This window comes from the organism of the source record quoted next, unplaced genomic scaffold, assembly GCF_019419815.1.
Source record: "Pyrus x bretschneideri cultivar Hongxiangsu unplaced genomic scaffold, Pyrus_bretschneideri_v1 Contig1, whole genome shotgun sequence".
Taxonomy (NCBI): Eukaryota; Viridiplantae; Streptophyta; class Magnoliopsida; order Rosales; family Rosaceae; genus Pyrus; species Pyrus x bretschneideri.
Genome location: NW_025999390.1, coordinates 16,315,991 through 16,388,079, shown reverse-complemented (window position 1 = coordinate 16,388,079; position 72,089 = coordinate 16,315,991). Strand labels below are relative to the sequence as shown.

Genomic DNA, 72,089 nt, shown 5'->3' with positions numbered 1-72,089 from the left:
AACAGCCCACGTGGGGCTGTCGGGTGGGAATCCGAATTGGCGCGTGCGGCGCGTGGGAGAGTGGATGAAAGGAAAGTGGGCTTCACAGCCCGTGTTTCACTCACAACAGGTAGGGCACATAATGAGTTTTGGCCTAAAAACGGGCTGGTATTTGGCCTTCTTTTAAGTTTTGGGTTTTAGGTTTTATTTAGCACATGGGTTGGAGTGGGTTTTGGGGGGAAAAAAAAGGGGAATTTTAGGTTATAGGCCATTGTTGGAGATGGTCTTAAAACCCCAGGAATGAAGGAAACCGGTGCTCCATCGCCCTGCAAACAACACCACAAAATCCACAAACAAAAAACCAAGGAATCCAATGGGAAAACACAACACACCAGAGACAGAGCCAATAAAGGCAAACAGGAGGAAGGAGGTGGTGCGAACACCTTGAACCATAACTCTACTCACCTTCTGATAAATCCGCAACAAAATGTGGTTAAGAGATGTGATTGCAAACCGTGGAATCGTGAGGGGATGGAGCAAATTGGTCCGAGGTTCTAGGGTTTTCTTGTTTTGTTTTTGTTTGTACTGGACTTCGAGACTTGTTTTGGGCTCTTTTTTGTGTGCTTTTGAGGCCCAATTTCTTTTGTTATGTACTTAAGTTGTGGTTGGACCTCTGTGTAACTTTACTTGGCCTTTGCCCTGGAATAATATTTCCAGTTTACCAAAAGAAAAAAAAAAAAAAAAACTATTTTCCTTGTTTGAGTTACATATCATTTGGCAAAGTACTTGGCTTTTTCATACAACAGATCACAATTTTATATATTTATGAACTATTTGCATAATTTTAATGAGGTATTTTTACATGTACAAATAAATTGTGATTTACAAATAAAGAAAATATATCTTTTATTTTACATATAAGTATGACAAGCAAATTTGACCTCAACTAGTTGACTTGTATACAAGTGCACGAAACCTAAATAAAAAAACGCTTTGTTTGGCATGCTCTCCACTTTGTTTGAATAACAAGGCATATCTTGATGATTTCATAATATATGTAAGCCACTTTAGACAAATTAAGTGAGGAAAAAGATTATATATGGATCATAGCATATAGTCAAAATAGTCCCTATCCTTTGATTGATCGGATTACTTTGTCAACATATACTTTTGTTCTTTTTCCTCTCATATATTTTTTATTTAGCTTGTGTCTTGAATTTCCTCACATATTGATGTATCTAATATAAATGACATATGGTGGATGGTGGTTGGGAATCAAATTGGGTCAAATAAGAACAAGTCAATGAAACATATAGGTTTCATCTCCTTCACTTTGGCAGGCTTGATTTTGATCAAGTTGGTGATACAAAATATATGTTGTTTACTTAGGATTTATATATATATATTAAGGCCAATTGGACAAAATCGACCAGCTTAATTGAGATGAGCTTATCTAGCTAGTAACTAGGGAGTGAACAAAGCTCCATATATTACACCGCCTTTATAGCTAGTTTAGAGAGAGAGAGAGAGAGAGTTGAAGCTCTAGCTCTTCAATGGTACAAAGGACTGTCCTCAAGGTTGATATATCATGCCTAAAATGCAAGAAGAAGCTCCTCAAGGCAGTGTCTGGCCTACAAGGTAACATAATCATGTCCCCTCTTGAATCTTATTTCCTTAATTTCCCAATTGGCATATATGAATTATGCTTGTATCACTTCTTAGTTATTCAGGATAAGATTAATCGCGACTTATCGTATGAGCGTAGTATTCAACATGTGATATTGTTAGCAATTCATGCGTCCATAAATAACTACTAATCATTGATTGATGAAGAACTTCCACAATATCAATGATTGATAATCTCTCAAGCATGTTTGGACATCTGACCAAAATAAAACTCGAGAGTTTATTAAGCATTTAAGCCTCACAACGTCTAAACCAAAAATGTACAATAATATCTGTCATATTAATTAATCACCTCTGATCATTTCAGGTGTGGATAAAGTTGAAGTTGATGCAACCAAAGGAACTTTGACTGTAACAGGCAACTGTGATCCCTATGAAATAATTGTTCGAACTAGAAAAGCAGGTAAATTTGCTGAAGTAGTGAGTATTGGGCCGCCTCCTGCTCCACCTAAACCTGCAGAAAAGAAGCCCGAAGTGAAGAAACCTGAAGAAAAAAAACCAGACCAGAAGGTCGAACACCTTCACATGCCCCATAACTGTGAAGAATGTCAAAGATTGGCCATTGTAAGGCTGGAGCCTAGTTATGATCACAACCCCTCCTGTTCTATCATGTGATGATAAAGTCAAATAACCCATGATATTGTCAAGGTCGATGATTTTGTATGATCTATCAATTTGTCAGTTGGGTTAGAGTTTGTTAAGCTCAATCATTCGCCTGCCGATTAGTTGGAGACTTTTAATAGTTGATGTATGCATGTGAATCTCATTGTGGAACTTACATGCATGTTGAATGCTATAGAGCTATGTGAATTGTATTCACAAACAAAAATAATCATGTGTAAGACTTAAAGCTCGTAAAAATTAGAGTGATAATATTGATGTCATTCATATTGTTCACACGCACACCTTATAATTTATCCCTTGTTGGTTTTTTTTGTTGGAATGCTTGGATGGGCTTGTTGATTATTGTTGCATAATGCTTTTACGTTGACATTTCTAAATAAGTTAGGTAAACTGTCAAATACCCCCTCTAACTATGACAAGGCTATCAATTACTCATTTAAATTATTTATTTTTTTGTCGATTTACCCTCTTAACTAGTATGAAGCTGTCGATTTTAGAAAATCTCATCCAAATTTGCAGTGGCGGAGCCACATGGAGACCAAGATGGTACTGGCCTATCCAGAAATATTAGTTTATATATTCTGGGTAAACTGTCAAATACCCCCTCTAACTATGACAAAGCTATCAATTACTCATTTAAATTATTTATTTTTTTGTCGATTTACCCTCTTAACTAGTATGAAGCTGCCGATTTTAGAAAATCTCATCCAAATTTGGGAGACCAAGATGGTACTGGCCTATCCAGAAATATTAGTTTATATATTTGATCTGTTGGTTACATAACTAAAGAATGTGTGGCTTGGTGGTTAAAGTGGTTTCTGTGTTCTTGCGCGTCAGGTGTTCGAAACTTGCTGGTGAACCTACTTAAAGTTCCTCATCAGCAATTTGTATTTTTTGGTTAGTTGATACAAAACAAGGTTTTGTAAAAAATTATGAGAATGATTGAATGCCCACATGGGAATAGTTTGTTGTGTTATGCTTTTTTAAAAATGGTTTATCACATATGATTGTTTGATTTGTCACGGGTGATTTTCATTCTCTGTAAACCTGCAGATGTGGTTCTATAAATAGAGCACTCCGTGGATGATGAAGATACAACAATTGAAAGAGAAAAGAATTGAAAACAATAATATCAGTATCACTACCTTCCTCTTTTTATCTGCAATCCTTCGGTGAAATGAACGTTGACCAATAATTAAAATTTCAACGCTCACGTGTCACATAAATTTTACATGTAGCGTGTGACTCAACGAAAAATCGAAATAAATTGGAAAAGTCATCAAATATGACACGTGTCAATACCTGGCAGAAATGATTTATTTCATCTGATTATTTAAATCCAAAAATCAAGTTTTGGAATTCTATAAATAGGAAGCCAAGGCATTCATTTTAAAAGAGAAGAAAGGAAGAAAGAAGGGAAGAAAGGAAGGGAAATTGATATCACACCAAAACCTTGAAGCTTTGAAACTCTAAAGCTCTCAAGCAAATCCCGAAGGATCAAAAAAAGCTCTCTTCGTTCTTCGTTAAGTCTTCCTTCAAGATCAAGCCCCGACGGCCCTTGAAGAAATCCGCACAACCATTCTTCAAGATCAAGCTCCAACGGCCCTTGAAGAACTTCCACCAACTCAAGATCAAGCCCCGACGGCCCTTGAGGAAAGTGTTCATCGTTCATCATCCGTTCATCCTAAGATCAAGCCCCAACGGCCCTTTGGATCAACAACCTCAATAAATCCACACATCCAATCGTTCTTCAAGATTAAGCCCAAAAGCCCTTGAAGATCCGCTCATCCATCAACCTTCAAGATCAAGCCCCAACGGCCCTTGAAGAACTTCCACCAACTCAAGATCAAGCCCCGACGGCCCCTTGAAGAAAGTGTTCATCATTCATCATCCGTTCATCCTAAGATCAAGCCCCAACGGCCCTTTGGATCAACAACCTCAACAAACTCATACACCCATTCTTCAAGATCAAGCCCAACGCCCCTGGAAGATCCATTCATCAACTGTTCATCCTTAGATCAAGCCCCGACGGCCCTTTGGATCAACAACTCATCCACAAACCTACACCCTACGAAGATAGAATCAGAGGACCAAATTACAAAGAGATTGTAACCCCAAAATCATTAATACAAAAATATATTTTGTACATGTATTCTTGTCTCTTGTTTCAGGAATTTTTCGTGTTTACAAATTTGGCACGCCCAGTGGGACATCTATACCTCTCATCTCTATCATCAAATCATCGAAAAACGCAAATGGCATCAAGAAAGGATCAAGCTGTTCCTGCAATCAAAGCAAAGAACAAGAACATCATCGCCGCAAGTGGTGATATTTCGGGCATCATAACCCGAAGTAAGGCAAGAGATCTTTTTGCCGCGGCTTCCGCCCCTGCATTAACTCTGTCAAAGGAACAAGAGCACCTGAGGTACGAGCCTGTGATCACCCTAGCCTCGCTAAGGGCATCAAGGGGGGAAAGCCCGAGGAAATACTCAGAGTTCCTACTCTCCGACGCTGATTCGAGCGGCAGTACAACCATGCAAATCATGACCACTGGAGCAACTTCAATCGAGGAGCAGCTAGCTCAGATGAATGAAGCAATCGCAAAGCTCACACGGACTGTGGAAGAGAATGACTTGCAGATTGCCGCACTTGTCAACCAACTAGATGCGCTGCCCGACGTGAAAGTCAACCCAAATGTTGGCCTATTAGAGAAAGAAGTCGACGAAGAAGAGGAGCCACTAGCGGAGAAAGTTGAAGAGAAGCCGAAGCTAGACCAAGCAACGGCATTCATGGGATCTCTCTCTATCCAGCAGCTACAGGAGATGATCGCAAGCACTATCAAGACACAGTACGAAGGAAGCTCGCATGACTCCGTACTGTACTCAAAGCCTTACTCCAAGAAGATTGATGCTTTGAAGATGCCAAGGGGTTATCAGCCCCCAAAATTCATGCAGTTCGATGGAAAAGGCAACCCGAAGCAACATGTCGCCCATTTCATTGAAACTTGCAACAATGCTGGAACAGAGGGAGACTACCTCGTCAAACAGTTCGTGCGTTCGTTGAAAAGTAACGCTTTTGACTGGTACACTGACCTCGAACCTGAGTCTATCAACAGTTGGGACCAGCTAGAAAGGGAATTCCTCAACCGTTTCTACACCACTCGTCGTACTGTAAGCATGCTAGAGCTGACCAGCACGAAACAGTGGAAAGATGAACCTGTCGTCGACTACATAAATAGATGGCGTTCTTTAAGTCTGGATTGCAAAGATCGGCTTTCTGAAACCTCTGCCATTGAGATGTGCGTTCAAGGCATGCAGTGGGGACTACACTACATCCTTCAAGGCATCAAACCACGAACATTTGAGGAGTTAGCCACCCGCGCCCATGATATGGAGTTAAGCATCACCCGTCATGGGAAGAAAGAACAGATTGCCGACTACAAGAATGACAAAGTTTTGGGGCCAAAGGTGGATAAGGCTACGTGGAAACCCACCAAGGAAGCAATGACGGTCAACACAACTCCAGTCAAAATCCCTACACGAAGCAAGGCGATTCAAACCGAAGCTTTTCGTGATCAAGAGATACGTAGACGCACTTTGAAGGAGCTTGAGGAGAAGACTTATCCATTCCCCGACTCTGACGTGGTTGCCATGTTGAAAGACTTGCTTGACAAAAAGGTGATCGACCTACCTGAGTGCAAACGGCCAGAAGATATGAACCGTACTGACAGTCCAAGGTACTGTAAATTCCACCGCTTCATTAGTCATCCGACGGAAAAATGCTTTGTGCTAAAAGATCTCATCGTGAAGTTGGCTCAGAAAGGGATCATCGAGCTAGATCTTAATGATGTGGTGAAGTCAAACTATACCACCGTCACTTCCGGCTCTTTGAACTCAAAATCTTCACCTCAACCGCTGAGGGCATGCTCCAAAACCATGTCAGTTAAGTCAAGTGAAGTTGAAGGATGGACTTATGTCACTCCAAAGAAAATGCACAAGAAACATAGGTCTCCTCCACAAGCTCGCCAATCGGAAAGGGGGCAAAGCAGCTACCGTCAACCTTCAAAGCTACATGAAAGTGTTGAGGATGATGAAGTTATGACACAAAGATCGTCCGTTGCCATCACGATGCGCGATTTCTTCCCCAAAGACTTCTTCAATCACTCAGTCAAGACTCCTTGCTATGAAGATTGCAAGGAATGCCCCTCTAAGATTGTTTGACAAATTTAAAAAAGCTCCTCGTTCGCACGAGCCTAAAAGGCGACAACCAAAGCTCCTTGTCCGCACGAGCATAAAAGGCGACAACAAACGCTCCTTGCCTGCACGAGCTGAAACTGCAAACGGCACCAAACGCTCCTGGCCCGCAAGAGCATAAACTGTGTACGGCAAAATCATCATCAAAACCATCACTCATTTGAACTACGTTATGACTTAATCTCTTCTTTGGAAGAGTACGTAGGCAACTTGAAACTTCAAAACTTCAAGTACAGTCACATCAAAATAAATAAATAAATGTTTCATTAAAGAAAGTCAATTTTATTACAAAAGAAAAGAAAAAAAAAATACATATGTTACTATGTATTAAAAAAATATATATATATTCTCTACTCAAAAAATAAAATAAAATATAAAAAAATATAAAAAAATATAAAAAAAATAATAAAAAATAATAATAATAAAAAAATAAAAAAAATAAAAAAATTATACATGTTAAAGTGGGTTTGCCTACACTTAAGACCCATGCCAACTCAAAGAAACAGAAGTTGAAGTCCACAAAAAGGAGCAGCCAAATCCAGGCCCAGTGCCATCATCATCCCCAGCTCGCTCGAGCAGCCGGATTCCACTAGCCCAAATCCAGGCCCGGCTCTCTCTCTTTCTCTTTGCTTCGGCGCAGCCCTCGCCTCCTTCTCTCTCTCTAGCTTCAAGCCTCCCTCTCTGCTCTCTCTCCTCAGATCTCACAGAACGCCACATCTAGGAATGAACAATAACAACAGCACTGAACAACCGCCGTTTCGATCCCATCCCGTCGCGAAAAATGGCGACAAGTTTCCTCGTGTTTCGAGCAGTCCGTCGCTGAAGGCGCTCGAATCTCAAACGAATATGCAGGAAATGATGAGTGCTCTGCTGCAGGATAGGAGTGAGTTCCCCATTTCCCGAGAGGAATCGACGATTTCTGAGCAGAATCCAAATGGGGAGACCAATTCCATGGATTTGAATTCTAGGAAAAGAAAATCAGTTTCCAAGGGAAAAGCAAAGGATCCTCCTCCTCTATCTTCTTCTCGGTCGTCCGCTTGGCCGTAATGTCACTCAACAGCAGCACCACCAGCAGCAATGGATGCACCAGCAGCAATGGATGGCCATGCAGTACCCGGCGGCGGCGATGGCGATGATGTAGCAGCAGATGATGGTGTACCCGCAGCATTACATGCCTTACGGGGCGGCTCCTCATCATCCTCACCACAATCTGTACCAGCAGCAGTCGCAGGCTGTGGCGTATCAACAGCAACAGCAGCCGCCGAAGCAGCAGCAGTCGCCGCCACCACAATTCCGTCGGAAGCAGCGCTGGTTTGAGCGGGAACGAGAGGCTTCCCGGGTCCGTTTTGCTCGCCAGGGAAAGGCTGCTGAAGAGGCTGAGAGGGATGCCTCCTTCAGAAACCAGGCGGCATAGAGCATTGCATCTTTACAGAGATGGGCTACTGCATGTTGATGACTTGAGTCCCCTTGTAAGGGATTGGGACGCTGAAATCTTGACAAGTCAGCCAGCCACTGCCTATTCTTCGACTAACTTGGGCTCCCAAATTGAAAGGCTACATCTCTTGCAAGAAGCGAACAAGAAGCCTCCAGGTCTTAGTCAAGAGGTTCTTGATTGTTTGAGCACTGATATTTTCAGCAGCGCAGAAGTGGGTGTTGACGGCTTGGTGTTAAAGGCTTCCGGAGATTGTAGTATTTGCCTGGAGAGTTTTACCGATGGAGATTAGCTTATTTGCTTGCCTTGTGAACATAGATTCCATGCTGCCTGCTTGAGTCCCTGGGCTCTTATTCGAGGAGACTGCCCATACTGTCGGAGAGTTATAGTTGTAGATGGTCAAAATGCTAAAATGACTACATAGTTTCCATTGAGATGTTTTATTGCCTTGTGCTCGTGTTATAGGAAAAGTTTTGAAACTCGACTGCCAAATTATGGCGATGCTTTCAAATTAGGTGCGATGCATCATAGTTTTGTTTGGCTTGTATACTGGTGGATGCTTATAATCTGTGTTATGTAACCCTACAGCAGTTGTAAGGCATGTGAAATGGTCAGCTGAAAAAAAAAAAAAAGATAACAAGATCACGAAGGAAGAGGAAAGAGAAATGGCTGGTAGTGCTTGACGTAGTTCTCTATGCCGTTTACATGCTTAGCATCTTCGACATCTACTTCAAGTCCTTCATTGTCCACAGCATGGATCCCGTCACCTTTCGCTTCTCAAGTCACCTTCTCCTCTCGCCAACAACAGCTCATCACCTAGCGCCGCTGCAATTCCTCCACTTCAGGCTTGACGCCTTGCACTACCTCGAGCTCGTCATTCTGGCCACCATGATCAAAATCAACGAAGAGCTTCATTGACCGCTGTTAAACGACTAGCCGGTCTTCAAACTCGACGCTTTACATTCTACCTCAATATCTGGCTGCTTCTGCACCTCCGCCATGGCTGCTGCCTTTGAATGTGATCAACAAAATCAAAGTTTGTCAACTCACACCCAAAGATCTCATCCGTCTGCTTGCCTCTGCTGCTGCCTTTGAATGTGATTGACAAAATCAAAGTTTGTCAACTCACACCCAAAGATCTCCTCCGTCTTCTCTCGGACTCGGCCTGGGTTTTCACCCACGAACTCAGCCTTGCAGATGGCCATATAAAGAAAAAAAAAATGATGATGCGGGGAAGCATCTTTCAAAAGAATAATTAAAAAAATAAATAAATAAAAAAAAAAGTAGCAATGATGATGTTGGGAAGCATCTTTCAAAGACAGCACCAGCTGCCAATTGTTTAAATTAGCAAATTGGAAGATGCAAGGCAGTGAGCAAATGCAGTGGCCTATATGCGTGTGTATGTGTACAAGATTGTGGACATATTTGTTATATACAAGTTGTAATTTTGTAGAATTTGAAACTCACACGGTGCCAGGCGCACCGAGAGCAATTATATTAAAAAAAAAAAAAAAAAAAAAAAAAAACACATCTTGGTGATGTACATGTTTTCTCTGTATTTAGCACAATACACTAAATAAAACAAAGCATGTTCATTGATTTTATAGAAATTACAAGTGCGAAAAAAAAAAAAAAAATGTATCTAACAAAGAAAGAGAAAGATGGAGCCTTCACGAAGGTTGTTTACGTGAAACCCCACTACGTGGCAACACTCTAGGAGCGGGAGGCATCGGAGCGAGAAGCACCGAAGATAGATCATTCGAGGCCCCAATACTTGGTGGAACGCTAGATGACGCAGGAAAAAGGTGCCTCTGGAAGAAAGACGCAAGCCTTTGACGGTCACTTTGAATTTGACCTTGAGATTCTAGCATCTCATCAAGCTTCCTCTTCATGCCTGTCGAGTAATTATTGGCAAGCACGTGCAAACTTCTATTCTCGTGTTTAAGCTGTTTGATCTCTTGCTTGAGATTCTCCACCTCTGCCATCAATGATTCAACCTGACGGGATCGAGCCAGTAGGCGTTGGCCCATGTTGGACACAGAGCCCGCACACTGAACACTGAGAGCTTGGGATTCTTGAACGGCCAACTCATCGGACCGTTCTGAAAGCAGCTGACTATCTTTAGGAGTGAGGAGGTTCCGAGCTACTATCGTAGCTGTTGTTGCATCCGTCATCACAGAATCTTCACCTGTAAGAGGGCCGTTAGGAGATAAGAAAGACGGGCACCATACATTACCTTGACGCGGTGCGACCGGATCACTACTAAGACTCAAATCTAAGCAGATGTTAGATGGGTTAGATGCGTTAGCCATTTTTCAAGAAGTTAAAAGAGAAGGGTTGGATGGAGTAAAATCTCAACGGGCCGGAGACGATGTTCACAAATGGGCAATCTTCAAAGTGTGCATATTAGAGGTGATCGATCACCTCTATTAAAGGAGAGGCGACACAATCACCAATTCAGAATTGAAGAGACACCACGTTTCAAAGCCGGATTTTCTGGCGTAAAGATCGCCAGCTCTTCAGACGCAATCCCGGCTTTTCAGAAAGCGTGTGTAACTTTGTCAAAAGCTCCCGGCTTTTCAGAAGACGCGTGGAAGGTGAGAAAGCAGCTGCACACTTTTGCCGACAAACGTGGGTGACAAAGCCGAAAGCTCCCGGCTTTCCAGAAAGCGAGTGCAACTTTGTCAAAAGCTCCCGGCTTTCCAGAAAGCGCGTGCCACTTTGTCAAAAGCTCCCGGCTTTTCAGAAGACGCGTGGAGGACATTGCCGCATCCGCACTGCCACTTGCCATTACAATTCATATATACATCAACATTCATGGCAAGGCATAGACCCACAAACGCATAACTTTCCTTCTCGGCCGAAAATGTAAGCTGCAACCAACCCTCTCAAACATGCTCAGTTTTCTTCTTCTCTTGAGAACACATTTTCAACCATGGATGTATCCCCCAAAGAAGATACCAGATGCCTGGAGTACAGATGAGGCAGGAGGAAACGGTAGATCGAAGCATGTGGAGGCAAGCACAACAAATATATGTGCTGATTCATTCGCTGCTTCTTCAAAAGCAAAAGTATCTCATATCATCAAGGGCGAAAGCAAAGGTATCTCATATCATGCTTTTTCCCTATCTTTTCCTTTGCTCTTGTTCTCACCTGCCAAGACAAGGACAGAGAAAGCAATATGTCGGAACCTCCACTCAAACTTGCGCTGCCACCAAGAAGTGATGGTCCATTCAAATGCAAGGTTTGCATTCCACTCCTGTATCAGAAGACAAATACTACAAGAGAAGATGCCAAACCTGCATAAGGAAATACCACTTCTGCAAAGGGAGCAAGTAAGGCAAGTGAAAATGATACATCGAAGCATGTGGAGACAAGCACAACAAATAAATATGCTGATTCATTCGCTGCTTCTTCAAAAGCAAAGGTATCTCATATCATGCTTCCTCCATGTTCTTTCCTTTGTCCTTGTTCTTACTCGCATGGCAAAGTGCAAAGAGCAATCAGCCGGCACTCGGAGTCAGTCTTCCGATCTGGAACCGATTACCTGGAATCTATTCCCTGGTTGCTTACCTAGCGTTGCTCTCGAGTAGTCATCTTCAACGGTTGATACACTTCCAGAGAAGGGACCACATCTGCTCGGAGAAAGACGAGTGACAATGAAAAATCAATCTTTCTATTTCGTACTCTTCAGTACGAATTAGAAAGATTGAATAAAGAAACAGAAAAAAGGAGTAAGCTCAGACCTTCGGGGGAGACCAAAAGAATCCTGCTGCCCAGTTCAAGAGTAGCACAAAGGAAAATCAACGAGTGGAGGAGACCAAAAGAATCCTGCACCCAGTTCAAGAGTAAGCCTGCGGAAAATCAACGATTGGAGGAAACCAGAAAATCTTCCAGTCGAACTCAAGATCAAGCCTCGATGGCCCTTGAAGAAATTTCCAGCCCAATTCAAGATCAAGCCTCGACGGCCCTTGGGTTGACATCTACATTAAGAAACTTCAAAACGCATCTTCTACACGTGACAAGCACATGTCTACGACGCGCCTTGAAGTGGGGGCATTTGTAGACATCAAAATTTCGGTGAAATGAACGTTGACCAATAATTAAAATTTCAACGCTCACGTGTCACATAAATTTTACATGTAGCGTGTGACTCAACGAAAAATCGAAATAAATTGGAAAAGTCATCAAATATGACACGTGTCAATACCTGGCAGAAATGATTTATTTCATCTGATTATTTAAATCCAAAAATCAAGTTTTGGAATTCTATAAATAGGAAGCCAAGACATTCATTTTAAAAGAGAAGAAAGGAAGAAAGAAGGGAAGAAAGGAAGGGAAATTGATATCACACCAAAACCTTGAAGCTTTGAAACTCTAAAGCTCTCAAGCAAATCCCGAAGGATAAAAAAAAGCTCTCTTCGTTCTTCGTTAAGTCTTCCTTCAAGATCAAGCCCCGACGGCCCTTGAAGAAATCCGCACAACCATTCTTCAAGATCAAGCTCCAACGGCCTTTGAAGAACTTCCACCAACTCAAGATCAAGCCCCGACGGCCCTTGAGGAAAGTGTTCATCGTTCATCATCCGTTCATCCTAAGATCAAGCCCCAATGGCCCTTTGGATCAACAACCTCAACAAATCCACACATCCAATCGTTCTTCAAGATTAAGCCCAAAAGCCCTTGAAGATCCGCTCATCCATCAACCTTCAAGATCAAGCCCCAACGGCCCTTGAAGAACTTCCACCAACTTAAGATCAAGCCCCGACGGCCCTTGAGGAAAGTGTTCATCGTTCATCATCCGTTCATCCTAAGATCAAGCCCCAACGGCCATTTGGATCAACAACCTCAACAAATCCACACATCCAATCGTTCTTCAAGATTAAGCCCAAAAGCCCTACGAAACAAAACAATGTGATATTTTGCACCCGCTTCGCTCCTGTCCTTAACAAGGGTTATCTCTCAAACTTTTGCCTATTTATAACACAAGGTTAATTTATGTTGAAGAAAAATCTCATAATAATAGTATTGAGCCATGATTTTAAATTTTTGTTTGAAATTAATGTTAACTTTATTGTTAATCTCGTAACAATTTTTGTTTCTATGATATAATTATTTTAATACTAAATTTTTCATACATATTAACGATCTACCAGTCTTGTTTGATTAAAATTTTCCATGCCAATACAAAAAAGGAACCTTTAATTTTCTCTCATTATTATATTGCTATATTTTTTTTGTCTAACTTTTTTTTATATGATTTAAAGGCCCCCTGATTTGAATTTCTAGCTCCGCCACCGCAAATTTCCGTTAAGTGGCGTCATGCGAACGGCATGTGACATAGTTTCACGGACATACTTGGAATTCGACTCGAGAAAACAATAAGATTCAAGAGAATTTTATCCATATAGTTTGGGAGAGAAGGGCCAAGTGATGAAGTTCTCTTAAATTAAAAGTATGATAGTTCATGGGGCTTTATGCACTCGAAAGTATGTCACTCACTTAACGTAAATTTGGATGAAATTCTCTTAAATTGAATGGCCAAGTGATGATTCACAACCTTTTTCTAGTTAAGGGGGTGATTAGCTGAATAAATAGTTTTAGGGGGTAATCAGCAACCTTGTGATAATGGCAGTTTACCCAAATAAGCTAGAACTAAAACATCCCAAGAAAAAGCGATTCCTAAGTGAATATTTCATTGTTCTTCCAGCTACTCGTATCTGCCTTGATTTTCTTTTGGAGTGCTTCCAGTAGCTATGGTAATGATTGAAGATGATTGGTAATGATTGAAGATGATTGGCTGATGTCGGAAAAGAATTGGCGCGAGAGGTTGAGGTGCATGTTTAGCGGACGAGAGTGCATGGACTTTCGTTAGTGTTGTGTTGGTAAGGCTTGAGTTTTAGAAGAGGAGATTTTTGGTGGTGGATGAGGTTTTCGCTATGGTGGTTGGAAATGGAATTCCAAAGAGTACGACAGTCGAAAGCATGATGCTGGATTTGTGCAAGTGGCTCTAATGTGTTTCCTATGTCAATTTTCAATTTGAAAGAAAAATTGACATATGATACGTATTACTGAGTGGTTTGAAAAATCAACGATTTATATCTTGCATAAATTTAATGAATTTTACAATAGTTTATTTTTTTTGAACAAACGATATTATTTATATTAAGGGGTATGAGGATGTAGCCTCATAATGAACTAACAATAATGTGATTCAACTTTACTTTTGACGAGAATCAAACATAATAAATTTTACTATAGTTAAATCTTGCATAAAAGTCTGCATTAAGTGAGACCTAGCACTGTAGCTGAAATTGTAAAAAACATGAGAACACTGCCGAAAAGCGAAATCTTTTGCACTTAAAAAATAAAAAGAATAAAAAAAGCTAATGATGCGGAGTTTAAATCTTATGCGCCTATTACATTTTTTTTAAGCTCTATCTCCAAAGTAAACGTTAAATTCAAAACATCAAATTTCAGTTTGATTATTGATTTGATAATTTGATATATTATTAATATTTTCTTTCCATCCGATATACCAAAAATTATCGCTTCATTTATGTTTTCTTTTTAAGTTAATAAAAGTTAGGTTGTTGTTGTTTAAAAATAATAAAATAATACTTAAATATGCTAGCATTCTAAGCAAGCTAAGTGGAATGTCTTTGAAAATAGCAAAAATCGAATTTCAAAACAGCTCTGAATTTAATATCTTTTTGTTCATGTCAGTTTAACCTTATTTTTTGTGTCATGTTTAATATCTTGATTAAAGTAAATAATACATCATTTATTACTATTATATGTTCATGTGATATTTTTGACATCTTTTTTTTAAATGTTTATTGATTGTCTAAGAGTCAATCTCACGGATACACCACACCACATGAGATTTGGTGGCGGTGACGTGGCTCCTAAATCCAAACTTCGCTTGAAATTGCAGATTTACCAACCACCGCGGAACGCGCGACATTTTGGCTCAGTATTTGCTTCCAGAAACCGTCCCTGAGAGCACCGATCAAGTAAATACTAAGTTCTCATTGGTCATCCTCAACTCAGTTGCATAACTCGGACGCTTCGAAATGCCGGCCGGTAATAAAAACTCCCGAGTTTTCTGTATCGGAACCGTCGATACGAAGCTCGACGAGCTCCGATTCCTCGCCGAGTCGGTTCGATCCCATCTCAACGCCTTCTCCACAGCTTCCTCACTGACGGTAAATCCTTCTACTTCTCGCCGTTTATTTATTTATTTTTTAAATCTGATACAGAATCTCAATGTCCTATACCGAAACGGCAGGTCAAAGTATCGGTAGTGGACGTATCGGCGAGTCGGACCGAGACCGATAGAAATCCAACCGATTTCGAATTCGTTTCAAGGAAGGAGATTCTCAGTCACAGTTCTGAAGCATCAGCCGATCAAATTCCGGAGGACAGGGGCGAAGCGGTTGCTGTAATGAGCAAAGCGCTCGAGAACTTCCTATCCAAAGCTCAGAACGACGGCATTTTAGCCGGAGCTGTAGGTCTCGGAGGCAGCGGAGGCACGGCACTGATATCCTCCGCCCTAAGATCTCTGCCAATCGGAGTACCGAAGCTGATCTTATCGACCGTCGCGAGCGGGTGGACCGATCACTATGTGGGGACTTCGGACCTGGTGTTGTACCCGTCAATTGTCGATGTCTGTGGGATTAATAGCGTGAGCAGGGTCGTATTGAGCAATGCTGCTGCTGCGTTCTGTGGGATGGTGGTTGGGGGAGTTGGGAGGGGCGGAGATTCAGGCGGTGGCGGTGGAGGGGTGGAGAAACCGACGGTGGGGCTGACCATGTTTGGGGTGACGACTCAGTGTGTGAATGGGGTTAAAGAGAGATTGGAGAAGCAGGGGTATGAGACATTGGTTTTTCATGCCACTGGGGTTGGAGGGAGAGCCATGGAGTCTCTGGTTAGAGGTGGATTCATAAAGGTAATACCTTTTGTTGGAAATTTATTCGTTTGTATGTGTTGGTATGTTAAATTTGAAGATTTATCAATTTGTTTGAGTAGAATTTTCGGAATGGATATATAAAAATGTGAACTTGGTCAGCTTTTATCAACGAGAGCGCTTTACAGAACAAGGGAATTTTGATTGTTTGATTGTTGAAGCTCGAGATATGATTTGTTTCGCATAGTTTTAATGTAAATACTTGAAAAGATGTAGGTATTTCAGAGCTCATTTCGAAGCGTAGGCCTACTCTTTCTTATTAATATAATACAATTTCATCTCATTTAACTATCGACAGGTATATGCATTGTTTTGTTTCCGCCGCAGTTTGCTACATGCGAAGTCCAAACCTTTATGTAATTTCATTTCATTTAACCTTAGTATTGCGTTTGTCTTTTTGTGTAAGTTTTGTTTATATGGAAGGTTTCCTTGTTTTACTTAGGGGGTTTTGGATATCACAACAACAGAGGTTGCAGACCATGTGGTAGGGGGTGTCATGGCTTGCGATGCTTCCCGCTTTGATGCCATCATAGAGAAAAAGATTCCTTTAGTACTAAGTGTTGGAGCTTTGGATATGGTAAATTTTGGAGCTAAGGATACCATACCATCCAATTTTCAACACAGAAAGATTCATGAACATAATAAGCAGGTAATAACTGATAAGTCTCTAAACATAATATGACGCTCAAAAGGGTTGTCTGTGTGTGGATAACATGGAAACAATACTCGTCATTTTCAGGTTTCACTCATGAGAACCACTGTAGATGAGAACAAGAAATTTGCTGGTTTTATAGCAGATAAGTTGAACAAATCATCATCAAAGGTGGTTGTTTGCCTACCACAAAAGGGTATCTCTGCTTTGGATGCACCGGGGCAGCCTTTCCATGATCCAGAGGTCAATGCTTCGCTGATTAATGAACTACAGAGGCTGGTCCAGACAAATGAAGATCGGAAGGTACAATTATTTCCCATTGAATGGTGTATTTATTTCAATGCTCGAACTGTCTCTAGTTGCTTTGGTTTCATGCGCAAGACCAACATTACTATTGAAAATAGTGCATGTTTTTAATAGGTAAGGGTGTACCCTCATCATATAAATGATCCTGAGTTTGCAAATGCATTGGTGGACTCATTTTTAGAGATTAGTACAAAGAGTTCTATCCAGTCTACTCCACCGCAAGTTCATGAATCAAACCAACAAGTTCATGAAAGTTCTGTTTCGAAGATAAATTTGTCAAGCTCTGAGACCGTTCCACGTAACCTGAGTGATTTCCCAGATGCAAGACCAGGTTGTAGTTTGAACTGTGTTCATTTTCTTGGAGTAAATTAGAATCATATTAATAGGAATTCAATTACATTGAATGATTTGGAGAAGGATTTAACGATTGAATATTAGAGCAACTTTTCTCAATGAATAGAGCTGCAGATTTGTTTTATGTCATTATTGGATTCAGATCTAACCAGTAATGCGTTACTTCTGTGACAGAAACTCTGGAAAGAACTAGGGTGGTGTTGCAGCAACTCAAAGATCAAATAAATAGAGGAATTCCAATTATAGGGGCAGGTGCAGGGACAGGCATATCTGCAAAGTTTGAGGAAGCTGGTGGTGTTGATCTGATAGTGGTGTACAATTCAGGGCGCTTTCGCATGGCAGGAAGAGGTTCATTGGCAGGCTTATTGCCGTTTGCTGATGCAAATGCTGTAGTACTTGACATGGCCAATGAAGTTTTGCCAGTAAGTTTCAACCGCTCTATAGTATAAAACTTTATAAGAGATCTTCAGTTCTTTACTGAAAGACTGACAATTCAAATTAGTAGTGCAATACCTTACCCGTTCCTATGTCCCTTTTAAAACACTTTTTGCTGATGTGGAGCTGATGATAATGATAGGTGGTGAAGAAGGTACCTGTTCTTGCTGGGGTGTGTGGCACCGATCCTTTTCGCCGAATGGATTTCTTTTTAAGGCAGGTGGAGTCAATTGGATTCTCTGGGGTCCAAAATTTTCCAACAGTTGGACTCTTTGATGGTAATTTTAGACAAAATCTTGAAGAAACTGGAATGGGATACCGGTAGGTATTAAACAGAGATTTTTTTTTAAAGACTAATATTATAATTTATTGCATTCTGCACATTAACTTTTTCTTAATGGAATGATTAGATTGGAGGTTGAGATGATCGAAAAAGCACATAAGATGGGGCTCTTGACAACCCCATATGCTTTCAATCAAGATGAAGCTGTGCAAATGGCAAAAGCTGGTGCTGATATCATTGTGGCTCATATGGGACTCACCACATCCGGCTCTATAGGGGCAAAGACGGCTGTTTCACTGGATGAAAGTGTAGATCGTGTACAAAATATTGCAGATGCTGCAAGTAGGATCAATCCCAACGCCATTGTGCTTTGCCATGGTGGTATGTGCTCATGAGCTTTTCATTTCTTGTTACCAAGTTTTCTTTTTATCATATTAATGAACATGAAGATCGTTTGGTGCAATTTGCAGGTCCAATCTCGGGTCCAAGAGAGGCAAAATTTATACTAAAGAACACCAAGGGAGTTCATGGGTTTTATGGGGCGTCAAGCGTGGAGAGGCTACCTGTTGAACAGGCTATCACCTCCACGGTCCAACAGTACAAATCGATTTCCATCAACTGAAGTTTGATCTGCTTGTTTTTGGTAAGCACAGATGCTTCGTGTTGTGCTTGTATCCCTATTATATTTGCTTGGTTACATTATATAAAAAGGAAACTTGCGTTGATATAAAAGTTGATGTCGCTGTTGCTTTGTAGTGGTTTCTTAGTACCACTTGTAATATTATATCATCTGATCAATAGTAACAATATTTTGGCAAGAATTTGTACTTAAGATTTTGCAAAATGAGTGACAAGCTTCCCGATGTTTTTATTTATTTATTTATTTTATTCCTTTCTTTCTTGCTTCTTCTTCTGTTGGGAAAAAGAAATGGTTTGTTGGATATTGGGCCTTAATACTTAGCCCATAATGTAAATAAGAGGGGACGGAGACCTTTGTTCTATAGAAGAATCTCACCCTCACTTTAGGGGAAGGAAAACCCTAACCTCTCTAGCAATAAGCATCCATGTACAATTTATCCCTCATTTGACATAGTGGAAACTGGATCTATACCAATGTGGATATAATAAACGACGAATTATCGTTGAGTTCTTGTGTGTGAGTGCGATTTACGGTCAGATTTATGTTGTTCCAAAGTCCACTAATTTTGTGCATCAACATGCTTCATTAACACAACAAAAGAAACGCTTCATTAACACAACAAAAGAAACGCTTCATTAACACAACAAAACTAGCGGAACAAGCAGCAATAGTATGAGACTAAATCCACAAAGTAGCAACAGTAGGTGCTACAAAACACAAATAATATGTTCTTGCACAAGGAGCAGCCTTAGCAGCCGGCGCTAGCCACGGGGTAGTGACTGTCCACACAAATGGCAAGTTACCGGATTATTGAACCCAAACTTTAAGGCATACGAGGTTCTACTCTCTTACAAGGCCTTCAAGGTAATGGGCAACCCACTGGCTAACCTTGGAACGAATGACATCTTTTCCATGCTAGGATCCCAATCTTGTATTGTCCAGCTACACAATAAGGGGAAAGAGTTTAAGATTTATCAATAAGATGCCCACACTCCACAGAGTGTAGGCGAGCTTTTACCGTTGCTCAAAAGCGAGTCCCAAAACGAACGGCCATAAATTGCACATACACGCATGGGCACTAGCAGTAATGTTGCTCATACAAGACAAGAAAAAAATCAAATGATGGCACTGCAAATTCTCACTCACCTGTATCCACTTACTACACGGTATAAAAACATCATAATTGTCGCCTTGGCCATATTGGTTCCTAGGCTTGACCTGGTTCCTGACCCAAATGGTGTATAGCTATACGGCTTTTGCATTTCCTGGAGAAAATTGACACAGTCGATGTCAATACCTTGGCAACCATGAAATATAAAGTGTTTGAAATTGCAGTTATGGGTTAGGCCAGTTTGCTGAGGCAGTGAGCATGCCCAGTTTCAACCATGTTTAGATCCTCTTCTCCGCAGATTTAAGTGGTTCAGAATAGTTCTGTGTATAAAAGAAGTTAAAAGAAAAACGAAGTGTTTGGGTAGAGAGACGGGTACATCAAATCTAGATGGGTTGAACTGCATCGGGTCCAGAAGTAGTTTTGGATTCACGTGTATGCAAGTCATGTCAATATTCACCCGCCACCCTTTCTTTATTTCAAAACCTGCAATTGCATTGTGATGAATTGAGATTAAGCAAGTTTTTGTTAAGAGAAATATTGAAAAAGTGACGGAAAGCATTTCCGCTGTAGTGCTAGCTGTGGTAACTGGTAACTCATGGCTTTGAACATCTATAAACAGAAGAAATATTTGTATGTGCCGGTTATTATAACTTCTCTAGGTTAAGTTTATTGTGTCTTACCTTCTATAGTGCAGTCATGGGTAGCTTCGCGAGTAGTCCACATAACAACATTTCCCAACCTCAATGTCTCTTTCATAACCTGGAGAAAAAAAACATATAGACCACTAAAGATGTCAATGCATTTGTATGCAAGATGTCTCCGCTATCAGTTTAATTCTGGTGAAAAGCTGCATTATTAAAGATCACTTTTCTACGTCGAATTTAACAATCGAAATTTGCTAGGGTGTGGTGCTAACCTTGAGACAGTAGGGCATGTTTTTAATATCCTCATATGTAGCTGAGGCTCCTTCTGGCCTAGCTCTGGCTATTGCCAACTGTTCCTCCTGTATGTTCATATATTCTTTCTTATCTATCTCAACGATACTGAAATTGCTACCGCGATTTATATGATATGAAGATACACTTCGGAATTCCTTACTCTGAGTCTGTCCAAGACTTCTCTGTTCTCGCCAAGAAACTTAAGGCTCCACATCATTGCAGCTGAAGAGGTGGCCTGGCCTCCAATTATCAATGTCAATAGGCTGTCCATAATCTCCGAATCTGTCAGCTTTTCATTGTCAGGGCATGAATCTCTTTCTATCATCGACTGCAGGAAGCCATCTGAATACTCCTTTCCGCTTCTCCGCTTGGCGATCATGTCTTTAAAGGCTTTCATAACACGCCCTTGTGCCGGCTTTGACTGTTGGAAAACTAGTAGTATATAATATTAACAAGTTTCCTATATTTACTAACAGGTGTTAACATGATACCTGAGGCAGCCATTGCAGAACAAGAAATAAAAGCATATCTTCTACTCGTTGAAAGACTTAATGTTCTTAAGGTGATAGAAACCAATAAGGCAGAACCTTTCTTTATGAGCAGGGAGTCCTTATATAGATTAACATTCACCAACTTCCCTCTATCATGGAGAGTTGGTTTTTGTCAGTTAACAACAGTTTCATCAAATAGTGGGATGTAAGTTATCTCCACAATTGTTATCCATATTTCCTTAATAGGAAGCAGTTTTTCCACGTTTGCAACTTAAATCAAATTGTATTGTTATCAAATACATTTTGTCCTTCACCAAATGAAAGTTTAGCCCAATTAAGTTTCTAACATTCTCCCACTTGGACGTAAACTAATCATTTCATCGAAATGTTATCACAATTACAATATTGACTCCTTAGTGATCACAACCAATTACACATAACTTGCTTCCCCACATCTACCAGTATTAGCTCAAATGTCGAATTCTACAAAATCATGTGCAGCTCATCGGCACATGCACTCTCTGTCATTTGAATCTAATCTATATGATGTCAAACTTTCAATGAACTTGACGTTCATTTTTCTATGAATCAATTCAATCAACTTTATGGATCATCTTTGGATGATCATAGTTCCCTTTATTGAATTGAAAATCATATACTACTTGTGTTATGTAAGTTATATAACTCATAATAGTCATAAATATTCAGCACATATATATTTATTACTGCAACTCAGTCTTAAACCATCACTTCATAATTGTAATGGCATACTGATAATCATGCAAATACATATAAATATAGATTCATACATGCATTTTATATAAGGGTTTCTTACTCCCACATTTTAGTAGATTCCAGAGATTTGTGCACACCCATCTTCATGATATGTTCTTTGAATACTCCCACTGCTAAGGGTTTTGTTAATGGATTAGCTATCATAGACTTTGTCTCAATATGCTTGATCACAACCTCACCCTTTCTCACATGTTCCTTGACTGACAAATATTTGATGTCCATTAGTCTTGTAGCTTCTGACTTCTTATTATTTTTAGAGAAGAAAACAGCTGCCTTATTGTCACAATATAACACCAATGGCCTTGAAATTGAATCCACAATTCCCATGAACTTGATTAAATTCTTCAGCCACAATCCCCTCGTTGTGGCTTCAAAACAAGCTATAAATTCAGCTTCCATAGTTGATGTAGCCAAGGCCTTTTGTTTTGCACTTCTCCACGATACTGCAGCTCCAGCTAGGAAATACAAATATCCACTGGTTGATCTTCTGTCATCTATACAACCTGCAAAATCTGCATCAGTGTAGCCAACCAGTTCCAAGTTCTCCACTTTCTTATATACAAGCATGAATGACTGCAAGTATCTTAATACTTTCTTCATTGCAGCCCAGTGTTGTTCACCTGGATTAGATTGATACCTTCCCAGCACACTTATTGCAAAAGCCAAATCCAGTTTCGTACAAACCTATGCATACATTAAACTCCCAACTAATGATGCATAAGGTTTGTTAATCATGCTTTGTTTTTCTAAGTCATTTCTCGGGCACTGGGACTTATTCAATCTATCTCCCTTCCCCATTGGCACTTCTCCATTTAAACAGCTTTGCATATTGAACCGATGCAATACCTTCTCTATATATGATCTTTATGAGAGTCCTAACAAACCCTTTGATTTGTCTCTAATTATCTCAATCCCCAACACATATGACGCATTTCCCATGTTTTTCATCCCAAAGGTATTGGACAACAATTTCTTAGTTTCATGTAAGAGGTTGATATCGTTGCTAGCTAATAAAATATCATACAAAACAAGAAATATAAATTTCGAACCACATTCCTTGAGATATATGCAATCATCTATTTTATTCTCATTGAAGCCAAGAGACATGATTTTCTCATCAAATTTCATAAACCATTGCCTGAAAGCTTGTTTCAAACCATATATAGACTTTCTCAACTTGTATACCATATTTTCTTCCTCCAAATCACCATTCAAGAAGGTTGTCTTTACATCCATTTGATGAAGCTCCAGATCATAACGAGCCACCAGTGCAAGAATTACCCAAAGTGAGTCATTTGTTGAAACGGGTGAAAAGGTTTATGTATAATCCACCCCTTCAGTTTGTGTGTAACCCTTTGCAACCAACCTTGCCTTATGTCTTTCAACCTTTCCACGTGAGTCTAGGTTTATGTATAATCCACCCCTTCAGTTTGTGTGTAACCCTTTGCAACCAACCTTGCCTTATGTCTTTCAACCTTTCCACGTGAGTCTTTCTTTGTTTTAAAAACCCACTTATTTCCAATTGGTTTAATATTGGCTGGTGCAGGAACTAAAATCCATACGTGATCTGTTTGCATGGATCTCAATTCTTCATGCATTGCCTCTAACCTATTTTTCACACTTCTACAATAATTATTTTGAATTTTATTAATGTTGCACTCAAATATAAAAATATTATTCATGAGGGTTTGCATGGTTTTAAAAATCTAAACGACAATGTAATCATCATCTACACATGGAGGATGCAACAACAGGCGTATATATATTCTTTCATATTTTTCACACTTGTATATTAATTATTTTGAACTCCCTAAAAATACTATTCATGAGGGTTTGTAGCATTTAAAAAATTCAAACGACTATGTATCCACCCTCAAAACGTATAGAATGCCATCATGAGCGTTTGCATATTTTTTCACATTTTTTCGCACTTATAAATTAATTATTATAATTTTTGGAATGTGTTTGGTATTTTTAAATTACTTTGCTATTTTTATATTTTAATGTGTTTTGTAATGTTTTAATCTCACTTTTAAGAAGATAAAACATTTATAAGTATGACTGTATGAGACAGAATAAAAAAATTTGTTAGGTCGTTGATTGTAAAATTGAAAGTCTGTCTCTTTGCCTATACTAATATATACTTGTTGATTTGAATTTTGGGGAACATGTCAAGTTGTATAATTAGCTTTGTTATGAAATGAAATCATTCGTTATTGATAATTTATTTTTTTTTATTTTTTAAAAACTTTTATAGAATAATAACACTTTAATGCATATTTAATGTACAATATATATTCTATAACTATTGTACATTATAGTAAGCTTTTTTAGTAGTTTAACTTTAAAATCATCAAAATAACTTTCTTTTTAGGAGAACTTTAATGAAAAGCTCCCAGTACTGTTCACTTTAACGAAAAACAACATTTTTACACTAAAAAGTCAATCCTGGTACTATTCACTTTACCTTTTATTTTGTCCTTATCGTTAAAACTCAAAGTGTTCAAGCCAGTTTCATTAGTTTTCCTTTCTTTTTAATGGGTCGAAATGGGTTATCCAAAGGGTTATTGTGTAAAGTTAAGAACCATAATTAATTAAGATCCCGTAGTTAACGGGTGACCCAATAACGACCCAATTAGTTATCGTGTTGTTCTAAAATTCGTTATTTTCGTGTCGTGTTAATGAGTTTTGTCAGAAATTGTCAGGTCTAATTTTAATAAAGAAATACACAATGACAAAATATTCGAGAGGTTTTATTTTTATTTTTGTTTTGATGTTAGGAGCTAGCACCGCTGGTGAGAAAGGCTTCATGCATGTATATTTGGTTTAAACTAACATTGGTAATGAACCTAATTGGTTCCAATAGTGCATTTCATAAACAAATGCACAATGTAATTTTATTTATTTATTTATTGTTGTGGCCTATATTTAACTGACAGGGAGAAAATATGGAGAGAGATATGTTTGTAGGGTTGTGTCGAGAATGTGTTATTTCCCTTACGTAGTGCCTTTATTTATAGTAATAAGGGAGGGAAGAAATCCTTCTCCTCCAAGGAATACAAGTCCTAATAGGGAAAAATAGCTAGAATAAAATCTAATCTAGGATTTACACAATCACACTTAAATAAGAAGTTTATAACACTTCCCATTGAGTATGTAAATACTCAAGTAGATTCGGCATCATGTAAAGTTGAAGAAGTTGACTCGTCGACATTGATTCTGAGAATATGCTAGTCTCAATAAGGTAGGAACTTGCATAAGGAAGTAAGTCTCACAAAAAACCGTATGGCTATGGTAAAAACCCGAGTAGGGACAAAATCCATAGTCTAAAGAAAAATGCATGAGTAATGCAAAGTCAAATGAAACATCATCAAGAATATGATCAACCCAAGGTAGGTGCCTCGTCAAAACCTCATTAGGTAGCACAAACCTAGTGGGAAAAATACTTCTGAAATGTCGCATTCGGTAGTGATTTGGTGAAGAGGTAGCCAGATTGTCTTGTGGACAGATTTGCGTGACATCAGTGCAATGTGCTTGATGTTGTCTTATTTGATGTAACCCTTCTTGAGCTATTCGATGCATGCTGCGTTGTCTTCATAAATTGTTGTCAGGATGTCAACGACGAGGTAAAGAAAACAGGAGCTTTAAATATGGCCCACAACTGCTCTTATCCAAAAGCATTCCTGAGTTGCTTTGTGTAAGGTGAGAATTTCAGCATGGTTAGACGAAGTAGCAACTAAGGTTTGTTTAGTTGACCTCCAATATATTGCGATGCCTCTAATGGTAAAGACATAACCCGTTTGAGAGCACGCCTTGTGCGGATCAGATAAGTATCCTATGTTGGCATAGCCAACAAGGGGAGAATTAACTGGAGATAAGGGGTGTCGCATCACTCGAGGATTTCTAAGGATAGAACAAGCCCAAATCAGTGGTACCCTTAAGGTTTCAAAAGATGTCTTTAACACCAGTTCAGTGTCTGTGTGTTGATGCATTATTATATCTTGCCAAAAGATTAACAGTGAAGGAGATGTCGGGTCTAGTGCATTGAACTAAGTACAATAAAGCGCCTATCGCACTTAGATAAGGAACTTCAAATTCCTAAATCTCTTCATCATCCTCCTTCAAACGAAAGAGATCTCGTTTTGTATCTAATGATCGAACGACCATAAGAGTACTCGAAGGCGTCACTTTATCCTCGTTAAAGCGATACAACACCTTTTGGGTGTAGTTCGATTGATGTACTACGATTCTATTTGAACGATGCTTTATTTCGAGACCGAGAGATTATTGAGTCTTTCCAAGATCTTTCATCTCAAATTCTAACTTCAGGTGCACGACAGTTCTCTGGAGCTCTTCAAGAATTCCGATAAGATTTATGTCATCAACATATACTACAACAATCGCAAAACCGGAATGTGACTTCTTAATGAACACACAAGGGCATAGTTCGTTGTTCACATTTCCCTGACTAGTCAAATACTCACTCAGACGGTTATGCCACATTTTTTCGGATTACTTCAAACCGTAGAGTGAACGCCTCAGCCGAATTGAGAGCATGTTCTGGGATTTGGAAATATTTGATCTAGTCAATGTAAGTCCTTCGGGAAATATTTCAATATCAAGATCTCCATAGAGATACACATTTACTATGTCCATTAGCTGCATACTCAGTTTTTCAGAAACTACTAAACTGATAAGGTAGTGAAAAGTAATCACATCCATAACGGGAACTTTCATATAAATTTCAGTATCAAGATCCCCATAGAGATACACAGTTACTATGTCCATCAGCTGCATACTCAGTTTTTCAGAAACTACTAAACTGATAAGGTAGTGAAAAGTAATCACATCCATAATGGGTGAATAAGTTTCGTCATAGTCAATCCTGAGGAGTTGTAAGAAGCCTTGCGCAATAAGAAGAGCTTTGTAATGGACAATTTCATTCTTCTTATTACGCTTCCGAACGAAAACCCACTTGTAGCCAACGGGCTTTACATGTGGAGGAGTATGAGCTACAGGTCCAAACACCGTACGTCTCATAAGTGAATCAAGTTCGACTTGGATTGCTTGTTTCCAGTTTGACCAATCAGTTCTACGTCGACATTAATTAATGGAACGGGGTTCAATGTCATCGCTCAACATGATCTCAGTAGCTACTGCATATGCTAATGCATCGTCAACGATCATCTCATTTCTACACCAAACATCATCCAAGCTAGCAAATGGACTGAAATCTCTGATTCTCGGGAGGTAGATTTGTTTCTTCAAGGATGCTTCCGTAATTTAGAATTTCCTCATGAGTTGGATAAAATGAGTAGATGACAATCGAATTCATGGTAGGCTCTTTATACCAATCGAAATCTCCTAATTCTTTTTTTTTTGACAGTAGATGATAGATGATGATGAATGCAGAGGAGATGGGTCTTCATTGGTGCGAGGTGGGTGGTGCGGGTTACAGAGGAGATGAGGGAGGGTCGGTGGTACGGGTTGCAGAGGAGAGAAGAGAGGGTGGCTGCTGCAAAGGAAACAAGGAAGGGACGGGGTTGGGAAGATGGCAAGGTTTTTTTTTTTTTTTTTTTTTTTAATTTTTTAATAATGAAGTGGGCCCATATTTACACATGGCATCCAGTAATTGTCCACGTGGGTGCCACATCATCAATTAACAGAAGTTATAACGGAAAACTTAACAAATGGATGAGACTGTCCCAAAATTAACATTTTAGGTATGACTCTGGGATGGAAAAAAACTTCATGTACTAAATGTTGAAAACCACGAAACTTAAAAGTAGTAAACTGAGATTTACATTTTCTTTATAGGAAAACTAATGTCTTTGCTTGAAAAGTTTTAGTTTTAATAAAAAACCATGTTATAAGTTTTGTTTAATGATTAGTACAAGGTCCATATTAAAGTAGTCCAACTAAAAATGGCCCAACTATAACAAATTATGATTTTTCAATTTTACCCCTAACTTTTTTAGGTTGAGTTCTAGATTTTCATCATTAATAGAGTTCATCGTTATTTTGCAGACCTTCTTCTTTTTCTTTGAAACAAAAATATAGATCCTCATGCTATTAATTTATATTTTGTATTATTTCGTTGAAATGTGATCATCGTTATTATTCATAGTGTATTCGAGGTACTGTTTTTCAATTTTTCTTCGTCAGTGGAGTTCATCGTTTGTTTCTTCAGAAAATAAATTTAAGATCTGCATGTTATTCAATAATAACGACGGATCACTGTTTCTAGACTGTAAAAATAAACTGTTTCTGGATTTTAAGTAACACTGTTTCTTGAATCTAAATCATTTTTTCTTGAATCTAAGTAACTGTTTCTAGAATCTAAGTCACTGTTGTTTCTTAAATGTAATCTAGAAAAATAATAATGAAAATCACTGTATTTGGATTCAAAGCAAAATAAACACCCTATTTCTTAAAAATAATCAACTGATGCATGAAAGAAAAGAAACAGTCAAAGGTTAAAACATAGACTGTTTCTGGAATCTAAGTCACCGTTTCTAGAATTTAAGTCACTATTTTTGGATTTTGGTTCTTTTCTTTCCAGATATAGTGTTTGTTTGTGCACAGACAAAACAAACACTGTATCTGATTTTTTTTTTTCCAGAAATAGTGTTATGTTTTGGGTTGTCCAGAAACAGTTTTATGTTTTGGTTCTTTTTTTTTTTCTAAACACTTTTTCACCGGTTGTTGCCATTAAACTTCTTTGAACTTGTTTCGGCGACTTTGTTCCGATGAATACTTCCTTTTTCAACTTTGATTTGAACTTTAATTTGGTTGTTTTTGAAATGGGGGAATTCGATTTGATAGGAAGACAAAGAGTTATTATGACGATTTCGTACTGGGTTGAGGTTGGTGAAGAGTCAGGACAATATTGAATCATTTAGGTGTATTTACGGAAGTGTAGATTTGTAACGGGTTGGGCTTGAAAGTTTGACCATTTCACAATAGTTTTGGATGATTTTTTATTAAACTTTGAACCATTTTGATTAAATAACATTTTAAAATGATTTTTAATTAAATATTTGTTGGCTCAAGCTATTTTCATTAAAACTCCATTTCTTTATTTGATTTTTTGTTTACACTTTACATAGAGTGCATCCTTGCCAAGGTTTGTCAGTACTCGGCAGAGCATCTTTTCCTGTCGTCTTCTACTTTTCTTAATTAGTTTGATTGGCCTTTAAATATTAATTGTGTATTTTTTTACGTAAAGAAATTTAATTAGTGTCGAGAAGCAGTTCAAGATATGTGATTAGTGGCCGGAAAATAGATACCCAACTGTGTGAGCAATTTTGATTTGTAGCATAAGCGTTAGGGTTGATGTTCTATTGCGCATCTTCTTATCAACGTGCTTTAATAATTTTTTGTGTTTGTTTATACCGACTCTTTAACCTTCGTGTAGCATTACTTCTTCTTTGGTTAATAAGCCAAAGAAATTTTTATATATTAGAATTACATAGAGAATGCAAATGGACATTCATAAAAAAATAAAAAAATCACTGTAGTTCTTCACCATGAAGATGTATGATTCCATTGATGGAGTCAATTTAAAGCAAAACTCTACTGATCAAGAAAATATCAAAAGGTCCTATAGTTGAGAATTAGAGTACACAATGAACAAACGAACAAAAGAATTACAACTCCAATGAACTACAATGTAACTGACTTAATGATAAGTGAATAGCAAGCATCCTATTTATAATAAACTAAACTCTAATCTCTAAACAAAAAACGTATACTAACAGGTTGATTCAAATTTTGAACATATTATTTTTCAACACTCCCTATCAAACTTATGGCGGTAAACAACATGAGTTTGCCAACAAGTAAATGTGAATGCAGGCTTTATTGGTTGGATAGACAAGCAGGCTCTGCTACGCGCACAGACAGATATGCAGGCAGGCACCACTATGCGGGATAGATAGACATGCTTCCTTGTGGCAGGTAGATTTTTAGATGGTAGATGGCAGTTAGATTAAAACAGGCAAATATAGATTTCAAGCAGACAAATGTTGGGAGTATGGACCTCGTCACTAAACAGACAACATTCCTATATCCCAACTGCAGCAACAGACAATTCCGAAATCTTGGACAATAATCAGTTTAGTGACCACTAGTCCAAATAATCAAGTGATTGGCAAGCAGAAAGCAACAAGCGGCCCACCAAACTCAAATGGGGCCCAAAAACTTCCTTTTCACTTCAACTTCTCTTGGTCGTCAAATTATTTCTTTTAGAATAAATTACATTTTATCACTTACTTTCGGTCACATAAAAAACTCATACCTTATTTTTTAAACCTTGCAATATTATACATCAAATTCGAATTCGTTGTAATATCAATCTTCCGTTTAAAAATCCGTGAATTTGTTTAGTTAATGTTCGCATGGCACTAGCAGAGCCCATTCTATCTCCTCTGTTGATTGACTAAATGCGGAAAATTTTATAAAATGAAAAACTAAGGAAATGAAAAAGGAGGCTCAAAACCATCCTTCCCTCGTGCTTTTTCTGAACCTCGTCACCGGTGCCCTCTCCGCCACCCTCCCCAGGATCCCCAACCTCAAATACCTCAACCTTATCGGAGGTTAAACAACCATCTTCATCCTCATCGATCTTCTCCCTCCAGTCATTAGAAAATTAGCATAAGTTCCATTCAATCAATTACTTCACAACAAGATTAAAGATTCAGCCAAATTTTGTGATTCGTTATTTTGTTTTCTTTCTTTCCTTTTTCCTGGTCCTCGGGCCTCTTCAAAATGTGAAAAACAAGCGTGATAGCATAATAGACCTGGTTTGTGCAGATCAACAAAGGTGTGATAACATATGGTGGGTGCGGCGGTGCCTTTGATGCTGGTATGTCAGACACGGCGGTGCGGTTTGTCAGATTGCGAGCAGGCTGTGGTGGTGAGATGCAAATTTTAACCGAGAACAAACAAAACAATGGAAAATATGATAATAGACAAACTGATGCGAGACAAATGTAGGGTAAACCCAAATCCAAAAATAAAGCCGAGACAGCTACATAACTCGAATGAACTATATTGTGATTGACTTATTCACAAGTGAATAACAAACATTTTATAATAAACTAATTCTAATTTCTAAACGAAAACCTAATTCTAACAGACTCAGTCTAAATCCTAAACCTAGTTATTTTTTGGTTAAATGAGGGAGATATTATTGATAACTAAAAAAGAAGTTACACCTAGTCAAGGAGAACATAAACTTTACCCATCATAAAACAGAGATAATAAATAACAATACAAGAAAAAGAGGTGGCTTAGGTGGTAGCGATGGTGTGGGAAGAAGAGGTGGTCGAGTGTTGGTCGATGAACTGGGGTTAGGCCGAGGAGGATTCCAGTTGGCTTGACGATTTTGATTGGAAGAACGACAATGTCGACCACGGCCATTGCCTTGTCCAAAAGAGTGATGTGAGGAAGATGATCGGTGACTATTGTGGGCAGAATGAGACAAACCAGCACGGCGACGAGAGGCAGCAAAAGCAGCATTACTGGACAAGGAGAGAGTTGACATCTTTTATATGAGATGTTCTTCTTGAAGAAGCAGGTCGTAGCAGTCATCGTAAGAGAGAGGAGATCGAAGATGAGCGGCTGTGGTAAACTCTTTATATTTAGGACCAAGATCCTCCAAGAGGCTTTCAATGAGGTCTTCGTCAGAAATGATGGAGCCAGCAGCGGTAAGTGAATTTGCAAGGCTTTTGGCATGCAGCAAATAGTCAAACATGGACTTCTCTAAATCCTTTTTAAGAGTACGGAGTTGTTCATGAAGGGTGCGAATGTGAGTCTTAGAGACAGGAGACAAACGCTTTTCGAGAAGAGACCAAGCGTCGAAGGCGTAGGTGCAAGGAAGCAGTATAGAGCGGATAGATGGTGAGCAAGTAGACTTGATCCAACTGAGGACAAGTTTGTCTCGAGAATAATTCGGATTAAGAGATCCATCATCAAGCTTCTTTGGAGGTTTGGTATTGATGGTCACGACATCTTCCAGACCATGAATTTCAAGAATGTCGGAAAATTGGGATCGCCAACTGAGATAATTATTTCTGTCCATGGGAGTATTGATGGTGTGGGAGATGTTGAAGGTGGTGGGAAGGGAAGCAATAGATGCGGCCATGGGTGAAGAATGAGAGGATCAGAAGAGGAAATGGAGATTGGGGTGGCGGGGGCATATAGAGGATCGAACGTTGGGAAGCGTTAGCTTGTGAGAAAGGATGATACCATATAGAGAAATAGATAGTGACAGATAGAGAAGAGTAAGGAGAAGCAGTTTGTATTACGAAATCAATTTCTTGATCTGCTGATCATATTGATACAAGATATATACAAGCCTATAGTTGACTTTGTGCAACATAAAAGGTAACTAATAACTCTTGATTATTTACATAAACAATATGGAGAGAATGGTGGGATCACGTTTTGACAGCAGATGTGGTGGAGAGATTTGTGGTGGATTCAATACTCTCGTCAGGTATGTCAGACACGGCGGTGCGGTTTGTCAGATTGCGAGCAGGCTGTGGTGGTGAGATGCAAATTTTAACCGAGAACAAACAAAACAATGAAAAATATGACGATAGACAAACTGATGCGAGACAAATGCAGGGTAAACCCAAATCCCAAAAAAAAGCCGAGACAGCTACATAACTCGAATGAACTATATTGTGATTGACTTATTCACAAGTGAATAACAAACATTTTATAATAAACTATGTCTAATTTCTAAACGAAAACCTAATTCTAACAGACTCAGTCTAAATCCTAAATCTAGTTTTTTTTTGGTTAAATGAGTGAGATATTATTGATAACTAAAAAAGAAGTTACACCTAGTCAAGGAGAACATAAACTTTACCCATCATAAAACAGAGATAATACATAACAATACAAGAAAAAGAAGGGGGACAGAAGCCTTGCCTTCTAGAAACGAAAATAAGAATGATACAAAGAAAAGAGGGTGGGGACATGAAACCTAACCCTTTTAAAGCCAAACCTAAAGGTCTAAACTTGCAAAACAAGCTGAGCAATAGCACAAAGTTAGGAAAAAAAATAAGAAAGTAAGACAAACTTGGATGCCGAGATGCACATTAATTTGAGAAGCGGTAGCCAGGCAAGCCAACATAGTCTGAAAACACTTTAGCACGAGCTGTCGGCGGAGGAGAATTATGCCAAGTTAAAGTTGGAGAAGACAAGCCCATGCTAGCAAAATTGTTCACAACAAAATTTCCTTCTCAATATATGTGAGATGCGTAGAAAGTCATTTTCCGAATGTGGTCCAAACAAATAGGCCATTGCGTACAAAGAGGCCAAGGAGGACCAAAATTAGACAATTGAAAAGCAGAAATAACACTAGAGCTGTCACTTTCAAACCAAAGATAATGCAACCTCATTGATATGCAAACTCTACACCAATAATAATTGCAGATAATTCTGCAAAAAAAAAAAAAAAAAAAACTTGAAAATTCCTCCAAAAGCAGCAGGACCAAGATTTCCTTTAGACAAACCATTTGTATTAAGTTTAATCTAGGGAAAACAAGGAGGAGACTAAAGGACAGAAAGAATAGTAGGCGCGTTGCAAGAGATATGTCGGATTCCCAGCGAAGAGATGATTCGAGTGTCAAAACCCTGACAATAACCAAGAATAAACTTTCCACCATGGACAGTCACATAATTGATAGACATGCAGAGACGATGAAAATAAATTGATCGACCCTAAAAAATAAACTTATTTCGAGCCTTCCAAATAACCGCAACAGTAGAAAGACTTGCAAAAATCCAGAGATTGTGCAACTGTTTGGAAAAAGGCTTATGCACATAAATATCCCAAAAAATATCCAAAAAATCTAAAGATGCAAAGAGGTACCAAATTGGTATGCTAACCACCTCCAAAACTACCTAGATATTCGACAGTCGAAGAAAAGATGAGCAGTAGATTATTCAAATGTGTCAATTAATCTATCAGGGGGATGCAATGGTGCATATTGTAGAGAATTGTTTTCGAATGAGTCAAAGTGTTAAAGTGATTTGTTTTAATGTTCATAGCATCTATGGGGAGAAAGGATTAATTAGGCTTGTATATTATTTGGTTATAATCATATTGGTACGTAAAAGATGAGTAAAAAGATAAGTAGCTGATGCAAATTTGGTTGAGTGTTAAGTTAAAACTTTTAAGTTTTTATTATAATTTTATTGAAGAAAGTTCTAGTGCTGATATCGCGGATATCTGTCATGCATATATATAATTATATACCAATGATGATATATGTCCAATTGATTTTAAATTAAATGTTCACCGTAAAATAACATAAGAATTGGAAAAATGATTTATGGTTTCTACTATATTTTCTCATAATCACACTGCTAATTTTACTATTTTTTCCTTCTTCGGGGTAATGCATATATGCACTCATTTTATTATAACATCCAACATTTCTAAAATTTTGTATACATAGGAGCTCATTCAAGAAATCTATTCGACATACTCTTGCCCTGACTAACAAAAGGTCACCAAATTTTTTGTACTAGTGTTTGATGAACTCTTAAAGGCACCCTACAAACCATATTCGCGGGAGAGATTACTCCCTACTAGTCAAGGTTCTGGATGGGTCCTAGCTCCTAGGCTACTAAGTGGATTTAAATCAATCTATTATATTTTGTGTAAATAAGTGTCTGTTTATACTTAAAATAAATATAATTTCATCATAAACTACAAAATAGAATAACATATATATATATATATTATGAAGTATTGGAACATAATGAAAACATGGAGAACAAACTTATAATTGTGTGTTCATTTAAGTATTCAACAAGTCTCTTACAATTTATTGAAAATAATAAAATTCAAAATGAAAGTTATCTATTTTCTGTCTAAGTGAGTTGCTGTAAGAAGGATAAAAGTGATCCATGTGAGGAAGTTATCCATGGTCAAAACAAAGCCACTTGTCAAAGGATTAAATAGGTGGTTATACATATAGTTGGTTAGTTAGAATATTGTTGGAGTGAATTAGTTGGTATAAGGAGGTAGTTAAAGAAGAGTACTTGGGTTGCAAGTTTGAAAACCTTCTATAGAAGTGACCTATGTAAATCATATGAAGAATCAATGAAGAAAATCATTCTCTACTGATACAATTCTATCTCATCTCTTCTACCTCTCTTCTTAAAACTGATTTCAGCTATTTCAATAGTTGCAACCTAAACGGATGTCTAGGCAGTCTAGGTGGGAATTTTTAGAACAGTGCTACTAATTAATGAAGAAACTAGCAAAAGTTCGGAGATTATGGATCTAACTGGTTGCAACTTTCCCTCTCACAGATCCTTGCTTTCAAATAAGTCAAATTGTTAGAACTTAGAAGTTCTTTTGCTTTAATGGTAACTTGGAGCATTATGGGAAAAAGGCTTAATTAGGCACATTAGTACTAAAAAGATAAGTATTGAGCTCAAACATATTTGGTTAGATTCAACCTGGTATGTAGAAGGCAAGTAAAAATATAAGTTTTAAGTTAAAGCATGTTTGGTTAGGTTCATACTGGTACGTAAAAGACGAGTATTAAGTTAACTCATTCAGCTCTTTATATATTATAGAGCAAATTGGGCTATTATATACCAATGATTGAGAACTTTTTTGCAGGGATTTTCACAAAACAATCATCACTCTACACTCATCCTACATTGCTTGGTGCAACACAAAGAGAGTGATTCACATTTACAAACACAAAGGAGTTAAAATTTTGAACAAGGAAATAATAACCACAAAATAAAACCAAATGTTTGGGTTAATAAATTAAACCTAGGGTATGGTTGTAATAAGTCCAAACCTCGAGGGTGTGAGTTAAACTCTCCCTATTTTTTATATGTTTTAGAATCTCCGAACTTTAGCTAACTGCCGAGTAGAACGAAACGACTGAAAAATAAAAAAATAATCATTTATACAGCGACAAGGACCATATACTTATGTAAGAGTTCATCGAAGATACTTATAAAGAGTAGCAAATACTAAAGCAACCATAGCCCTCTGACTCTGGGCAATCAGGATTCAGAAACTGATCTGCGGCAGCAAATATGGAACTGCCGTTGATGTTCACCAATGGTTTTCTGATATCACCGCCGACCCTTTTCACGGTGTTAGCAATGTTTGCAGGAGTTTTGAGTTACTTGTATGGCCCCTACTGGAAGGTGAGAAGGGTACCTGGCCCACCAGTTATCCCTTTCGTAGGACACCTTCCCTTGCTGGCAAAGTATGGTCCTGATATATTCTCAGTTCTTGCCAAACAGTATGGCCCTATTTTCAGGTTAGTATGCGTATATTGCATATATGTAGCAGATTTGCATTTGCAATCGTCTTTGGGACCAAAATTTATGTCTAATAGTTCGACAAAATATTTCCAAAGAAATTTTATTAAATGGTATACGTTTGAAATTAACTTCATATATATGACTGAAATGTATGGCTCGAATGGAGGTTGGTTGTTAAACATATGACCTCGTAATAAATTGTACATTTTTGTTATGTCACTTTAGTTCTGAATTTGCTAAAGCTGGTGGCGCATCCATATGGCCATGGCATAGCTATTAAGGTTTTGATTCTACACATCTTGGCAGGTTTCATATGGGTAGACAGCCACTAATAATTGTAGCTGATGCAGAGCTTTGTAGAGAAGTAGGAATCAAGAAATTCAAAGATATCCACAACAGAAGCATTCCGTCTCCTATCGCAGCTTCCCCTCTTCATCAGAAGGGTCTCTTTTTCACCAGGTATTTGTTTTATGGGCTAATTACGGCAGCGGTTACATAACTTTATACTCATATTTCACTTTGATCCTTCAGTTCAGTTCGTAAATTTTGTGGTCCTGCAATTGCATCAAGTGATTCTCACTTGTCTTTATGTTACAGTTTCGTCCATACAACCATATATTTGATGGATAAGCAGTTACTTGAGGAATAGTGAATGATATATGGAAAACCCTAACTCCATGAAGTGGAACATAGGTCATCTATTAGTAAATGTCCATAAATGACGGGAAAATGACCAAAGTGAAACATGAATACAAAGTAGAATTTGGGGACCTGTTTTGAATTACCAAAATGAAACATGAATACAAATTAGTGTAGAATTTATATATATATCTGTCAGTTAAATTCATAAAGTTTATCTACAGGGATGCAAGATGGTCGACGATGCGAAACACTATATTATCATTGTATCAGCCATCGCACCTAGCCAGCCTTGTGCCCACAATGCAATCATTCATCGAGTCTGCAACTCAAAAGTTCGACTCGTTTAAAGAGGATGAAGAGATTACCTTTTCTGACCTCTCCCTCAGGTTGGCCACTGATGTAATAGGACAAGCTGCATTTGGTGTCAACTTTGGCCTCTCTAAACCACAATCCATTAGTGAATCAATTGACAAGATTGACAGCAAAGACAGCAACAATGATGATCAAGTCTCGGATTTCATTAACCAACACATATATTCCACTACTCAGCTTAAGATGGATTTATCCGGTTCCTTTTCAATTATACTGGGACTACTTGTTCCTATTCTTCAGGAGCCATTTAGGCAGGTCTTGAAAAGAATTCCCGGGACAATGGACTGGAAAGTTGAGCGTACTAACCGGAAGTTGAGTGGCCGGCTTGATGAGATTGTGGTGAAGAGAATGAAAGACAGTGAACGTGGTTCAAAGGACTTCTTGTCATTCATAATGAATGCGAGGAAATCGGAAATGGTTGCCAAAAACGTCTTCACTCAAGACTACATTAGTGCAGTTGCTTATGAGCATCTCCTAGCTGGATCAGCCACTACATCATTCACATTGTCTTCAATTGTCTACTTGGTTGCCGGACACCCAGATGTCGAAAAGAAGTTGCTGGCGGAAATTGATGGATTTGGACCTCTTGATCAGATGCCAACTGCTCATGATCTTCAATACAAATTTCCTTATATTGATCAGGCATGCATTCGGAATTTCAAAATTAGTGTAGACTTTTGTAAAAGATTTGAAATTCCAAGGGCTTAATTTACTTGATCGTCATGCCTTCATATTGATTTTTCAAATGCAGGTTATTAAAGAGGCAATGAGGTTTTACCTGGTTTCCCCATTAGTTGCAAGAGAAACATCTAGGGAAATTGAAATTGGAGGCTATCTTCTACCAAAGGTATTGCTCTACTTTTCCTATGTAAATTGGAAATGGTTGCATCATTTATGGGACTAATTTTTTTAGAGGAGCAGGGAACTTGGGTGTGGTTAGCACTCGGAGTTTTAGCCAAAGATCCGAACAACTTCCCGGAACCAGACTCGTTCATGCCAGAGAGATTTGATCCAAATTGCAAAGAAGAGAAAGAAAGGCATCCTTATGCTTTTATACCGTTCGGAATCGGGCCTCGAGCATGCATTGGTCAGAAATTTTCACTGCAAGAATTAAAGGTCTCGCTGATTCATTTGTACCGGAAGTATGTATTCAGGCACTCTCCCAACATGGAGAACCCTCTGGCACTCGAGTATGGCATTGTCCTTAATTTCAAGAACGGTGTCAAGGTTAGAGTCGTAAAGCGGTGATCATGCACTGATTAGTCTTCAACACTGCCAGATCAATCATTTTATTCGTACTCATAAATCCTTGTGGAGCAAGATCTGACTGCGGCATCTTTTTGCAATTCCCGCTATCCATGCAGTACCATCATTTGTCCTTTCTTATGCTGTTTGTTGGTGGCATTACTTAGCCTTGGCTGTGTCTTTCTTCTGCTTTGTTTCAATGAAGTTTTATGTAAACATCTTCACTGTAAAGCTTTTAAATTTAATCGTAAATTTGAATCTTATGAGCTAGTAATAACATAAATGCGAGATAATGATCATTTCACTGGAAACAAACAAGTAGATGTCTCACGCTCATAACCATAAACAAAATATTTTACAAATGAACCTCGCATTAAGGACTCTATTTTTTGTTGTGTCACGGGCTCTATAAGTGTCCACTAACTACTATGGCTGTCATGCACTGATATTATTCTCACTTAACCACCCAGACTCAATCTCTTAGGTGGTATCAAGCCCCATGGACCTCAGGTGTGGGATTTTATCTCAAAACAATTCGGTGCAATTAGAAGTGGAACACCTATATTTAAACCTTAGATTATTGTTGTAATTCTCTAATGTGGGATTCTCTTCACATCCATCTTGCCTTGTATTGAGCCAACCTTTTACACCAACAATCTCCACGCTGGCGTGGGCAAAGCCAAGGTAACGCCATACTTTACAACCCACGGGTTCCCAAGAATGGTATGGTTGCCGCACCGGTCACTGCAACTCTACCTCTCCAAGGATTTTTCCTTCAGCCCCTCTAGGAGCCCTTGCTCCACCTAGCTCCTGGTGGACTAGGATTTTCCGAGCCCTACTCTACTAGGGGAAGAGCATTCGGCTCTCCCATGGGAATGGTTGAACATGGATTGAGAGAAAATCAAAAGAGCTAGAGTGAAGTCTCTGGTGAAAGAACTCTTGGGGTAGAGTGAAGATCTTAGAAAAATTATGTGAGTGGGTGTACAAGGAATTTGGGATTGGGTTATGTCGATCTAACTCATGTGTAAATTATACTGTTATTCTCATAGTGAAGAACAATATCTCTCCAGGGATGTCGGCAGGTTCTTGCCAAACCTTGTAAATTTTTTGATGTCTTTATTTCTTGTATTTTATTCTGTACAATTGTGGGTTTGTATTTGGTGAGGGTATAATTTGAATCTCGGTTCCTCACTAACTGAATGGCCCAAAGCACAACATGACCATGTGCCTTCCAACTTGAACCTGTGCACCAAAGCTGATGTAGGCTCTGATACCAATTGTTAAGTCACAGGTTCCATAAGTGTCCACTATTAAGGTTGCCATCCACTGATATTGTCCTCACTTAAGCACCTAGGCCCAATCTCCTGGGTGGTATCAAACCCAATAGATCTCAAGTGTGGAGTTTTATCTTAAAAGACCTTGGTGTAGTTAGAAGTGGAACACCTATATTTAAACCTTAGATTATTGTTGTACTTCTCCAACGTGGGACTCTCTTCACATCCATCTTGGCTTGTATTGAGCCAACATTTTACACGAAAACTGTTTTCTTTGAACAAGAAGAGGGTAAGTAGCTTTAGTTGTCCGATGAAGCCTTGGTGTGTAGTTATGACCGCCTAATCTTACATGTACCTTCCAAGATAGGCGTGGAATGATAGAATAACTAACCATAATAGCCGGCATCTGACAAAGTCATAGCATCCTTTTCCATTGCATTGAACTAGTTTCATAAGTGTTCAATTTTATGGACAAAAAGGTTTTTGGTGGTAATGTGGGCATAAAAGTCAATATTGCTAAAACTTTTGATACTTTAAACATGAATTTTCTGTTCCACGTGCTTTCTAGCTTTGGATTTTCTCGTATTTTTTGTGGATTAGGTGCATGTTTTATTACAATCTACTCGTCTTTTTATTTTGGTAAATGGTACACCACATGGGTTTTTCTCTTGTTCTCAAGGCGTACGTCAAGGAGACCCTCTTTCTCCACTACTTTTTTGTTTAGCAGAGAAAACTTTGAGTAGAAGTTTATCTTTTCTTTTCTCTACTGGATGGATAATAGCTATTTCGGCACCACAGGGTTGTTGCCCTCCAACTTATGTGTTATATGCTGATGATTTTTTTTATTTTTATTTTTATTTTATTTTTTTGATCGTGCATCCGGATAACTTGTTAATACAACTAAGAGTACTTTTTATCTCACATCCACCTTTGCCCATCGTAAAGTGCATGTCTCATGATATCTTAGCTTTCGTATGGGTGTTGTTCCTTTCACTTATCTTAGGGTACCCATTTTTCGTGGTAAGCTAGGGAGAATTCACTTTCAAGTTTTGGTGGATAAGGTTAAAGCTCGTCTTTCAGGTTGGAAAGGTAAACTTCTCTCAGTGGTTGGACAACTCCAATTGGTGTAATCTATTTATCAAAGCTTGTTTCTCCATAGCTTCTCAATTTATCAATTGCCCATTTTTCTTTTTAAAACATCTTTCTGCTTGTGTATGAAATTTTATTTGGTCAAGGGACTTGGCTTCACGAAAGCTAGTAACTGTTGACTAGAGTATGGGGTGTGGACCTAGGCATGAAGGTGGCCCCTGGTCCTCGTTATTTGACTACTTTGAACTTGACAATTTTGATTAGTTTTGGCTGGGATGCTTAACAATCCTCTTCTTTGTGGGGTTCATTCGCTCGTCAACGTTTTCCTCTTGCACCTTATTAAAAATAAGATATCTATTTACGGTCTCCTATGTGGCATAGGCTAAAGCGTGTTTTGCTTATTCTGAATAATAATAGCTATTGGGTTATTGGCAATGGGAAGTAAGTTCCCTTTTGGTTCGACAAATGGTTGGATAGTCCAATTATTGGCCCTTCATTATCTTCGATCATTTCTTCTACAGTTCTTCCTAGGGTTCTAAATGTTATTAAAGCTCAAAGTTGGTATTTGCCAGATTATTTTGTAGATTTATTTCCTTCTGTAGTGCAACATATTCTACGTTTAAATGTAGAAGATGACAAATTGATCTAGGAGCCTCCACTTACTAGGAAATTTTCCTTTTCTTCTGGGTATCATCTCATTCGACGAAAACATAGTGATTGTACTTGGGCTAAGGTTATTTGGCAACATTTTATCCCACCTCGATTGTCTACTTTGGCTTGGCGGCTTCTTCATGATAAACTTCCTACCGAAGGTGCACTTCAACAACGTGGTATTTCTTTGGCATCCATCTGTTGTTTATGTCATAATTCTGAGGAATCTACTGTTCATCTTTTCTTCAGTTGTCAGATATCTAGGCAGTGTTGGAGGTAGTTAGCATGTCAATTTGGTACCTCTTTGTCTTTTTTTTTTTTTTTTTTTTTTTTTTTTTTTAGATTCTCTGGTTGTTTTTTAGGATGCCTACATACATTTTCCCAACAATTGCACAATCTTTGGATTTTTGCGAGTCTTTCTACTATTTCGGCGATTTGGAAAGCTTGAAATAAGTATATTTTTTAGGGTCGCCCAATCTATTCTCGTCATCTTTTAATGTCTATCAATTATGTGATCGTTCATGATAGGAAGTTTATTCCTAGTTATTCTCAAGGTTTTGACACTCATTTCTTCTTTGGGATCCAACCTAGACATGACATTCGTGTCGTGTTTATCGTGTTTGTGTCATTTTCGTGTCATACCCGATAGCTGAATGGGTCGTGTCGTCTAACACCCATTTAAATAAACGGGTAATATGACTTGACCCGAAATTGACCCGTTAATATTATCAGGTAATATGACTCGTTACCCGTTACCTGTTAAGAAAAATATATTTTAAATCAATAAATAATGAAAATGAAAAACGTAATTTGACCAAAAAAAATGTAAAATATAATACTAAATTAGTATATACTATAGATCTAAATTTAATCGTTCATTGTCGTTTATATTTACGCTCAATTCTTCTCACCAAATTTTTTTTTTTTTTTTTTAAATTTTCTTTTTTGAAAACGTGATTTCTTAGAAGATGCCGAAAGATGAATGGTTCTGATCGTTGATATTACGTTCAGAGTTTTACCATTAGTGAAAATATAGTTCAAAGTTTATAAAGTCTCTAGAAACTATATAACATCAACTCATATTTTAGTTAACATAATTATCGGAATGTCATATCAACGATCCGAATCGTTCTTTTTTATACATCTGCTAAAAGATCACTTTTCAAAAAATAAAATCTAAAAAATGAAATTCGATGAGTAGAATAAAGTGTAAACAACAATGGACGGTTAAATTTAAATCTAAGGTTTATGGATTATGGTGTCATTACGAGAATTGTAAACGACAATGGATTTCGGAGTTAACCCCTTCACGAAAGATGTAAAGTTTGTCCTTGCGAGTGATTGTATACTTTTTTTACATTTGTCACACTTCTACAATAATTATTATTAATTTTGCACTCAAATATAAATAAATAAATAAATAAATAAAAACACACACACACACACACTATTCTTGAGATTTGGAGGGTTTTAAAAATCTAAATGACCATGTAACCATCGTCTAAGCGTAGAGGATGCAATCACGAGCATTTATATATGCTTTCACATTTTTCAGACTTATATATTAATGATTATGAATTTATTATTTTGAACTCCCTTAAAAATACTATTCACGAGGGTTTGTATGGTTTTAAAAATTAAAACGACGAAGTACCCATCCTCTACGCTTTTCTCAAAGCGTAGAGGATGCGATTACGAGCATTTGCATATTTTTTCACATTTTTCACAGGTTACCCGCGTGTCACTCTCGTGTAAACCTGTTAAGCACCCGTTATTAGCAAGTTCTTATTATGTGACCTACTTGGTTATCATGTCGACCTGAAACCCATTTTTTTCGTATTGTTTATGTGTTGTATTGACGGGCCGTGTAAGAATTACCAGGTCTAATCTAGCCTATCCATCGCAAGGTGCCAACTATTCTTCTTGTGCTTTGGTCTTCTCCTTCCTTGGATTAAACTTAATACAGATGGCTTGTCCAAAGGAAATCCTAGTCCTGTTGCTTGTGGAAGAGTTTTCAAGGACTGCCATGGTCAATTTCTTGGTGGCTTCTGCTAAGGGATAAGTCATCACAATGCTTTTTTTGTTGAATTATCAATAATTATTATTGGTGTAGAGGTTGCATATCAACGGGGTTGGCATTGGCTTTGGTTGGAAATTGACTCTTCTAGTGTTATTTCTGCTTTCCAATCAATTGATTTTGATCCTCCTTGGTCTCTTCGTACACAATGGTCTATTTATTTGGACTGTATTCAAAAGATAACTCTTCATACGCAATGGTCTATTTGTTTGAACCGCATTTCGAAAATAACTGTCTACACCTCTCATATATATCGCGAAGGAAATGATTCCCCACCATTGGCAGTTGTGCTGCTTTGCTTTCAGACTATGGTGGCTTTCCTGACTACTGCTTCTCAAATTAATTTGCTTATCAGCATACAGGTTAGGTTTCATAAATACCACCCCCCCTCTTTTTCCTTGTATCTTTATTGTTTTCATTTATAGAAGGGTAAAGTTTATGGCCCCCTTCTTTTTCATGTAATTTTTTTTATCCCTTTTTCTTGTATTATGAGGGGTTAGGTTTATGTTTCTCATAACTAGGTGTAACTTTTTTTTGTTATAAATAAAATTCCCCTCGTACTGTCGAGGTTTTATAAAAAAGAAAATAAATAAATGTCCCCAACCCGCCGGGGATGATAACTTTGGAACTCGTGACCCTTCCCCTCACAAGCAAGCGGAACTCTTCCTTTGATAGATTCAGCATATTTGAGAAAATTTCAAAAGTTCCCATGTTATTGTCAATGAATCTATTTGGTTCTAAACTTCAAATTGTGCAAGGGTACCTACAACAAGGGCTAGCCGTGCTACAATCCGGTCGAATTTGTCCGACAAAGACCTACATTATGTCATTTTTCCCTATCCGCATATAGGATATGAGGTGTGCTATCCACACAACTTTTTTTACTTCTTACACACTCTTCTAATTTACAACCGTCGGATCGACTGAATTAAAGATGATCAAATGATAGAAATTAACAAAGGGTGTGAGAGAAGTAAAACGGGATGTTGGATAGCACAATATATATATATGGGATAGGATCAAGGGACAAATATTTTTACAAACATTTTTACACTTCTTTGTAGCCTTTAGATTTTATGGCATCCAAGGATTATTATTTATTCATTAAATAACTTGGATACTTATGTGGATTTTAACTAATATTAAAAATAAAAATAAAATTGAAAAAACATAAAATCCGGAAGAAAATTAAAACTAAAATTAAAAGAGGAAGAAACCCTAGCTATAATTGTGAAAATAAGAAAGGGGGTCTGCAACCTCCATCTCCCCCAGGTTTGCAACTTCCATGCCTTGAATCTTCATTACGTAAGCAAAATAAAACCCTAAATTCTATATTATTGTTCATATATGCGGGGGTGATAAAATTAAGTTTTGTCAGTTCATGTGATTCATGAATTTTCTACTCTTAAATCATGTTTATTATTATTATTATTATTATTATTATTATTATTATTATTATTATTATTATTTTTCATAAAATGAAAGAAGGGAGGCATTGCAGACCTTATTGGCAAAGGATAGATTTCATGTTTTTTTGTTATTAGGGTTCAAATGTTCTTTGTTTTTTTTTTTCTCAGTTTTATTCTATTAGATATTTGTTTTTAATTTAGATTAGCATTTTCCTTATTAATTATTATCCACATAATCATTTAAGTCAATTAATGTTTAAAACTCTTCACATCACTCTTACGAGGGTGTATTCAATTGGGATTTTGAGGGATTTTAATTCTTTTAATGAATCCAGGGATATTCGATCAGGATTTTAAGTGATTATTTGAAATTCAATGTGTATTCAATCAGGATTTTAAGATAGTTTATTAAAATCCTTAGAAATCCGAGTGTATTCAATTAGAATTTTAAAGAAGTTTATAACATTCCAGGTGTATTCAATTAGAATTAGAATTTAAAGAATTTGGAAAAGTTGAGGACTTAGAGGGAATTGGAGAGATTTTGTAGTGTATTTTAAGCATCCACAAATCTCATCTCTCCCCATGAGATTTCAAGGGAATTGAATCAAAATTTTACATGAAATCTCTACAAATAATTTAAACTCCATAAAAATCCTTGGATTTATAAATCCATTAAAATCTCTCAATTCCCAATTGAATACACCCCCTTAGTCTAGACCGTTGAAAACTATAAAATCTAAAGGCTACAAAGAAATGAAAAATGTTTGTTTAAATATTTGTCCCTTGATCCTATCCCTATATATATGTGTGCGCCTTTAAGGGAAGAAATTCTCATTTTATTAAAAAAAATGCAAATTAGTTGTGGATCCCACTCCACATCAAACTTTAATGATCCGAACCTTCCATTTTGTAACTCTTGATTCTTAGATCATCCTTGTAAAAATTTAATTCAATCTAAAACCATTTGCCTATTTAATTATCACGATGAAATTTCAATGTTTTCTTAAAACAAAGTGTTCATCAATTTCTTTGAATTCAATTAGATGCTTTAAATATTTCCGATTTGATTATTTTGTAAGAATGTTCTATGATGTACAATTTGAAAAATTGGTGATTCGTATGAGTTGCGTGGTGATAGAGGTTTGCATTTTCTGTATACTTTTTTGGCTTTTTTAACTTTTTATTTATTTTTATGAACAATGTAATTTTTCAATGAGACAAAATGTTAGAAGATATCTCTCTCTTAATGTTAGGAGCATCTTTGGGGAAGATGTTTAAGCCATATATATTTGATTAAATTCATATTGGTACATAAAAGACGACAATGAGACAAAATATTAGAATTATATCTCTATCGTGATGTTAGGAGCATCTTTGGGAAGATGCTTTATGCTTAAGCCATATATATTTGGTTAGATTCACAATGGTACGTAAAAGACTTTTACGGCAATGAGACAAAATGTTAGAAGATATCTTTCTCTTAATGTGGGCAGCATCTTTGGGGAAGATGCTTGAGCCATTTATATTTGGTTAGATTCACATTAGTACGTAAAAGACGAGTGCATTAGGCCACACGTTAATTAGTACACCATCTTAATTAGACCTGGCAGTTTCTGACACGATACGGTAACACGACACAAAAGTAACAGATTTCGGATCAACATGATAATTAATCGGGTCATTATTGGGTGACCCATTAATAATAGGTTCTTAACAGGTATACATGTGGGTAACACGTGTGTAACCCATTTCGACCCTGTTAAGAAAAAAATTATTTTGATAATTTTAAAGTTTAATTACTAAAAGATTTATTATAAAATACAATAGCCATATTCATATATACAATATATTCTATATTAAATATATAGTTTTGTATTATCATTCTATATAAGTTAAAAAAAAAAAAAGTTTTAGTCATTATTTATTTTTATTATGAGAGTTCCTTATTATCATTACTAGGATAAATTTTACTTAACATGTTAAAATTAAAATAAACTAGTATAGTATTTGTGTCACATACCAGCTCGACTCTGCCATAGCACGATATTGTCCGCTCTAGGCTTACCATTCCCTTACGGTTTTGTTTTTGAGTTTCAGCACGAGAACTTCCTAGGGGGGTCACCCATCCTAGGATTGCTCTCGCCCAAAACTCGCTTAACTTTGGAGTTCTTATGGTATCAGAAGCCAATGAGTTCCCAAAAAGGCCTTGTGTTATAGGGAGTGGAGCATGTACATATAAGGTACATCACCCCCACTCCGTTGGTCGATGTGGGATCTTACAATTTGTATAGGCAAGAACTAAGAAGATATACATACAAGTATGAAAAATGTGAAAGAATATATAAACACTCGTGATTCATCATTATTCCTCCACAAGTAGATAATGGTTACACTTATATTATCGTTTAGATTTTTAAAATCCTTCAAACCCTCATGAATAATGTTTTTTATTTGAGGGCAAAATTCATAAAATTAATAATAATTATTGTAGAAGTGTAAAAAATATATAAAATCACTCATAGTGACGAGCTTTACAACTTTCATAAAGGGGTCAGCTTTGAAATCCAACACTATAATCCATAAACCTTAAATTTATATTTAACCATCGATTATCATTTACGCTTTATTCTTCTTACTAAATTTCTTTTTTTTTTTAATTTCTTTTTTGAAAACATGATCATCTAGCGGATATAAGAAGATGAATGGTTCATATCTTTAATATCATTTTTCGAAATTTACGGTTAATTGAAATATGAGTCGATGTTATATAGTTTGTAAAAACTTTATAAACATCAAGCAATATTTTCACTAACCGTAAAACTCTGAATATAATATCAACGATCCAAACCGTTAATCTTCCTGCATCTTCTAATAGATCATGTTTTCAAAAAAGAAAATCTGAAAAAACAAAATTTGATGAGAACAATGAAGCGTAAATGTAAACAACAATCAACGGTCAAATTTTGATCTATGATTTATATAATTATAGTGGTGAATTTCGAAATTAAGCTCTTCATGAAAGTTATAAAGCTTGTCATTACGAGCGTTTATATATATTTTTTTCTATATTTTTTTTACACTTCTACATTAATTTAAAAACTATTAAAGATTTTCCTTAAATAAAAACCGTAAGATAAATGAGAGTAAATCTATACCCGTGGATTCTATTTCACTTATATTATTAGAACTTTTTTGGATGAAAAAACCCCTTCTCTATTCCAATATTTTCCAATTTTACCATTTGATCAATTTAGGTAAGCGAAAATATATTTAAAAGAAAAATACGTTTTTATGTTTTGGATGTGACAATATGGTATGTATATATTTATTTAGTATTATGTTGTTTATTTGATTATTTATTGGTTTAAAATATATTTTCCTTAACAGGTAACTGGTCGGGTTATATTACCTGTTAATATTATTTGGTCGATTTCGGGTCGGGTCATTTTACCTGTTAATTTTAATGAGTGTTACATGATTCGATCCGTTGAGATATCGGATATGACATGAAAACGATATAAACACGGAAAACATGACACGAATGCTAGGTCAAATCTTAATGCAAACAAAAAAATCAAACAGGTCACACCGTATGCTTTATTAAAGAATATTCTAGTATTGGGTATCTGTCATACACATTAATTAGTACACCATGTTGAGTCATTATTTATAGAATTGGTTATTTAACAAAAAACAAAAACAAAACAAAATTAATAACAAAAAGAATAAAAAATTAACAAAAAAATTATAGAATTGGATAATGACGTGGCTCAATTATTGAGATTTTTTTTTTCTTTTTTAAGTAATACTCTAATTTAATCTAAGCTAGAAGCCTAAGAAATAATTCGAATTTGGATACAGAATGAAAAACATAATGGTCTGGCCAACGTATCCCATCTGCTCAAATTATGCACTAGATCTTAAAAATGAGCCATCCAAATATAATGAACCAATGCAAAATTAAGTTAGATGGATAAAAGAACAATTGAACTTTATAGGGGGGAAAGCGAGGTCGCAGTAATGGTGGATATGTATGAGAAGAAGGCGTATATAATAAACAAGGAGAATGAGGTGAAGAAATAATAGAATGAACCACTGTATAAGAAGAATATAAGAAAATAAAAAAAAAAATTAGAATTGATTCCTAAACTATGACCCTTGTTTAGATTGGTTCTTAAATGAAAAATGGTTCATTTTAGTACTTGAATTTTGTTTATCGCACAACGTTAGCCCTTCTGTTAAGTTTTTCGTTAATTTGCTTACATGGCTACACAGATGCCAACATCACCCACCTTACCCAAACCCCCATTTAACCCAGTGGAGAATTTATTTTTTTGGACACCAAAATCCTTTATTTAATATACTTTCATTGTTCTTTAGTTGTGAATTATCGATTTTGTAATTGAAAAAATAAGAATGGTTTGATTCGATTATGTTGCTAAATTGAGTGTGTTTGGATCTAATTTTGCATGCACTCGACCCTTATATTCTAAGTTGTTGGATGAAAGAAATGTTAAAAATCATAATTTGTTTTTGGATAAAGGTTGAATCAATTACATAATCAATATAGGTTCATAGTCATAGTTGAAGATGGTGGCACTTGCCAGTGATAAAGTTTATGCCGAGAATAATTCCAAGTATATTCAAAGAATGCACCGAGGAATTGGATTATTATCATAATTTTACAACTTGGCAAACTTTGCCATAACGAAATTTATCCCTAGAAATATGAGGTTTTGAAACGCAAAGAGGACCTTAAACAACTCAACACTCTACGCGAAACTCTTCTCAAACCCCTGAGAAAATACTAATTGTTTCACTAACCCTTTTGTCAACACACCTCTAGTTTGGATTAACAACACTGTGCTGACAACCGGCGACATATTCAGTTTAACTTAACACCACTAGAGCCGTAAAACCAGTCAATCGAGAAGTATCTTCAATTTAAATTAACATCACTACTTCAAGTTTGGTTGGTTATCTATCCAAGTCTCAGTTGGCGAAGATTCTACGATTCTTTCAATGAAAGAGGTCACTTCATCAACTTTCCAACGAAGTGAGGTGTTCTATGGTCAGTTACTCACAAGTATACTTCAGCGTTCAACATTTAGACGACCGAATAATATTCATAGTAAAGACGCTCATTTCCTTGTATCTTTTCCCTTACAACCTGATTCTTTTTCGGCGCACCCATATTTTCACAAATATAGTTGAAGCAGCCGAACCCAGTGCAAAACATTGAACTTTGTAACCGGAGGCATAACCTTGTCTTTAGGTTCCAAAATGCTAGGGCAAGAGTGTTCTTTCCTTGGCCAAAGTCGCTTAGTGAAGAAGTCAGCGACGCGATTCATCATTGCATCACCATATTTATTTCATTCACCTGACCAAGCTCGGTCAAGAATTGGTACGCTTGCATCAATAGAAAGGAGTAGTTAACTCAGTAGCTACGCGGCATACATGCCACGTAGGTTTTGCAATTTCTAGGGTCAACAGAGTGACTATTTATAGAATAGGATTGTGCTAATGTTGATACAGTAATAGGAGCTCAGTCCTTCCACTGAAGTTTTAAATCTCAGTTTGGTTAAGAGGGAAGTGTTGTACTAGTATGTTCAAGCGGAATCGAATTTTAACGAAGTACCAAATATTAACGTTGCAAGTGAAAGTGAAGAAACAAATGATCTCAAAATAAGAACACAAGAGATTAACATTGTTCAGCATAAAAACTTATGCCCACGAGTTAAGCACGACAAGAAATTTCACAAAACAAACAAAGATTACCAAAGAGTATTTAACTCTCACAACCCAAATTCAACAAATTACAAACCCTAATACAAATTACATCGACCGTGGACGGAAGCGGGAAACTCTCCTCAACTATAAAAAAAGATAATTCTCTTACAATTAAGCCCTAATGCCATTATTGTACTTAAACTCATCATTATAACTCACTAATGATGATTATGCTTGAACCTATGTATTGTGTAAACTCTTCACTATTAAACTCGGCCCACTTCCTCATTCTCTCCTATAAATACCCACTTTATCTTCAAAATTCGGGAGGCTATTTGCTACCCACAAACTCTTAAACATAATTTTTTCAGAATTCTAACTTTGACATCGAAGATTCTTCAACCAAAGCGCCCCCACCCCACCCCCCGCGCCAAAAAAAAAAAAACTACAGGAAAAGTGAATATTAGAGGCATTATATTAGATGTGAAAATAAAAATTTGCCTCTAATAGTTTTCATTAAGGGCAAAAACATGCAATTGTCTCTATTAATTTAATAGGGACAAAAAATAATTCTCCTCTATTAATTTTATTACTTCTAGGGGCAGAAAAAACTGCTTTTACTTTATTTAGCTATTAGAGGCGAATAAATTAGCCCCCAATTCAACTAATAATAAGTTAAATTTAATTATTTTTTTCATTAGGGTGGATGTCACATCCTAACTCGACTCCGCCGTAGCACGATATTGTCCGTTTTAGGCCACGCCCTCACGGATTTGTTCTGGGGTTTCGGCACAATAACTTCCCAGGAGATCACCCATCCTAGGATTGCTCTCGCCCAAACTCATTTAACTTCGGAGTTCTTATGGGATCCGGAGCTAGTGAGTTCCCAAAACGCGTCTTGCAATGGGAGGGGAGCATGTACATATAAGGCCAGGGACCAACCCTCACCTCGCCAATGTGGAATCTCACAATCCACCCCCCTTGGGAGCTCAACGTCCTCATCGGCACACTCAAACAGATGGCAAGTTTGGCTCTGATACCAAATTGTCACATCTCAGCTCGACTCCACCGTAGCACGATATTGTCCACTTTGGGCCACGCCCTCACGGATTTGTTCTTGGGTTTTGGTACTAGAACTTCCTAGGGGGTCACCCATCCTTGAACTGCTCTCACCCAATCTCACTTAACTTCGGAGTTCTTATGGGATCCGGAGCCAGTGAGTTCCCAAAACGTGCTTGCAATAGGAGGTGAGCATGTACATATAAGGTCAGGGACCAACCCTCACCCCGCCAATGTGGGATCTCACAGCGGATGTTTGTACTTATTTATTTAAACTTTTTTTTTTCTTACTATTTAAGGCAGATATGTTTAATTACAAATTAATGTTTACAAAAAATAAAAATAAAGGATATTATTATTTAGTAGGAAAAAAAAAACATTAATTACGTAAACCCTAATTCCAATACAAACCCACTTCCCTCAATTTTCTCTTTTCCCTTCTTGAACTGCCACACAACTCATCATTTTTCCATTTTTCCTTCATTTTTCTTCCCCTCTCTTTCTCTTGTGCAAATCCCAATCCGTTATCTCTTTCTTTCATTCCTAGTAATCTTTTGTTGTCTATTTGTCCTTTGCTACTCCGGGAGGACCAAAAGAAAGGTTTGACACAGAGAATTTGGTTTGATTGAAGTTTTTTTTTTCCATCTTGAATTGTTTTGTAGGTACACTTGGTGAGATTTTGAATAATTTAGAGTGGAAGAGAATTTTATGAATAGATTGGAATAGAAATATCATTTGATTGATAGTGAGAAAGAATTCTCAAGAACTTTCAATTTTAGAGGTAATTGCTTTGTGTTAATCTTTGTTTAATTATTTTTTATACGTTTAATTGATTGGAATTCAGGTTTGATTTTTCCTGTTTGTTTGTACAAATTACTATACTTCATAATTTGGCTTTGTTGTTTATTATGTTTTCTTTTTTGTTTTTTATATAGACTCGTGTGCTGCTGCAACATAAGAAGATGGACTTAGAGATCTGGTCTACAAAGCTTGAGACTAACGGAAAGGAGAGGATTGAAGGAAGAAAATGTTTTTTCTTGTAATTTTTTATTAAAATTACTCTATTGTTCTGAGGTCTAGAAAGATGAAGATGAATCATGCTAGGTTTGAATATTGTGAATGATTCAAAACCAATAAATGACGATTGGGTGGATAATGCATTTATTATCTTGTGGATTTTTTTTTATATAAATGAAAGTATTAGGAGCAGATGCATTTATCTACCTGTAATTATGTCTATTCATAGAACCTACCAATGTGGCAATAAAAATAATAGAGGTGAATGTTTGACATTTTTTGTATCTAATAAGCAACAGCCTTTTTAGGGGTGAATCTACTTTCCGCCACTCCTTGTTATTAGGAGCAATTTTTCTATGTATTGGCCCCTATTGGTGGTTTTTAGAGGCAAATATTTCTGCCTATATTAATTCGATTTCTTGTAGTTTCATTGTGGGCACGTGAGGCTTTAGATGTTATTATTTTGCAGGTGCATTTTCGTCAAAGAAACAGATGACATAAATTTACATCCACACATGTATTTTTGGTTTAAACTAACATTGGTATTGAATCTAATTGGTTCCAATGGTGCATTTTATAAACAAATGCACAATATTTTATTGTTTATTTATTTTTAGGAACAATGTAGTCTTTCAATGAGACAAAATGTTAGAAGATATCTCTTTCTTTAATGTTAGGAGCATCTTTAGGGAAGATGTGTAATCCATATATATTTGGTTAGATTCACATTGGCACGTAAAGGACAACAATGAGACAAAATATTAGAATTATATCTTTATCGTAATGTTAGGAGCATCTTTGGGGAAGATGCTTAAGCCATATATATTTGGCTAGGACAAAATGTTAGAAGGTATCTCTCTCTTAATGTGGGCAGCATCTTTGGAGAAGATGCTTGAGCGATATATATATTTGGTTAGATTCACATTGGTACGTTAAAGACAAGTACATTATGCCAGACATTACAATTTATAGTATAATCTTAATGCAAACAAAAAAAATGCAAACAAGACACACCATATGCTTTATTAAAGAATATTCTAGTATTGAGTATCTGTCATACACATTAATTAGTACACCATGTTGGGTCATTAGTTATAGAATTGGTTATTCAACCAAAAAAAAAATATATAGAATTGGATAGTGAGGTGCCCCAATTATTGAGATTTTTTTTCTTCTGAATAATACTCTAATTTAATTTAAAACTAGAAGCCTTGAATAAATAGTTTAAATTTAGATACAAAACGAAAAACATACTGCTCTGGCTAACATATCCACTCTGATCAAATTATGCTCGAGATCTTAAAAATAGAGCCATCCAAATATAATGGACCGATGCAAATTAAGCTTAAATGAATAAAAGATCAATTGAGCTTTATAGGGGAAAAGTGAGGTCGCAGTAATGGTGGATATATTTGAGAAGAAGACGTATAAAATAAGCAATGAGAATGAGGTGAAGAAATAATAGAATGAACCACTAAAAGGATATAACGCAATGCCTTTATTTATTTATTTTTTTTTTTTTAACAAAAAAAAGCAACAACAGCAACAACGAAGGTATAAGAAGAAGAAGTCAGTAGCGCGATTCGTCACTGCATCACCATATTTATTTTGTTCACCCAACCGAGCTCGGTCAAGAATTGGCACACCCACATCAACAGAAATGCGTAGTTAGCTCAGTAGCTACTCGGCATGTGTGCCACATAGGTTTTACAATTTCTAGGGTCAACAGAGTGTGATTGTTTATAGAAGAGGATTGTGCTAATGTTGGTACAGTAATAGGAGCTCAGTTCTTCCATTAAAGTTTTAGATCTTAGTTTGGTTAGGAGGGAAGTGTTGTACTTTTATGTTCAAGTGGAAGCGAATTTTAACAAAGTACCAAATATCAATGTCGCAAGTAAAAGTGAAGAAACAAACAATTTCAAAATAAGAACACAAGAGATTAACATGGTTCAGAATAAAAACTTATGCCTATGAATGAAGCACTACGAGGAATTTCACTAAACAAACATAGATTACAAAAGAGTGTTTAACTCTCACAACCCAAATTCAACAAATTACAAACCCTAATACAAATTACATCGACCGCAGACGGAAGCGGGAGACTCTCCTCAACTATAAAAGAAGATCATTCAATTACAATTAATGTCTAATGCCATTATTGTACTTAAACTCGTCATTACAACTCACTAATGATGATTATGCTTGAACATATGTATTGTGTAAACTCTTCAGTATTAATGAGAACTTCTCTACCCTCGTGGATGTAACCCAACTTAGGGTGAACCATGTACATCATGTGTTTGCTTCCCTATCTGTATCTCTTTACATATTATCCTCACTAGGTGACTTAAGCAACCTTGCAAAGGTCACAAACTTGACACTTTATGTTGTTCCAAAGTCTCACTGATTTTGTACATTAACATAGTGCATAAAGCTTAGGTTACAATGAGAATCCTAATACTAATTGGAACTAAATCAAAATCCTAATCAAACAGGTAATTAACAAAATTTCTCCATCAAGCAAGGAGTCCGACTAAGAAGTCAAATCCAAATTCAAATAGGACACAAACAAAATAGGTAATACAAACCTAATTTCTGCATTATCTTAATTTTGAATCTTAAATCACAACAAAAATTTATATCTAGAATAATAGAGAATTAGTGAGAGAGTTCAAACAAAGTTTGAGATTTCTTTTCTTGGATTAACATGCTACTTTCTATAAAGAAGAAATGGTTGTATCGTGAGAGACTTTTGTCAAGCAAATCCTTAAAGTGCTACTTTGTAAACCCTAATTCCTAAAACAATAAGGTTTTTATCACAAATGGTCCATGAAAATGACCATCACCATCAAGATGGTCCTTGAAATTGAAAATCAATCAATGTAGTCCCTGAAAATAGGTGTAGCAAATTAATGTGGTCATTTCGTCACAATTATGTTAAAAATTTCGTGAAGTGCTGATGTGGCACATAAAAGGGTCCCATATACCTTTTTTTTTCTTTTTTTTTTTTTCTCTCACAAATGGTCATTGAAATTGACATGTGACATCAAAATGGTCCCTGAAATTGAAAATCGATCAATGTAGTTATGCAAGTAAGTGTCCCAAATCAATGTAGTCCTTTTGTGTCAAAAATTATGTTATGTGCTGATGTGACACATAAATGGATCACACAAGTCTAATTAAATTTTAAAAAAAATTACAAATAGGTTTAATAATTTAATATTTAACAAAACGTTGTGAACCCAGAAACCCAGTCCTACAATCACCTCCAATTCCAGTTCACATTCCTCTACCTCCTTTGCCGTTTATTCTCTAAAAAAAAATGTCAATACATCCATCTCTACACACTTCAACACCCTTCATCGAATTGCACCTGGATCGAGATTACCTTTGATGACGGCTTGCCTCATTGGCAATGACTTTTGAGACATCACTGTTAACATTTAGGCGATCCTCACAACATTGATCTTGGAGAGCTTGTTCGGCGCTTCCCTGGTGGTCTGGTGACTTAAAGAATGGGCGAGGTCTGCCTTGAGATAATGAGGTTATAACTAAGGTGCGTCTATTGTTGATTGAAAACTAGTTTCAAACCCCCTCTTAGGCCTTGGTTAAAACTTGTGCCTTTGAGAATTTATGGAAGGGATCTTTCTTTGGAGTAGATCCTACTATAAAAAATAAAAAAAAATTCCAGTTGGGCAAAAGAATAAGGATCCTCTCTAGATCTTCTTTGTGAGGATCTCGAGGATCCTCTAACCATGTCTATTCATTGTACATTATGCGGTCAGAAATCATTTTAAACTTTTTATTTGAAATTGAAAACAAATAGTACCTGATGAAAACTAGCCACACGATTTATGATGAACGGATACAATTAAAGGCTACATTCTATGCAAAAAGGTATTTAGACAACTTGTTTAATTAATTATTAAATCCATATCAGCACATAACAACAAATTTTACAGAATTGTGGTGGAAAAAACATATTGATTTGCGACACCTATTTTCAAAAACTACATTCATTGATTTTCAATTTTAGGGACCATTTTGATGGTGTGGGTCAATTTTAGGGACCGTCTTTGTGATGCCCCGCCCCCGAAATACTTATTTTCAGGAAATAATTCCGATGATAGGCCCAATTTAAACTCTTGTTTAAATTACTTCCATTAATCACGATTCTTTACTTCAATTCCTTAATTCCTCACAAAACTATATCCGTATTTTAATTATCAAACATACGAATAACTTATCAATTTAATCCCCAAATTCCTTCTATTAAAACAAATTCTCAATAAAAAGATTAATTCTCGATTATTTAAGGTTGCATCTAACATTGTTAGACTACCTACGTACCCTTAAGTGGGATCAAGCCTTTCGTAGTTCACCTTTCCACTTTCTAACTCATTTCCGAAAACCATTCAAGTGACTAACAATCACTAACGAGGTTCAAAAAAAGGAATCACACCAAATGCATATCAAATATGGATTCAGAATATCAAAATTAGCTTAAAAAGATGGCATCGGCTCACTGGCCACGCGCCACCGCAGGTGGTGGTCGGCTGTCCCGACTCGCTGGAAAATTCAACTATCTCCAAAAATTACCAAATTTTACATAAATGTAGAGCAAGTTATGGGGAACAACTTTTATACCTGGGCCGAATTCCATTTTGGCCAGGAAAAGCCTCAAATCATCATGAACCCGCTGGAACCCTAAAATTTGGGTGTCCTCAATTTGACTCCTTAATAGCACTGTGGCCCTCAAACTTGTTTGGGCTTTGTTCCAAGCCTCAAGAGAACGATATAGGTGGTGGTGATCGAAGGAATTTGTTTCAAATTCGGTAGATCGTCATCTATGAACTCGTGCACCCACCGGTGCGGTTTGCCCAATTTCAAGGCCAATTTTCATCTAATTTATGGTGGAATAGGTAGATGGAAGGTCATGGAATGTTTTTCAGGTGGTGAGGGGCTTCAATTCGTCGGAATTTGACCGGGAAATGGCTGGAGTTCAATGCATCCGCCAATCGGGTCGCACGAGTCAAGAGACCCGGTTCCCCCCCCCCCCCTTTTTCTCCTTTTCTCCTTTCCCTCCTTTTCCTCTCCTCTGATTGGTCCCTCTCTCTCCCTTTATCTCCTTCCCTTTCCATTACAGTCGTCCATCTCTTTCCTTTCTCTTCTTTTCTTCTCATCTCAGCCACCCACGTGGCATAATCTTAGTACTCAAGAAAATCTGGAGCCTTTTAAAAGGGATTAAATTTACAAAAATGTCCCTAACTTTAAATGCTAATAACTCCTTCGTTCCGTTTCACGAACGGTTTTTGCTTACTCGCTCATAGGATCATCCTCTATCCAAATATATCAAGAAATCCGATAAAATATATAAAGATAAAATACGTTCTCGTATAATTATATTAAGCCAACTAGGAGCATTTCCGTCTTTTCAACCTAACAATAAATTTCACAACATAATTTATAATAATTTCCAGAAACAAAACTTTAAAAGTTCTCAATTCAATTTTTCATACCCATAAATCGATTTATTTTCGATTTTTCTCCGCATATTCATATATTTAAATTTTCAGGGTATTACAATTTTGATGGTGTGAGTCAATTTCAGGAACCATTTATGATAAAAACCTATAAATCTTGTGAGGCCCATTTATGTGCCACATTAGCACTTAACGAAATTTTTAACATAATTGTGACGGAAAGATCACATTGATTTGCGACACCTATTTTCAGGGACTACATTAATTGATTTTCAATTTCAAAGACAATCTTAATAATGATGACTAATTTTATGAATCATTTGTGATAAAAACCCAAATAATAAAGCCTCACTGCTTGATTGTTGATAACCGAGCCAGCGGGGTAGGATTTTATGTTCTCGGAAATCAAGACGTCCCTCATCGTCTACATTGCCAACTAATTAATCAACATATTGTTGTCAGTATAGACAAACAACAAATTAATAAGATCTCAAAACGCTGCAACCGACTAAGCCATCTAAATTCGAACCCCAATCACCATACTTGTGAATATAGAACCAAGCCGACACAACACAAGGTGGATAGGGCCAAGGGAATATGTAAAACATCCTTACTATGACGGAGGTTGTAGAACACTTCACCCAAATTTTATGGCATGTCGATAAAACAAAGGGCCGCCACTGCTTGATTATTGATAACCGAGCCGGCGGTTTGTATATTCTCGGAAATCAAGATGTTTCACATCGTCGACATTTGCCAACAAATTAATCAAAGATGTTGCTGACGCTGAGGGACAAACTATGGTTCTCTTAACACCAATTCCATCCTAGTATCGTCTCACATATATAATTTTTATTTCTTTTCACTTTTATATTCTTTCTAATTCCCACCAATAAAAACAGAGATTGAAAATAAATAAACAGATTGATGCTATCTTCCTTGTTTGGTTAATTTGCTCATCACACCAAATGTTAGTAAATAAATTTAGAGGGGGGGGGGTGTTGATACAGATGTTTAGGTTTTAAAATTTTGAGATTAAATATTTATGCCTTTTAGAGTTTTGATTAAATATTTTTCTACAATTTAGGTGCCACATAGATTAGAAGTAGCCTTTTTTAATTTAAATTACCCAACTTGCCATTATATAAATATACCTTTTAATTCCTAGATAATACATCAAAACTCCTAAAATCTTGTAGATAAATATTGTAGAATTTAATTCCAATAAAAAGTCTTTCAAAATACCCATGAATGTGACTTGCCATTATATTTAATTTACCTTTTAATTTTCTTACATAATATCTTAAAACTCCAAAATTCTTGTAGATAAATATTGTAGTATTCAATTTTAATAAAAAGTCTTTCAAATTACACATGAAACGTAGATTCTTCTTGGTACATATTTGATACATTACTTAATATATCTTCTTGGTACATATTTGGAATGTTTGTTTGTTTGTTTGTTTTTTTTTTTTTTTTTGTCTGTATTTGGTATGTTTATATTTATTAAAAAAATTTTGCTACATATATTTCCTCTTGATTAAACATATATTTCTCCTTGGTACGTATTTGATACCTTACTTTATATATCTTCTTGGTACATATTTGGTACATTCATATTTCTTTTTTGTATGTATTTGATACATTTATATATTATTTTGGTACGTTTATACTTATTTAAAAAAAACATATTTGGTATGTAACTTTATATATCTTCTTGGTATGTATTCAGTACGTTTAAATATATTATCTAAATGTACTAGCCTCAAGCCTCCAAAAATAGAGAATAGGTCTAATTATCTCACATAATATCAATATAAAATAGTGAAAACAACCACTAATTGAAATGGATAAGTCCATTCAAAATTCAAAAATGAGGATCACAGAATTCTAACATGGGAGAAGAAACTGGCTTCCGAAAAAAAAAGGTTACGTACAAAAACATATCAACCTGAAAGGATATATGTGGAATTTAATAATTAACATTTTAAATTAAAAAAAAACATAATAATTACATGTAATATAAATAAATATAAAAATGTTGACATGGCTATTGTTTAGGCATCCTAATTAAATTTCAAAATAGAACCAATGTTTAATCTAAAAAATATTAAAAAAGTGCAGAGGATTCTAATTTTCCCTAAATTAAAATAAAATACTCTGCGTTACACATTTGACCGACTCCGGCTCTTACTAATTTCCAATAAATTAACTATTTTTTGTTAAATCTTCACTTAGGTGGGTCCCATTCACTAACCAACCAGTAGTAGCAGAGTGTGAGTACAATAACAATGAGCCCCCATGATCTTTGCCATTTCCCTCCCCATCTCCCAAAAGACAAAAATATAGTGAAGCCTGCATCAGAGATGGCCCCAACAGACAAAGGCTTCAAAGCCTATGCAATGAAGGCTGGCGACGGCCCTAACAGCTATGCCAACAACTCCACTTTCCAGGTTTCGTCTTAATTTGTAACCCTTTTTTTTTGTCAATCTTATTTTGTAATCTTTACTCTTTTGCATTTTTCAAAGCAGGGCAGTTCTCGTTCCATCTTTTCTTCTTGTTATTGTTTGCTAAATTTTGGTCTGTTAGTATAACGAAATTGAAGATTGTTTCAAAACATGGATTACGTAACCAGATACTACTTGTAGTTGTGCGTACTCTTCACATCGGTAATGAATATCGTACCGGGCACTGAAATTAAGATGCACAATCTCATCTGTTTTTCATCTTCTACAGAAAAGAGCTGTGGATTCTGCCAGGGAAGTCATAAGAGAAGAAATTGCAGAAAAGCTGGACACACACACGTTGTCGTCGTCATCCAGCACCTTTCACATTGCAGATTTGGGTTGCTCAGTTGGGCCAAATACATTTTTTGCAGTTGAAAACATACTTGAAGCTGTGCAACTAAAGTATCAAACTCAAGGACCGAGTTCTCGAACCCCCGAATTTCAAGTTTTCTTTAATGATCATTCCGGAAATGATTTTAACATGCTCTTCAAATCGTTGCCTAAGAATCGGAATTACTACGCCGTAGGCATGCCTGGTTCTTTCTATGGTCGGCTATTTCCTAAAGCTTCCATTAACTTATTTCATTCTTCTTATTCCCTTAGTTGGCTTTCAAGAGTGCCAAAAGAGATACTGGACAAGGAGGGTCCTGCTTGGAATAAAGGAAAAATCCATTACTCAAATTCCACAAGCCCAGGAGAAGTAATAAGGGCTTATGAAGCTCAACATGCTGAGGACATGGAATGTTTCCTTTCTGCCAGGGCACAAGAGATCATGTATGGAGGATTGATGATGCTTATTATTATGTGCCGCCCCAGTGGTACCCCTCATTTTGATACTTTGGCAACTGCGACCTATGAAACTTTAGAATCTTGCCTCATGGACATGACCAAAGAGGTAAGCCATGATAAAAATGAAATATATGTCTGTACATCCCCTCCGTTGAGGGATCTTTCAAATAATTTTATTTGAGAGACACCTTTGGTGCTTATTCTATAACTTTTCTCAACGATCCAAACTGTTTAGTACATCATTTATAGATCATTTCTACAAAAAAATTAGGCAAATCCAAAAACCATTAAAACATATAATTATAGTAAAGAAAATAGACAAATACGGTTTTTCAAAGAAACGCTAATATAACTACCATTTAATCCAACGGTCAAATGGTTTTGCATTTGGGTAATTTTTGATAGAGATGATCTTTCAGAGAAGATCTAAAAAAATGAATGATAGGATTGTTGCAATATATACAATGTGAAGTGGCCACTTAGTACTATAGTCTAGTAGTATTTCTCTTCACTTGTAAGTGAGAGGTCTTAAGTTCAATTCTCGCCAAAAACGAGTTTGAACTACATTATCATTAGCTCATTATGAGGCTAAACATACCCCTCCCTTTTAGTGTAGATAATATCGTTTATTAAAAAAAAAAAAAGAATGTGGAGTGGGTCCTATAAAGCGTCCTTATTAGAGGGATCCTCAACATAAGGGGAATGTTACATCCATTGGGAGACACTATATGCATGTATAATTGCACAAAAAATTATCTGTGACGTCAATGTATTTTGCCATAATGCAGGGAAAAGTTAGTGAAGAGAAAATTGATTCATTCAACATACCTATATATTTCATGTCTCCGGAAGAGGTGGAAGTTGCTGTAGACAGAAATGGAAACTTCAACATAGAGAGAATACAAATCTTACCAAATGTATTGACAAGTACTGCTCTCTCTAATGCCTCAATATTTACATCTCACCTTAGAGCTGTCGTGGAAACACTCCTCAAGGAGCACTTTGGAGACGAAATGTTAGATGAGCTCTTCAACTTATATCACAAGAAAGTTGCAGAGCAACCCTCCAAGTTTGGGTCGGGGAAGGCTATTATTTCTCTCTTTGTGCTTAAACGCAAGGAGAATTGATGTTTGTATTTCTCTTTTCTTACTGCGCGCACTTTTGTTTATGATTTGAATAATTTCGGCAATAAAAAATCGCAGGAGTGAAGCTTTTATGTGCGGATATAGTCTCATTGTACAGTTGTACTAATCGAGTTAAGAGTACTGAGAAATGGTAATATGATGTGTATTAGACTTTGGAAATTGAACGAAATATTCAAAAAGGTTTTTATCACAAATGGTCGCTGAAATTGATCTTCATTATCAAGATTATCCCTGAAATTAAAAATTAATCAATGTAGCCCCTGAAAATAGGTGTTGCAAATCAATGTGGTCTTTCCGTCACAATTCTGTTAAGAATTTTGTTAAAGTGCTAATTTGGCACATAAATGGGCTTCACAAGATTTATGGGTTTTTTTTTCACAAATGGTCTATGAAATTGACTCACACCATTAAGATGGTTCCTGAAATTGATCCACACCATCAAAATGGTCCCTAAAATTGAAAATCAATCAATGTAGTCCTTAAAAATAGGTGTCACAAATCAATATGATCTTTTCGCCACAAATATGTAAAAAAAACTTGTTATGTGTTGATGTGGGTTTAATAATTAATTAAAAAAGTTGTCTAAATACCTTTTTGCACAATGGAATTTTTTTTTTCTTACAGTAGGGCCTACCCCGAAGAGAGCTTCCTTCCATAAATTCTCAAAGTCACAAGGCTTAACCAAGGCCTAAGAGGGGGTGTGGTAATAGTTTTCAATCAACAATGGATGCACCTCGGTTATAACCTCATTATCTCAAGGTAGACTTCGTCGTTCTTTTCATCGCCAGACTACTAGGGATGCGCCGAACAAGCTCTTCAAGATTAAGGTTGTGAGGATGTTGATCGCCTAAATGTTAATGGTGATGTCCCAGAAGTCATTGCCAATGGGCCAAGCCGTCACCAAAGGTGATCTTGATCCAGGTTCAATTCGATGAAGTGTGTTGAATTGTGTAAAGATGGGTGTATTGAGATTTTTTTTAGAGAATACAAAGTGAATGAGGTATAGAAATGTGGGCTGAGATCAGAGGTGATTGTAGGACTGGGTTTTTGGGTTGACAATTTTTTATTAACTATTAAATTATTAAGCCTATTTGTAATTTTTTTTTTTAATTTCATTAGACTTGTGTGACCCATTTATGTGTCACATCAATACATAACAGAATTTTTTATAGAATTGTGATGGAATAACTACATTGATTTGAGACACTTACTTGAGGGACTAGATTGATTAATTTTCAATTTTAGGGACCATTTTGATGTCGTGGGTCAATTTCAGGGACCATTTTGATGTCATGGGTCAATTTCAAGGACCATTTGTGAGAAAAAAGGACTTCTGGGGCCATTTATGTGCCACATCAGCACTTAAGAAATTTTTTAACAGAATTGTGACGGAAATACTACATTGATTTGCGACACCAATTTTGAGGAACTACATTGATTGATTTTCAATTTCAGGGACCATCTTGATGGTGAGGGTCACTTTCAGGGACCATTTGTGATAAAAAATCTATTAAAAAAGAATGATAAGGGTTAGGTCACGTTGTAGATTGGGGATGGCATGGCGGCCAGTGTCTTCACGGTTGGGGCAATTAATCCTTTTTCTTTCTAATTTGCTTATGGTTTAACTATTTGGGGCAGTGCCATATGTGAATTTGATAAGTAACCAGCGTCAACATAATAAACAAAACAAACATCATTATGAGGATCAGGGGCTTAGATGGGTATACCAAATCTGCCCGGATTGCTTCAATCTGTAAAGTGAACGGGTCAAACGAGTTGAGAGGGTGTTTAGTGGTTTAGAACCATTTGAACCAGTTCATATAAGTCTTCGAGAACTTACACGTAAATCTTTGTATCAATATCCCCCTGGAGAAAAGTGCTAACCACATTTATAATGCTACAATCAATAACAAGGCATTTGAGAGAAGCCTTGCACAATAACGCGTGCACTAAATCACACTATTTTTTCATCTCTTTACACTTCATTTCCCACTTATAACATGATAATGTTACCTTACCTTAGGTAGTGTAGGAACGACTTGTCCAAACACATTTTCATAAAGAATATAATTCAACTGGGATTGTAATTTCAATTGTCAAATCAGTTTTACATTTTTACTAATCAACAAAGCATTGTTCAATATCGTGACTTTTCATTTATGTCGGTAACTACCATATAATTGAAACATCATCAATGATAATCTTATTCTAATTCCTTATCTCACCCAAACTAGTATATTGGACCAAGAACTTCAGGTCTCGAGAGTAATTCAGATCAATCTCATGAGATAGAAATGATTGAGACATTGATCGAGTATGGATTCATTTTGCCTTATCCTTCCTCTTCTAGGGAAGTGAATCCTACGAACCGAGTTATCTGTTGTGCTTTAGGCCTATGACAGATTAATTGGTTATTCTCCGGTGTACTAGAACGTCCAACAAGGGTGGCCAACTATCCTCCTAGGGCGACCGACCATCCTTTAGGGGTAGAACACCCATCGAGGATGTTAACTTGCCATCCATTAGGTATGTTTATCCTTGCAGATATGGTTGCAACTGGTATTTGATTTCTTCACTTTAGCTAGATCAGAGAAATACGTCTAGAGCACATTTTGAAAGCTAGAATACATTGCACTTGCTTATCATACTTGTGTGGTACAAGGATCGAGATGAGACATAGTAGGCAACGTCCACGCTAATTTATGCCCTTGTTCAGGAACATTGACATTCTTATCCCCTCTAACATTGGAATACTATCTCATTAAAGTGACATTTGCAAATAAGCAGTAAAGAGATCACTTGCAAGGGTTTTAAAGAGCTATTTTGAAAAAGAATCATAATCGAAAGAGATTCACATCCTTTTTTGATGACCCATATTGGTATGTTTCAGCAACACAACGTGACACATAAAATGCACACCTAAATGTGTAAGTGTGAAATGTGAAGTTGTACCTAATAACCAGCTGTAATGTCAAAATGATTTGGGTGACAATGAGCCTTAAGGGAACCAACATAGCTGCAAACAAGATTGCATAGCCCTAGGCAGTTGGTGCGTTCACAAAATTGGGGCAATGAATGTAATTGTGCTTTATGATCGCTCTGCAAGGCTGTTTGGGGGTGACCATAGAGAATTCGATGTTTAATTTGCAAACTCAAAAGACATGCAATACTTATCAAAACATCTTCTATATAAACTCTCTGGTATTATCCAGTCTTCCAGACTCTATGGGATAATTAGGGTGGTGAACCCTTAGGTTAAACTCAACCAAGAGGTTAGTAGTGCGTGGACAAACATGTGACCAATGTGTCGGTAAATCAACCAAAACCATAGGTAATTACACAATCCACCTTTTGGTTGGATTAGTCCACAATTATTCCCTTGAATTCATTGTGAAAAGAGAGCCATTTAGTATTTTTGCTAGGGATAACATATCTAATTTTCCAAACGAGCAGGCTTGGCAAAGTGTGCTTGTAAGCACAAGATCCTTAATTTAGGTAAGGAGACGCGTCGTATACGTGGCATTGTTGTTGTTATTCGACCTATGTGTCCCAAATGGTCGTGCCAAAGCAAGTAAACTGCTCAAATCACTCGGTTTTAGGCCGACCACATATGGCACATCCCAATTTGGAGGCAGACTATTAGCCCCAAAACTTAGCTTCGAGCTTCATGTTTTGGAAGTGGTGCAAAGATATTCTTGTTGAGACAAAATTGTTACGAGAACAGATAATTTACTCGTGACAATTTCACCCTCGTTCATTTTTCCGAAGAGAGTTTTATTACTTTAAGTTCGACCCTTTCTAGACTACGTGTTGTGGAGCTAAAAATAATCAAGAAACTTATGGAGGTGACATGTGTACTTTTGGGTGAAAAATACAAAATTACCGTCGAGACACACTGGGATTCCCATGCGCATGCAGCAGACAATAACAGCTCAATCAAGGAAGAGTCAAAGGTGATCAAAATGGTATTTATTCAAATCATTCTCATCACTCCTCATCAAATCCTCACTCGAAAGGTAACTCCTAATTTTTCTATTCAATTTAGGATTAATTACGAAGTTAATTGCAAGATATTATTCCACATAATCTCTTGCAATTATACTTATAAATCCACAATATATGGCTGGTCCCTATTCTCCAAATAGGGTTGGCCACTTCCCTATAAATAGCCTCATTCTCCCACTAAAATGCTAGGCCATTACATATTCTCTTTCAAATTCTAACTTTGGCATCGAAGATTCTTCGGCCAAAGCCCCCTCATTCATTGTGGGTGCGTGAGGCTTTTGGCCTTTATCTTAGGTGTTATTATTTTGCAGGTGCATTTTCGTCAAAGGAGAAGACGATGGAAATTTGCATCCACAAATTGGTGCTTTCATTGAGAGTCCTAATTCACACGCTCGAAGAAGACTGTCGCATTCAAAGTTTCTTATTTCTTGTTCATTTGTAGATTTTTCGTACATCCTTATTCCTAGAATTTTTTGATAAAATTCTTTGAATAAATGTAAAAGAAAAGTATAATGACTAGAAATTCGGAAACCATGACAAACAACATTTCCTACGTTCAAGGATTTGGACCAAGTGATGGAGATCGTGATGTAGCCCTACCACAACGATCCAGAAGACTCAATGCGATAGCTAGTGGAGTGGCACCACCCCCACGGGGCACTATCATTACAACCACCACGACATCAACCACTGTAGCAGCCCTAGGCGAGCTCACAACCTACAGTGAGTAGGAAACAGTGAGGCAACCAAAAACCCACGCCACTGTGCAACAGTAAGCCCAGCCATCGAAGGTAGCCCAAGTCACTGCCCCAGCACCCACACGCGCCACACACGGAGCAGCCTGCACACATGGCCCAACGCATTCTCGTGGCCCTCCTAGCACCCCAAACCGGTACAAGATCGGTTAAACCAGCCCAGCTTCAGATTTCTGGACCGACGATTGAATCGTGGGTATTTTCACCTCATTTCTCCGCAGATTTGACATATCCCAACTCAAATTTAGTGGCTGGAGTCCATTACACTTCCTCTACTCAAGGAAATGCATATCGTGCAAGTTCTTCCAATCTAAATTGCGAACAACACTTGTCTTGACAAGTCATAGAGTTGACAAGCGCCCTTGCGCAATAGACGACCTTGGTAAATCACCTCTTGCAGCGTGCCCCAAACAAGGTTTCCCAAAGTAGGACAAGGGCAGACGACGAACCTTTCCAGTAGTGTCTTGGCAAGTAGCCATTCTACCAGTCACGAATCAAGCGTTCGGCTAGTACACACTCCCGACTGGGCCTCCAAGATAGCGTATACTTTCTTCTTAACGTGTAGAGGAGCGTGCATTCTTGGCTAGAGCCACACTCCGATAATTAACATGAGCAACCTTCCAAGCAAAGTGTTGATTTGTGGCTAGGATCGCAAGGAGCATCATTTACCTCACATCATAGTAGGTAGCACGACAGACAGAGAGAAGCAGTCACTCAATCCGGCTCAAGTTCAACCGGTAGCCCACAAGGAACTAGCTCACTTGCTAGGAACATACCACATGCACCGCAACCGCGACATAGATAAGCTGAACATATAGACAAGTAGCCTAGACCAATAAGTCACGACCGGGGCAGCCGAGAACTCCACTACCCCTAACAAAGGCAAATTCAGGAAGAAGTAGAAAGGCTTATGATCAAGCGATTACGCGATTTCCAATGCAACGAGATCACTGATGAGGCACTACGAAGGGATATGACCAATATAAGTAGGTTACCTTTCATGGAGGAGATCGAGCAGGCAGAGCCTCCATGCAAATTCAGCATACCACATTTCACATCCTTCAAAGATGATAAAGACCTAAAGAGACACCTAAAGCATTACCGAAACATAATAATCCTCTATTGGAACAATGATGCTCTCATGTGCAAGATATTCACCACCACTCTACAAGGCGAAACGCAAGATTGGTTCCACACCTTACCATCGCTCCACGACTATGTGAAGAGGTTTAAAGCAGAGAAGGCAAAGATAGTTGGATGCAACGATTCGATAGCTAGTGCAGCCTTCCAAAAGGGCTTCTAACATATCACCCGTTGTTTGGAGAGTTGATCATGAAAGAATATCTAACTTTACCAGAGAAGCATGCACTTTAGGACAAAGCTCGGGGAGCAGACAAGGCACCCGATCAGCCTCGAAAAGAATGGCAGTAGCTCAAAAAAAGAAGGACGGGAAGCAGTATAACAATAAAAGCAAGCAAGAGGTTAAACGCAAAGACCGATCCCCAATTAAAGGAGACCTAACGCCCAAGAACTACTTTAAATTCTTTATCTCGATCCACCAAATCATCTGCGACATCAGGAGCGAACCATGGTTAACGCTACCGAAGTAATCAAATGGTGATACCTCCAAGTTGGACCATACTAAGTATTGTGCATTCCATCGAGGTCCTGGTCACACAACCGACAACTGCTACACTTGGAAGAACTAGCTAGATAAGCTGGTGAAAGGGGGCAAGGTCAATAAATACTCGGATAAGCCAGCTATACAGCCTAGAAGGAATGTAGACATCGACAAAGAACTGCCAACCAAGACAATCCAGATCAAGGACATCTTCGCCGAATTCGAACACTTGAGGGCCACCAACAACTCCAAGAAAATGAAGATCTAGCAAACTCTACTAGTCTCTCAGGTCCAGGCATTCAACACCCAAACCTGGCCCATCGTTGGCTTCACCGAGTAGGATGCTGAAGACGTTGACTTCCCACATGACGACGCATTAGTGGTATCTGTCCAACTAGCCCACTCTATAGTTAACAAAATGATGGTTGACAATGGAAGTATGGTTAACCTACTTCAGCTCTCAGTAATTCAGAAGATGGGCTTGAAAATACAATCATAAGCCGAGCAGAGGTACTCACCATATTCAACTGACACACCTCGATTGTCATCGACAACATTACACTTGACGTGAGAACATCGCTTGTTGTCTCAAAGCAGATGTTCACAATTATAAGTGAGTCGTGTCCCTATAATGGGATTCTAGGACGAGATTGGCTGATAACACTAGACATTGTAACCTCCGTCAAGTATCAAAAAATTCAATTTAACATCCCAAGATGAGGAGTTAGAGAAATCAAGTTTAACCAGGCCACATCTCGACGATGCACTGTGTAAGTACTGAAGGAGTAAAAAAAGAAGACCTTGACCCCCGTAGAGGCTATCGAGGTCCAAAGAGACGACAAAGCTACCAAATAGCAATTACAGCAGACGGATCAAGAAGATGGTGTCTAAATCAACGCGCTAGCAGACGAGACGGGATGGAAACCTAAAGAGGACGCTAAGCACATCATTCTTGATCCTCAGCAGCCAGAGAAGACTGTTAAAATCAGCTCATATCTGAGCCCGAAGGAAAAGGAGGAACCCTTAGGGAAAATCGTGACGTCTTCGCATGGTCACCTTCTAACATGCCTGGCATCGACTCCAAGATAGCTTGCCACAAGCTGCACGTTAACCCCACTGCCAAACCGGTGATCCAAAAGAAGAGACATTTCGCACCCAAATGAGTGGCGATCATAGAAGCTGAAATCGACAAGCTATTAAAGGCTGGATTTATTGAAAAGTTAGGAGACTCAGCATGGCTTGCCAACGTCATGCTAGTAATGAAGAAAGAGAAGAGCAAATAGAGGGTTTGCGTAGACTACACTGACCTCAACAAAGCATGCCCAAATGATCCTTATCCAGTTCCCCGAATCGATCTACTAGTAGATTCAACTTCCAAGAACTAGCTGCTCGGTTTCTTGGACGTAAACTCCGGCTACAAATAAATAGCCATGCACGAGCCCAACAAGGAGAAAACCATATTCATGATCGAGCAAGGCATCTACAACTACAAGGTCATGCCTTTTAGCCTCAAGAATGCGGGAACCACTTACCAACGATCAGTAAACATGATGTTCAAGAAGCAAATTGGAGTAACCATGAAGGTCTACGTCGATGACACTATAGTGAAGGGAAAACAGCGATTAGTTTATATCGACAACTTGGTGAAAACTTTCGACATTCTTAGAAAGTACAAGATGAAGCTCAATCCCACTAAATGCACATTTGGAGTATCTTCAGGCATATTCTTAGGGTACCTAGTAACCCAACGAGGAATTGAAGAACATCCCAAGAAGATTTGAGCAATCCTAGAGATGAAGTCTCAAACTTCCTTAAAAGAGATCTAGAGCTTGATCGGATGAGTAGCATGCTCAATCGATCGATGAAGACTTTTTTCAAAGCACTTAGGAAGGCACAATGAGACAAATGGGATGATGAATATGAAAAGCTTTCCAAGACCTGAAGAAGTATCTCACATCACCTCCCTTACTATCCAAACTGGAAGCAGCAAAGGACTTATACATCTACTGAGCAGTCTTTGAAATAGTAGTGAGCTCTGCCCTCATACGAGAATAGCTGGGGGTCCAACTGCTAGTATTCTACACTTCTAAAGCTCTTCTTGATACGGAAACCAGATATCCAAAGATCGAGAAATTAATTTTGGCAAGTAGTTGTTGCAACTCAAAAGCTCATACCATATTTTCAAGCTCACACAGTCATCATCATAACTCACTATCCTCTACGATCAATCCCATATAGTCTAGACGCTTCTCAACGAGTGATAAATGAGTGTTGGAACTTGGCCAATACAACTTAGTTTACCGATTCCGCATGGTGATAAAGGCCCAAGCCTTGGCGGACTTTATAATAGAATTCACGCCTAGCCTAGGCGACGTAACAAAGCTACCCAATGACGCCCCAGAGGCAACCGAGCATGCCCTAACCATACCTGCTTCACCTGATAGAGGCTTCTGGCATTTGCATATCAACGGTACATCTAACTACAAGGGCTTCGGAGCAGGCGTGGTCCTTGTCAGCCTAGACGGTTCGATGCTCGATAGGGCAATCACTCTAAGGTTCAAAGCATCCAATAATGAAGCAAAGTACGAAGCCTTGCTAACAAGCCTCCAAATGGAAAAAGACTTAGCGATGAAAAGCTTGCAATTCATTCTGATTCCCAACTAATCACCAGCCAAACTATAGGGAAGTACACGTCAAAATATCCAAAGACAGTACAATACCTAAAGAAGGTATGAAAGTAACTTGAGGCGTTTCAAACTTACACTCTCACACAAGTTCCGTGGGCAGACAACACCTACACGGACTTGCTAGCCGGCTTAGGCTCCGCCCTCGACCACCAACTCAAACGCTTTATTCCGGTGGAGTATCTAGACCAACCAAGCATAGAAGTGGAGCCAACAGCCGAGGTGTCACAGGTTAGTACAACTACAAACTGGCAAGATTCCATTATAAACT

The 72,089-nt window shown here is 37.4% G+C and overlaps 5 protein-coding genes across 5 annotated transcripts in view; all 5 read left to right on the top strand.

The window, feature by feature from the left end:
- Positions 1-2,582, top strand: part of LOC125479621 (heavy metal-associated isoprenylated plant protein 43-like) — a 2,688-nt gene extending 106 nt beyond the window's left edge. The window contains exons 1-2 of the mRNA XM_048589156.1: positions 1-1,617; positions 1,973-2,582. The exon at positions 1-1,617 is cut by the window's left edge and continues 106 nt beyond it. Coding sequence (XP_048445113.1) covers positions 1,533-1,617; positions 1,973-2,280 — 393 coding nt within the window. The 5' untranslated portion in view covers positions 1-1,532 and the 3' untranslated portion in view covers positions 2,281-2,582. The remainder of the gene's footprint in view (positions 1,618-1,972) is intronic.
- Positions 2,583-7,265: 4,683 nt separating this feature from the next.
- On the top strand, positions 7,266-8,830 carry LOC125476159 (pinin-like). Its single transcript, XM_048581933.1, has 2 exons — positions 7,266-7,585; positions 7,708-8,830. The coding sequence occupies exons 1-2, from the start codon at positions 7,266-7,268 to the stop codon at positions 8,264-8,266; spliced, it is 879 nt and encodes a 292-aa protein (XP_048437890.1). The 3' UTR covers positions 8,267-8,830.
- A 6,040-nt stretch (positions 8,831-14,870) lies between these two features.
- On the top strand, positions 14,871-18,849 carry LOC125479618 (toMV susceptible protein tm-1(GCR26)). The gene is made up of 9 exons (XM_048589153.1): positions 14,871-15,179; positions 15,263-15,922; positions 16,383-16,589; positions 16,680-16,895; positions 17,013-17,229; positions 17,427-17,674; positions 17,830-18,008; positions 18,098-18,351; positions 18,441-18,849. Exons 1-9 carry the CDS (start codon positions 15,048-15,050, stop codon positions 18,590-18,592), a joined length of 2,265 nt encoding a protein of 754 aa, XP_048445110.1. The 5' UTR covers positions 14,871-15,047; the 3' UTR covers positions 18,593-18,849.
- Positions 18,850-35,976: 17,127 nt separating this feature from the next.
- LOC125471869 (cytochrome P450 711A1-like) lies at positions 35,977-38,786 on the top strand. Its single transcript, XM_048572795.1, has 5 exons — positions 35,977-36,260; positions 36,571-36,723; positions 37,128-37,920; positions 38,030-38,125; positions 38,200-38,786. Exons 1-5 carry the CDS (start codon positions 36,031-36,033, stop codon positions 38,524-38,526), a joined length of 1,599 nt encoding a protein of 532 aa, XP_048428752.1. The 5' UTR covers positions 35,977-36,030; the 3' UTR covers positions 38,527-38,786.
- A 21,841-nt stretch (positions 38,787-60,627) lies between these two features.
- Positions 60,628-62,735, top strand: LOC125471852 (loganic acid O-methyltransferase-like). Its single transcript, XM_048572732.1, has 3 exons — positions 60,628-60,765; positions 61,049-61,714; positions 62,397-62,735. Exons 1-3 carry the CDS (start codon positions 60,679-60,681, stop codon positions 62,733-62,735), a joined length of 1,092 nt encoding a protein of 363 aa, XP_048428689.1. The 5' UTR covers positions 60,628-60,678.
- Positions 62,736-72,089: the final 9,354 nt, after the last annotated feature.

Bases quoted from the DNA above. Each gene is read 5' to 3' on its own strand.
- LOC125476159 (XM_048581933.1), top strand. From the start codon at position 7,266: ATGAACAATAACAACAGCACTGAACAACCGCCGTTTCGATCCCATCCC. The intron at 7,586-7,707 runs GTAATGTCACTC...GTGTACCCGCAG, and splicing joins TCTCGGTCGTCCGCTTGGCC to CATTACATGCCTTACGGGGC.
- LOC125479618 (XM_048589153.1), top strand. From the start codon at position 15,048: ATGCCGGCCGGTAATAAAAACTCCCGAGTTTTCTGTATCGGAACCGTC. The intron at 16,590-16,679 runs GTAATAACTGAT...CGTCATTTTCAG, and splicing joins TTCATGAACATAATAAGCAG to GTTTCACTCATGAGAACCAC. The intron at 18,009-18,097 runs GTAGGTATTAAA...TGGAATGATTAG, and splicing joins GAAACTGGAATGGGATACCG to ATTGGAGGTTGAGATGATCG.
- LOC125471869 (XM_048572795.1), top strand. From the start codon at position 36,031: ATGGAACTGCCGTTGATGTTCACCAATGGTTTTCTGATATCACCGCCG. The intron at 36,724-37,127 runs GTATTTGTTTTA...GTTTATCTACAG, and splicing joins AAGGGTCTCTTTTTCACCAG to GGATGCAAGATGGTCGACGA. The intron at 37,921-38,029 runs GCATGCATTCGG...TTTCAAATGCAG, and splicing joins AATTTCCTTATATTGATCAG to GTTATTAAAGAGGCAATGAG.
- LOC125471852 (XM_048572732.1), top strand. From the start codon at position 60,679: ATGGCCCCAACAGACAAAGGCTTCAAAGCCTATGCAATGAAGGCTGGC. The intron at 60,766-61,048 runs GTTTCGTCTTAA...CATCTTCTACAG, and splicing joins CCAACAACTCCACTTTCCAG to AAAAGAGCTGTGGATTCTGC. The intron at 61,715-62,396 runs GTAAGCCATGAT...GCCATAATGCAG, and splicing joins TCATGGACATGACCAAAGAG to GGAAAAGTTAGTGAAGAGAA.